General features: G+C 42.3%; 7 protein-coding genes across 7 annotated transcripts; 6 read left to right on the plus strand and 1 right to left on the minus strand.

Moving 5' to 3' along the window:
* Positions 1–1,318: 1,318 nt before the first annotated feature.
* On the minus strand, positions 1,319–5,935 carry LOC116218332 (meprin A subunit beta-like). The gene is made up of 10 exons (XM_031559404.2): positions 5,930–5,935; positions 4,914–4,992; positions 4,619–4,736; positions 4,352–4,530; positions 3,971–4,189; positions 3,730–3,885; positions 3,014–3,307; positions 2,422–2,880; positions 2,028–2,186; positions 1,319–1,699 (listed from the first exon to the last, which is right to left on the minus strand). Exons 1-10 carry the CDS (start codon positions 5,933–5,935, stop codon positions 1,566–1,568), a joined length of 1,803 nt encoding a protein of 600 aa, XP_031415264.2. The 3' UTR covers positions 1,319–1,565.
* Positions 5,936–12,616: 6,681 nt separating this feature from the next.
* LOC116218350 (fibrous sheath-interacting protein 2-like) lies at positions 12,617–26,861 on the plus strand. The gene is made up of 4 exons (XM_031559466.2): positions 12,617–12,801; positions 13,235–13,339; positions 13,485–13,493; positions 26,126–26,861. Exons 1-4 carry the CDS (start codon positions 12,781–12,783, stop codon positions 26,270–26,272), a joined length of 282 nt encoding a protein of 93 aa, XP_031415326.1. The 5' UTR covers positions 12,617–12,780; the 3' UTR covers positions 26,273–26,861.
* Positions 26,862–26,882: 21 nt separating this feature from the next.
* Positions 26,883–31,001, plus strand: LOC116218333. Its single transcript, XM_042702987.1, has 9 exons — positions 26,883–26,888; positions 27,921–28,010; positions 28,116–28,234; positions 28,410–28,458; positions 29,354–29,461; positions 29,556–29,686; positions 29,798–29,834; positions 30,025–30,856; positions 30,997–31,001. Exons 1-9 carry the CDS (start codon positions 26,883–26,885, stop codon positions 30,999–31,001), a joined length of 1,377 nt encoding a protein of 458 aa, XP_042558921.1.
* LOC116218347 lies at positions 30,607–34,452 on the plus strand. Its single transcript, XM_042702974.1, has 2 exons — positions 30,607–31,723; positions 31,949–34,452. Exons 1-2 carry the CDS (start codon positions 31,093–31,095, stop codon positions 33,241–33,243), a joined length of 1,926 nt encoding a protein of 641 aa, XP_042558908.1. The 5' UTR covers positions 30,607–31,092; the 3' UTR covers positions 33,244–34,452.
* Positions 34,453–44,441: 9,989 nt separating this feature from the next.
* LOC116218334 (piggyBac transposable element-derived protein 4-like) lies at positions 44,442–45,761 on the plus strand. The gene has a single exon (XM_031559406.1). The coding sequence runs from the start codon at positions 44,442–44,444 to the stop codon at positions 45,759–45,761; it is 1,320 nt and encodes a 439-aa protein (XP_031415266.1).
* Positions 45,762–52,459: 6,698 nt separating this feature from the next.
* Positions 52,460–54,189, plus strand: LOC116218335 (probable histone-lysine N-methyltransferase PRDM7). Its single transcript, XM_031559407.2, has 5 exons — positions 52,460–52,472; positions 52,554–52,682; positions 53,029–53,300; positions 53,441–53,508; positions 53,890–54,189. The coding sequence occupies exons 1-5, from the start codon at positions 52,460–52,462 to the stop codon at positions 54,101–54,103; spliced, it is 696 nt and encodes a 231-aa protein (XP_031415267.2). The 3' UTR covers positions 54,104–54,189.
* Positions 54,190–54,651: 462 nt separating this feature from the next.
* Positions 54,652–55,618, plus strand: LOC116218336 (zinc finger protein 239-like). The gene has a single exon (XM_031559408.2). The coding sequence runs from the start codon at positions 54,652–54,654 to the stop codon at positions 55,420–55,422; it is 771 nt and encodes a 256-aa protein (XP_031415268.1). The 3' UTR covers positions 55,423–55,618.
* The last annotated feature ends 15,755 nt before the right edge of the window (positions 55,619–71,373 follow it).

A 71,373-nucleotide genomic window follows, 5' to 3' on the forward strand; every position in this document is an offset into this window, starting at 1 on the left:
TAAGAGGCAGATTCTATCCACAAGGGGGACGTCCGCCACTATCCATGGTACTGAAGGAATCACAAAGCCACATTCCTGACCGCATATGCCTAAAGGCAGAATATGTAAGTATGACTCTAGTGTGCACCTAACACAGCCCATTTTACAGGTCGAAAAAAATGCTGTCCGGGGTGAAAACATCTATGAGACAACAATATTGAATAAACCCATTGAAGGACAAAAAGAAAAATGCGCAATACTAAGAACTGTGTTAAATTCAAAAGCAAATTAATGAGGGGAAAGAGTAAAGTAAGTCTTGTCAATGGTATTGAATATTGTGCTGTTTATCAAATCAACTGAGAAAAGAAAGTTTATTGTTTTTGCATTTGCCCTGTAATTTGCACCATTTCAACTTTCCCCACAGGTTTGTCAGCTTCCTGTGAGCCTGACAGAGTGCACTATGTGCCGTCACATCTTGCATTCCACACTCTGATGAGTGACAGCAGGTATCTGTCAACTGTAGCTTCCACTCATCAGGATTAACTCCTGTGAATTTTTGTACAACATGTGTGCTGTGTCATGGGTATAAAATCAACTGTGGGGTTTTGCTGTTCAATTCCAGTACTTTGTTTTTCTCCTAGTGACAGTTTCCCTTTAAAGTTCAAATCTCCAGGATTGAAATAAGAAATGTGTAACTGTGCAACAAATGATGCTATAACTGTTTTTATTCACACAGACACATTACAAATTCACCAGAAATAAAAGTAAAGGAAACTAGATCAACCTCTGATCCATCAAATTATGAAATGAAAATTCTACATAAAATCATGCTCATCCAAAGTGAACTTTAAGAATGAACCATCTCTCTTCCCAATGTATTAAGTTCTTACTAAAAGCTTCAATAACTACATTTATTGATGTAATCAGAAAGTATGTTCTTTGCCTTGAGCATCTAGACTGTAATGCAGAATGGAATGCAGAACCTTGGCCCATCCTGGTAATCAGCGACTCAACAGCAAGAGCAAGGTGATGAGTAGGATCAGTGGTGAGGAAGCCATCTTAGGGGAGAGGCACAAAATGCTGTCACACGAGCTGGAACAAACAAACAGCGGCTGATTACTACACACCGGCTAAGCAATGCCTGTCAACCAATCCTCAGTTAGTCTTTACAGTTATTACATTTATTTTAGTATTTATTTTTGAATAAAGATGAGCTGTACTGGGTATTGTCTACCTGCAAACCACATCAGGTTCCTCTGTGTCTGCGGTGGTGGTGCTCGTGGTTGTGGTGGTGGTAGGAGTGGTTGTAGTGGTAGGAGTGGTGGTTGTGGTTGTAGGAGTGGTTGTGGTGGTAGGAGTGGTTGTGGTGGTAGGAGTTGTGGTTGTTGCCGTGGTGGCAGTTGTGGTAGTGGTAACACTTTAAAAAAAAAAGATAAAATTCCAAGCTCATATTCCAAAACAAATACTACATACTCTGTGTACAGTGTATTATCTTGACACGTTTACTTCAGTAATCCCACAAATTGGTATGAGCTCTATTCTATTTCAGACACACAGTAAATTCTACTACTAAACCCACTCACTCCTCATAATGCAAAGATTTTACTTTGAAATGTTAGCACGTGATGAATACTGTTTTGAAGAGCATACCGTGAACCATACAGAGGAAGTGTGGCACAGGGCAGTGAGTTATTTGTAGGCTCGAGCAGAGGGCGCAGATCTGAAATGGAGAGAAAGGCAGGGACATTAAACCACTCAGATCTCTCCTCTCACATGACTAATTAGACTCTCACAATCATGTGACTCATATATCTATAATGTAGAATGTATCTACGTATATAAGCTCACAATCTCCTGCAGGCATATAAGAGGATCTGAGTGAGTTGCACTCCACCTGAACAGTAGTTGGATATTTGATATTCTTCATAAACTCAGATCTACCATCTATGAAAGTTGAAGCTTTACATAGAGAACAAACCCATAATGCCACCAGGGAAGAAGGGGACTAATCTCAGAGAACATGCAGTATGTGGTTTAAGAACACCCACCTTGCATGGTGAAGAAGAAGAAGGCATCGCCTCCTTTCAGGAAGTCTCTCTTCTGAAGGTCCTCCGCGGTCATGAAGCTTCGCCATCCCCACGCACTTGAGGCATAAAAGGTCTCACCACCCACTGTGGTTAGTTTTCCCTCCTCTCGGGGGCTCCCACCTGGATTTAACAAAAAGTAAAAAAGAATTACTGCAACTGAAGTTATGATGAATAATTTGAATGTTGTTATTTTATTAAGAGTAAACAAATAAGAAACATCTGCCAATATAGACTTGAATGAAGCATTAACACATTTTACTTTAAAAAGTGGGCGCAAGCTAGTGTGATAGACAAGTTAATCACAACACAACAAAAGATGATTTTCGTTACTCATCAATACTGTGGCTATAAGCACCTGACAGCCGTGTTGGGTTTGGGGTCAAACTCCTCTCCCAGGACATGCGCAGCTGCATGTGTGGATTCTGGTCCATTATCCGGGCTGAAATCTGCCTCCATGTCAACGGCCACTCCAGCGTGTCGTCATAGTCTCCAGACACCAAGCGCACATATACGCCAAAAACTGTCTTCCGCAACTGTAGCAGGATCTGATAGCCATAGCCATCTATGGAGTAGTACCTTGGGCTATAGAGGATTGCGCCATATAAACTGTTCTTCTTACTGATACTCAAAACCTCCTCAAAGTTCCTGATTTGCCATGTCTGATGGGGGCATTCGGTCTCTGATAGGTTGATGTCGTCCACGGAAAAGCCACCGCTGGACGACCCAGGTCCTTTGCGGGCCTCAAACTCCACCCGGAAGGTCTTAGTGGCGTTCAGAGGAACATTGTGGACCTGCCAGTACTCAGCTGGGGAAACTGGAAAACATCTTTAACAATTTAATGTTTTAAAATATACAGTACATAAAGTGATCCAAATGGCAACATAAAATTTCAACCATAACCATATTAAAAAGGTCTGTAAAATATATTGGTTCAAATAATTCCATACATTTTGTGTGAATTAAATATCCATGGCTATCTGAGATTAATGTAAACACTTGTGACATGACCAAAATAACCAAAATACCTGAAATCTGGCCCATAAGCCTACGGGTTCCTGTGTCCTCCTCACTGTCAAACTCTCTGATCCAGATGTCGAGCTGGTCCTTTTCATTCCCACTGTAGTAGTAGTAGAACTGAAGGCACTGGACCTGGCATGGTCTACCAGGAGTCATCCTCCTGGTGGTCAGTCTGGCTGAATCGCCCTCTGAGCTGTGCTTGGTGCTGAAATGCATGAAGGAACCTACAGAAAATACACAAAGAAGAAGAAAACCAAATTTTTTTGTGCATAATATTTACTGTATAAAAAGGAACCCATAGCTCTTGTGTAAAATAAATCTGCGCAATATTGGGAGTAGCTTTGCATCTGCTAAATTACTAAATGTGCTTTAAATGAATCTCTTTGTTGTGATTCTACACAAATTCATTTGTTTTACCCTAAGATCTGTAATCAGAATCAGGTCTTATCAGAATCAGGTTTTATTGGCCATGTAAGTTTGCACAAACAAGGAATTTGACTTGGTAAAGTGGCTCTCAGTGTGCTTACACAGAATATACATCACAACACAATACAACACAAACAGTGCAATGGTCTAAGAATCATGTGATTTGAGCAAATTAACTTCAGTGCATCTTCTCTTCAGTACACATGGACAGAAACCTCACCCTGAGAGTCAGTGCCCAGGTGGGTGTGGTCTGAGTGGGGACCTCCATCAGCTCGGCTCACTCTCTGCCATTCAGCTGAACACCTGGAGCAGACACTCATCTTACACAGGCTCTCATCTTCAAAGCTGCAGTGGTCCAGGAAGGAGACTGACGCATCTGAGTTTTCAAAAAGATGAAACTGGATATACACAAACAAGTGAAGAAATTAGTTGATATATTTGTGTCAGATATTGGCACTTACCGCAGTGATAGAGCCTGTTCAGTTCAAGTGCATCTGTTGAGCTCATTTCTCTACTGTCGCCGATCACATCTTGAAACTCAGGATGCTTTGTGATGATGGTGGATCCATTTCCATTACTGAATTCATTTTTATTGTAGTGCATTACAGATGTGTAGTCATATGGAGTATCAAGGAGGCTTGACTCATTCTCACTCATTTTATTGAATTCGTACTCTTTCCCTTGGGGAAATACAAAACACATATATAGAAACAATCCATTTCATATCTCTCATATATTTATTGAAGCCTTTCATCTCAGGCCATATGCTACAACAGGCAAATCTTTATATTAGGATTTAAGAAATGTAAACTATTCAGAAATTATGCAGCAAGATTGTAAACCTTCTTGGATGTTCTCCCAGATTATTGTGACATGGTCATCTCTGTCATATCTGGACTGCTCGTGAAAGAAGCCCAGGGCATGAAGAAGCATATGTTCCACAATGGGAACAATTGCGCAGCCAGACCCAATGGAAACATTCTGTCCACCTGAAACCTTTTTTCCTACATAAGAGAAACACCTGCAAGACATGTTGAATTCATTCATTTACCCAAGCTAAATGAAAGAGCATTGTGTGCAGTGAACCTCTTTAACAGGAAAGACCTTACCCTTCTAATTTCTGGATGTGGATGAAGTCATTTTCATTTTGCCGTGGAATAAAGTTGATGCAGGATTTCAGACCAAACTGCTCAAAGGCCCTCAAAATAATCCCTTTGTAATGCACATCTTTGAAAGCAATAGTAAAAAGTACACTCAAGATGAGCTTGTGTTGTGGTTCAGTTGTCATTATTTGAGAAACTGCTGTCAATCTTATTAAAAGCACTGACAAACCTGCAAAGTTTGAGCCACTGGATTAATGAATAAATTGTTGTTGGCTGTGATATCCGTTGTCTGTGTACTCACCAAGAGTGTTTCCCAGCAGATAGGGAACTGAAGTGTTCCATTTGGTACCCTCTATCGAAATAGAGCTTCTCGAGTTACTCTGGAAATTAATTCAAGAAAATCCTGTATTATTATTTTATCGTGCATTTCATTTAGAGTGAATGTTATCTGTGGGGTGCTGACATTAAAGCTGTAAAGCCATCCCCAATGCTATTGTTCATCATCTTGACTCATTTCACACATATCTTCACACATTGCACTTGTCAGGAGGACTGGGAGGACAGGGGATCACAAAATAAAATGTCAGTTGAAAGGCTCACTTGAATGTGTCTTTTAACCGGCCAGGTCTGAGAGGACTAAATTGTTGATGAATATGTGGGTAGTCAGTTGATGACTGTGAGTCAGAAACAAATACAAAGACTATATATGAGGAGAGGGTGGCCATGGAGGGTGTTAAAGAAAGTATTATTATATTTTATCATGAATGTCTTTTTGTTTTAAGGTTTGTTCCAAAATGCTGTGTGCCCTGCGTTCTCCATGTAGATTGGACTTTGGAAGACAATTAGCAGAGTCAAGAATGTTAACCCAGATACCTCACGTATATGTTTACCTAAGGCAAGAAGGAATTGGGGGTTGTAGAATGTCTTTTGGAGAGCAGGTGCAAGATAAGAAGGAATCGGGGTTTTGTGAAATGTCTTGTTGCTGGGCAGAAGTAAAATTCAGCTAAACTGCAGGTATCCTACGTGTATCCCAGAATCCTGTCTGCCATCCTGTGTAAACATTGGATTTTCAATAAAGGGACTTTGTTTTAGCATGGCACGTCAGAGAGACCCTGGTCAAGGTGTCAGCTCTCCGCCGGACGCGGCGTAAACAAGTCCAGTTCACTTCCATGCTGGGTGGTGTCTTTAATCTGCTAACTAACTGTTTAGGGTCTTTTCCCTGACAGAGGGGTAAACTGGGTTAACTGAAATGCCTAAAATAGTATAAGATTAACAGACATTATCACACTGAAAACAATGACTTTTCAAAAGACTTACCTCCATTATGTCTTCCTCAAATAGATTCAATCCTGAATGACAATTAAAATGACGAAATATGCGTTTAGTGACTAATTAACCCTCACATTTACCTTTTGACATTACATTTGATATCTCTGATTTGGAATCTAGCATATGAGCTTACCTTCGTTTATTTTTGAAATGCTGCGAATTTCATCTTCAAACTCTTGGGATAAAAGAAACAACACATCAATGAATTAATATAGTTGCAATATCAGTGTTGTTATGTAACACCATCAATTTATGATAGTTCTGACTTTCACTCACTCACAGTCAAAGAAGATCAATTCTGTACACACATGACATTTATACTGTACATATGTAAGGGATAATGTATAGTCTGCCAGTCAGTATAGGAAAATAATTCTGACATTCTAAAGAGCCATATAATATATGTACATAATAAACCTTTTTCATAATTCTTATCTGCAAATTAAATTGAATTTGTAGAATAGAAAAGATTTAAAGCAAAGCCACTCACCTATGAGTTCAGGTGCTGGCTGGCATTGAGATTGAACAGGTTAAAGGTTATTTCACTTATGGACACAGACAGAATTAATGAACTATTCACACTGTAAAATATATGTTTAAGCCAACAAAATAATACATATTATGATAACAGATGTGTGGAACCCTTTAGGGAAAATGCTGTGAACTGCGATATCAATAGTTATTTCAATTTCAAAAGGCTCCTACCAGACTCAATGTTCCCAGTGCATTCAGCACGATCAGAAGAGGCCTAAGCATTCTCCTCAAATATCTCTGAATGTGAATGTGAAAGAATTGTATGTGACTAAGGCCGCGTTCACACTTGACTTCTTTTTTCAGCTGCCAGCGCCTTTTTTACATGCAACCCTATGGGAAAAGGAAAAAGAACGACGCCTTTTTAAAAAGCGGCCGCCTTTTAAAAACTTCTAAAAAAGCGCAACTCCCGACGCCTTTTTGAGTTCAATTTTCTCAACTTTTCAGAAAAGCGCTGGGTGACGTCAAGCGCCTTTTTGACAGCTGACCAATCAGGGCGAGGAGAGTAGGTACCAGCGTACCTTCCCTAGTAACCTACTACATTAGTTTAAAAAAATGGCGGACCAAACTCCGTAGTTCATCGTATTTGTACCTAGAAGTAGTTTTACTTTTTTTTGCTTAGATTTTCAGAAAGTTACCGAGAAATAGACACCGTACAATATAAAAACCACATTATTGTAACTGAAAACTACGTGTAAGAGGATTTGCGAGGTGTCTGAGCTACCTAGCTAATGTTAGCATGCTAGTAGCCGTTAGTGATTAGCAATTCCTCTGTGTTTTTGCAAAGCATCTGCCCCAACTTTCTTTTCCCGACATTTACATTTATCTTGTACATAATCCATCCCCATAAACCGGAGATTTCAAGAGTACAGAAACTCGCCTGAGCAGGCAAGAGTGCCAATATGGGCTAACGAGTTGTAGCTAAAGCCCTAGCTAAAGGGCTAAACAGCTCGCTAGCTATTAGCACTCTAGCTTGCTCAGTAGAGTGCTAAGACACAGCAATTATTCACGATTGTATCAACGTGCTGCATTTCACTTAACAGGTCAGTCATTCCCTAAATCTTTAGGAATAGAATACAATTGTATATCTGGGTTGGCGCATTCAACAGCACAACATATCCCCTAGCGTTTTGAACTTTCTGTGGGTTGTGACCGTAATGTGTCTGTGTCGGACACAAATATGGCGGCGCTTAAACACAGTGACCTCACATGGTATCCATGAATTCTGAAGCGCCCAAAAGGCGCTGAAAAGGCAGCGCTTTTTTCTAAAAAAAGAAGTCAAATGTGAACGCGGCCTAAGGCGACCAATTAACTTCATGCACTGAGAAATTCCTCATTCAATTTTTTTTAAATATATCCATATGATAGGGCTATGCAGATTAACTATGTATTTATAAAGATCTATACATACGTGGTGTAGACGGCAGGACAATATGATTGTTTTGTTACGATATGTCTGGTTGGGAGGTGCGAGAATAGATGTTTTGTCACAATGTCAGTTTAACATTCTATTGTGTTTCCGTTATGGTTCGTGCACTTCAATAAGTGTTTTTATTTCAAGTTGTCATTATACAAACTAATAATAATAATAATAATAATAATTTATTTAATTTTGTAATGTACTCTTCATTCAAAAGAATCTCAGAGTGCCAACATATTAGAAACTAACTATAATAATACAATACAATAAAAATGAATTAACATAAGCATAATAGAAAACTTTTTAACATTTTAACATACGATTTAACACAAGGCCAGAAATGCCTTCCTGAATACAAATGTTTTTAGTCCAGCTTTAAAGGAGTCCAGCGTCTGCGTTGCCCTTAGGTGGTCAGGGAGGCTGTTCCATAAGCGTGGCGCTGCCGAGCAAAAGGCCCGGTCGCCCATGGTGCGGAGCTTGGTTTTGGGGACGCGGAGGAGCGAGCTGTTTGAAGACCTGAGGGTGCAGGTGGAGGTTTGGGGAGTAATTAATTCTTGCAGGTAGGGAGGTGCATGCCCATTTATGCATGTATGGGTGAGTATAAGGACTTTGTAGTCAATCCGGAAAGAGACAGGGAGCCAGTGTAGTGAGTGTAATATTGGTGTTATGTGCTCATATTTCCGGACCCTCATCAGGATCCTGGCAGCGCTGTTTTGGATGTATTGCAGCAACTAAGCCTTAACTGTCAATTCGCGTGACCCGTATATAACTATAAATAAGGACAAACGAACTAAACTCACGACACCGTTAATCAGCCAATTCAAGCGTATTATTTTATGTTCGTGTTATCTACAGCTAACCTGCATACATCTGGACCTTAACATAGGGTGACCAGACGTCCCGGTTTGTCCAGAGTGTCCCGAGTCCCGACAAAAACCTGTCGGGACGCTAAAATGTCCCGGTTTACACCAACCACTATGAAATTGTCCCGGTTGTCAGCGATTACATAGCCGATGTGGTCTTATTACAGTCCGATCATTAACTAAACCCATGTAGAAAGACTAATAAAGCGTCCAGCGTATGATTTGAACAATGTGTGTGTGTGTCAGTCAATCGTAGCGGTCTGTGTCTGCATTATCTGTGCAGTCAGCGTTACAATGTATATTTGTAATCATTGTTGCAAAAGCCTCTTCTTATCTGTCTCGTTTTAACGGTCAGGCTATATCAATAGCTAGTCCAGGGCGATGATTATGCACAGTGGCGGGTGGGGCAATGTTGTATGACTTCATGTCACCGTTAAAAAACTAGAGGTAGCTGATTATTATAAGCAGTAGACCAGTAAGATATGTTATGGGCTGCATTTTGAGTGCCAGCAGGGAGCATAAATCCTATTTCAAATACATTTCACATGCTTCAGCGCTCAGCGCAACACAAAGATGTTGCCTATAATACAGCATTAAAGTAAAATGATTGCTACAAAGTAAAAAGATTAGACACATAGCATAAATAACTTGACTAATTTATTAAGCACACGTGTGGCATACAATATGAAGCAAAATGCACAACTGAAACAAATAACAGCAACAAAACATGCTGCTAAATGAACAAAACTTTGTAAAAAGACGATGTCCTTGCAGATTGCATTGATACATCCATCAGCTCCAAAAAAAAAAAAAGAGGTTTGACTCACCAATGCAGATCATTTAAATAGGGAGTTGGCGCGGTGGTTCTTTAAAATCCATCAGTCCATGAACAAACGGGTTTTCAATGAAGAGCATGGAGAGGGCGTTCAGTCTCTGCTGTCCCATCGTGTTTCTTGTGAATCTCTTAATCCTTTTGTGTGGCACCAAACGTTTAATTTCTAATGTCTTCTAATGTACTAAATTGCACCCTCAACAACTAGTCTACATTATTCATTGTAGGCTGAATTAAAACACTTCCAAAATACTCGAAAACTAGCGATAGCTAACTAGCAGTAACATTGGCATTGACCTGTCTGATTTTGATCTGACTGTATGTTTTGTTTTTCTTAGTCACGGGGTACAGATCTCGCGGTTTTCGCATTATTCCAGTCTAGTTGCCTGGCAGATTTCGTGGGGCACATCTGAAAGTGGCCCACCGCTCAATGTTAACTTTGGCCTGTGGCCTGTGGTTTACGTTCATTGGTGTTTCCGTGGTAACGGTGGGGCAGCGTGGGCCGTTGCCCCACCGGAAAGGGAGGGACAGCGGAGAGCAGCATTTCACAGAACAAGCAAACAGACAGAAAAACACACGAATCAAATTACTCCAAAACAATAATGCTTGTGGGTCAAGTTTATTCACACACATATGTGATAGGGTCAGCCCACGTAGACGTTCACTGGCTTACACCCACCTGTCAGTTAATTGAGCGATAATGAGCTTGTAATTTCCGCCTAGATAAACTAGGATATACGCTCTCGCCGATTGTTTGAAACGCACGTTGCCGTCACTGGTGGGAGTAAGACGCTAGCTGTACCTTGTCAGGAGTTTCATGCCGGAACTTCACGTTAGGCCTTGGTATGTTACTTTCATCACTTTCTACCGGTTAGCCTTGTTTACTACGTGGCCTGATTTAGAATGCTTTGGGGGTAAAACAAACCGAAACAGTTCTCTGTTGTGATCTCGCATAAGGCTGACTGCAGTGTTTGCTTAACTCCTCGTAGCCCTGTTTGACTATAGTATTGCAAGAGGTCTCCCCTGGCTACTGGGGTTAACAAGGGACGCCAAGCTGACGTGGGTCCCTCCTCCCCATGTCCACCTGGGTCCTTCCTTTGGTATGACCGTCAAGGCCAAGGTAGGCAGAGCACTGCTGTAGTGCTTCATATTGTAACTCTTTTAATGTGTCTGAAATGTTTTTATATTTCAAATGTCTATTTTGTAATTATTAAACGGATGAGAGTTATACTGTTTCAGGGAAAATGTGCAATATCTGTCAATGTTTAAAACAATCTCTAGAGATTGATCACAGCAGCAATTGACACACAGTTGATAGTCTGGCCACTGTTTTCCTCCTGTTTATTTCTTTGATGTAGTTCTGTGTGTATTGACTGACCTAGTTGAAGCCACGTGTCTCGTTGTTACGTGTAGTTGTATCATTGTCACCCATTTCTGTGGCCTGGGTGCCTAACTCAGGGCGAGTGGCAAGGTAACACTGTACTGCTACATGTATGGTACTATTCTGCCCCTTAAGTTGCTGTGTGAACACCCCCCTAGTGGTTGAGTGGAGTTTGACATGACCTGTATAAGGTTGTTCTCTGTGTGATTTATCTTGACCTCACCGTTTTTCACTTTGCAGTATTACCCTAGTGTGTGCATGAGTGTGCTATTCATCACGTATGGCTGAATAGTGGTCAGAGGTACTCTAGCCGTGTTACCCTAGTTACTCTGGGTTGGCCCCCTGGGCCTATGTTATGTGTTTTTTTTTTGTTTTCTTTTAAGTCTGATGTATGTATCGTCATCGTGTTTTGTTACTCCTGCCACGTAAAGAACACAAGATCTGTATTGAAATAAATTATTTATTGCTTATAACAGCCTCGGTTTGAATCCATTTAATTGGGTAACATACCAAGTATTGGGGAACTTACCATATGGTCACACATATATTCACGCTACTTTGCATAAAAAAATAATAATATATATATTTTGCCGCGAAGTACGAATGTATTGAGCTTTCTGCACAACAGCGTCATCTGGATCTGGTGGGGCAGTGCCCCACCTGCCCCTAATGTAGAAACGCCACTGACACATAACACACACATTTTGGCATTGGAGCAACATACCTGTTATATAAACAAACAACGGTTGACATACGCAGCATCTGCACAAGTAAAATAAAATACAAAATACGTCAGGTTCAGTATGGCTATCATGAACTTCAGAAGAATGGTGATCTCTTCGTTAGTGTAGTAATTTGTCTGTATGAGGAGTGACATGACGGGCCATGATGAGTAAAATCCCCGTTCATAAATTACATAGGCTTTTCAAAAATCTAATCCTTGTCCGCCTGATCTCTTTGCCTAATGGACGCAGCTGTAACAGCGAGTGATAGGCTACTTAACAATCCTAACTTTACAGAATCATTGTAGAGCTACAGAACCTGTACCAAATTGACATAATTGATGTGGTTGTGATTTATAATTCGTTGTCAGAGTGGCACTTTATGAAATATATCTATTTGTGTACCATATGCCCAAAAGGTTTACCCTTAACCAAGCTGCGCTATCTATTGCTAGCTACCTAAGGAAATTGAAAATATTCTATAACACAGAGCTCTATGAACAAAGAGTTTAGGATACTCCCCCGGCTATTATAGAGTTCTGTGATGTTTGATGAACTGTGTTGGAAGACATAACCGTACGAACCAGAGACTAATGCAGCTTTTATGTAAGGGATAATGTATAGTCCGGCGGTCATTATCGGGGAAAAAATCCCGACGGGACGAACAGGACCCCAACGCGCAGCAGATACGTATATTTATTATACGGCTCCTCAGAATGTTCCAAAAAGTTCCGTTGATTTGAATGGGCCACCCCAAATTAATGACTGCTGTCATTGGCAACGGGTTTTATGATTCTAATTCACATCTTCCATATCATTCCGCAAGTAATCCGTTCACTTCATTAATTGTAACTTGAAGTCAGCAAGTACTGGAACGGAAACCCTTGACTTTAGTGTAACCGTGGCAACGGGTGATATGTCTAGTTGAGGGCTGCATATGTGACGTGACCTGAGGCTCAGTAGTACCACACGTCACAATGCAGGTATATTGGTGTATACCTCTTACCTCCTAGCCCCTTTCATTCCAACTTGTGTAATTGTCCTGATAAGTACAGTAGCCTAATGTAGATGTTATACACCACTGTGCCAAATGGATGAGGTAACCGATGAGGTAAGATTTTTATCATTTTAAAAATGTATGTTTGTGAAAATTGTTGCCTATCACTAATTGAATAATCAGTTTTAGAGGATGTTAAGACATAAAGGATGTAAAATGTTATGTCTGGTTACGACAATGCCGTTTCATATACTGTATTTATTTTTCAATATATCTTTATTTATTTCTAAATATTGCTCTCATTCATGTTTTGCTCTGCTCTGGGGATCTCAATAATTATCATAAGAATAAGGGTTTTACAAATTATTATATTATATTTGTTTAATTTATTCTAAAATGTTGTGTTTCTGTTTCTGTATAAATACATTGAGAGCCACTAAATCCCTTGTATGTGTAAACTTACTTGGCCAATAAACATGATTCTGATTCTGATGAGAACTGGTTACATGGATGAATGATTTTCCATTTGTGTGATCTTGTCTTCCAGGAGTCTGATGATGACTCTTACAATTTGAGGAAACCTAAAGGAACGAAACTGACTGTTGCTGAGGGTGATTCGGCATGCTACAATAGGGCACATTTGGGAGAGACGGTATGGCTTACTTGTCATTTTATATTGATGCGGTCCTAGGTATTTTACATTTGCCGTCACTATTTGACAGTTTTTTTGTGTCCCCCTTCATAGTCAATAATAATTTAAGTGTGCAATAAACTGGTGTTTAAACTGTTTTATTCAGCTATACCAGGTGTAGGTGCCATATGCACATCTAATGATTTTGGGATACAGGCCTCACTATATAATTGTTTATGAAAGGTATTTAGTATTAAGTTCATGATTTGATTATCGTTATTTATATTATTGTATAGTATATGTACTATTTAGTATTCATTCATTTCATGATTTACCTCCATTGATATATTGATTGATAATAGGTGCCTGTAGCTTTAAGGGCATTGTTTTGGTTTAACTGCGCTGCCGTAGCTAGGCAGTATATGACCTGTGGATGGCACGAGAAGTTAAGGAGGCTCACGGTTTTTCTGACCGTGTCGTGTGAACGTGTTAAGATAGTTAGTCAAGGATACATTATAAGTTTTACAGTACATTAGGTGGATTATTTAATGTTTGTTAATGCCTTTGCTACAAATAAATATTTAAAATTAATCTACATTGGAAGACACACCTTTTTGGAAAAGAACACGCGTCAGCCATAGGCTCCACTACGAAAATAAGAAGAGTTTTATTGGAAAACCCTACATTCAAGTCAGAAAAACCCTCATCTCCGGGAGGAAAGTGGACTTTGGAAAGGACAAGGCTCGTGGAAACTGGACTGCTTCAACGGACAACGCTTTCAAGGTATCTCGTTGAAATTAGCCCCGCATTGTGGATTGTGGAAGCTAAAGGAAGCACGGTAAGCAGTGAAAATTTGCCTTGCTAAGTTTGGAAAGTTGCCATTATGCAAGAAGGATATGAAGAGCTAGCTTGTAAAAAAAGAGAATCCAAAATGACTGAGAAGGCTGTCGAGGAAAAAGTGCACAGATTGACTCAATCTAGAAAAGTTAAACTAGGTCATCTAACTAGCCAAGCTAACCACCTCGAACGGCTAATGGAAGATGACGCTAACGTTAACACAGTTAAACAAAAATTACGTCTGGATTATCAAGATTCAATTGGAGAATTGTGCAAGATAAATGATGCTTTAACACATGTACTTTATGGTGAAGAATTGGAAACTGATCAGAGTTCATGGTATGAGCCAAAATTAATACACGTGGATTCGTGGATTTATGCAGCCAGTGGAAATGTGGATAAAGGCAGCTGAAGAGCGCGCGAAACAAGCTAAAGAATGTGACGCAGCCATTCAGCCAGCAGACAGTGTGTCGATGGTGTCCTCTGCTCAAAGCAGTTATAGCAGAAAGTGTGGGTCAGCTGTCGGAAGTAAAGTGTCCAGCACATCCTCAGTGCGCCTCAAAGCTGAAGTAGAGAGAGCCACATTACTTGCACAGGCTGCAGCTCTGAAACAAAAGCAAGAACTTGAACGTCAGGAGGCTGAATTAAAAGCAAAAAGAGAAGCTTTAGAACTGCAAACGGCTATTGCCGCCTCTGATGCTAAACTCAAAGTTTTGGAAAATTATGAAATTGAGCGTGTAACATGCACACATGTAAGCCCTGTAGGTGGAATGACTATCGAGTCTGGGTATTTACCATTAGGCCTACCCGTGGGTCAAAATCCAGTTATCAACCTGGAAAATGGACAAGGTGAATTCAGGCCACTTCAACCCCAGTCTACTGCCGTGCAACAGAGTAGTGGTAACTTTGTAACAGATGACTACACCGTTGAAACGCTCTGCAGCGTAATGACGCGCCAGAACAACATCACAGAGTTAGTGGTGAAGCAACAGAGAATGATGACACTGCCCCCATTAGACATCCCTACTTTCAGTGGCAATCCATTAGACTACAATGTGTTCATAAGAGCCTTTGAACACGGCGTAGAATCCCGCACTGAAAGCCTCAAAGACCGTCTCTACTTTTTAGAGCAGTTCACTAGCGGGCAGCCCAAAGAGCTGATAAAGAGTTGCCTTCACATGAAATCAGATGCAGGATACCACAGGGCCAAACAGCTACTCAAAGAGCATTTTGGAAATGATTATAAAATTGCCATAGCCTACATGAACAAAGTGTTAAACTGGACACCTATCAGGCCAGAAGATACTGAGTCTTTGAATGCCTTTTCACTCTTCCTAACAGCCTGCTGCAACACCATGGATGAAGTGAGTTACATGGAGGAGTTGGATAATGTTGCAAACTTGAAGGCTATTGTAGCAAAGCTTCCATTCAAGTTACGTGAAAGGTGGAGAAGTGTTGTGTGTGGCATACAAGAGCGATGGGACAGAAGAGTCAAATTTAAAGATTTAGTTGAGTTCATTAACAAGCAGGCCAGAATTGCACTTCACCCAGTATTTGGTGACATAAAAGATAGCACTCCAGCTAAAACGCCCCCAATTCAACCAAATTATTACAAAGAACAGAAAAAAGGCATAATAAAGAAGTCATTCACCACAAGTGCCATACAGCTGGACAAATCAAAGAAAAACACAGGCTCAGTTGAGCACACAGATCCTGCCTCACCAACGACACCAGCGTGTCTCTTCTGTAAAGGTGAGCACGCCATGGAGACATGTAGTAAGCTTAAAGGCAAGCCACACAAAGAAAAAATAGAATTCTTGAGAAGCAAAGGACTTTGTTTTAGCTGCCTTAAGCATGGCCACATGAGTAAATTCTGCAAAGGGAAAGTGAGCTGTGAGGTGTGTTCCTTGACTCATCCTACACTGCTGCACATTAAGAAAAAAGACATTGTCACTTATGCAGAAAAGAAGACGGACAACTGTGACGGTCAGACAGTCTTGAGTGCATTTGTCTGCACTCAGTCTGAGTGTTGTGAGCTGACTGGGGCCGGGGAAGATGACTGCATACTTGCAATAGTTCCCGTCCAAGTCAAGGCCAAGATGGGAAATGTGGTGCTGCAGACGTATGCCTTCATGGACCCGGGTAGCTCAGCCACGTTTTGTACCGAGACACTGATGAACAAATTGAAGCTCAGTGGACGGAAGACCGACATACTGCTGAGAACCATGAACGAAGAGAAACCTGTCAGTACTTACGTGGTGTCCGGCCTGGAGGTCAGCAGTCTGTCAGGTGACGAGTTCATTGATCTTCCAGATGCTTTCACGCAAAAGACGATACCTGTAGGTAAAGAAAACATACCACAACAAAAGGATCTTGAAAGGTGGCCTCACCTCAAAGAAATAAAGCTGCCTCAGATTGAAGCTGACATCGGATTGCTCATTGGAGCAAATGTGCCTAAAGCTATGGAACCATGGGAGGTGGTGAGCAATGTTGGTAATGGACCGTACGCTGTAAGAACCAAACTCAGCTTGACCGTGAATGGACCTTTAAGAGAAAGCTGCAGTCACACAGGTAAAAGAACACCAACCAAGACCATGGCAAACCGCATCTCAGTGGCCAGTCTGGAGAACTTGTGGCTTCAACAGTTTCAGATGGATTTCCCAGAGGGAGGGAAACATGATGAAGTGGAGATGTCCCGAGAAGACCATCAGTTCATGGACATTGTAATGGATTCAGCAAAACGGGTCGACGGCCACTACAATATATGTTTGCCTCTCAAGAACAAGATGGTCAACATGCCAAACAATCGGATAATGGCCGAGCAGCGAACTCAGAGCTTAAGGCGAAAATTCATCAGGAATGACTGCTTTCACGATTGTTAGATTTGGGCATTTTTCATATACTTTCAACTCATATGAGTTCCTCCCCCACAAGAATGTGTCACATTCTCGCTACCTTCATTAACACACAAATGGTCAGAAAGACCCTTCCTGTCTGCTGACATTCACACCTTTTTATATATAGGTAGCCCAGCATGCACACAACCAGACCACAGACACACCAATTATGCTAAGTTGTGTATTCTATTGACTATAACTGAAATGTAATTTGTATACTGAGTATGTTGTGTTGAAGAAAGGATGCCGTAGAGACACCAACCGCTACGACCGGTGAGAGAACGGAGCAAGGAGAATTGAGGAGACATCGCGGCCTGTGGAGTCAAAGGCCAACCAGAAGACAAACTACACTATGGACCATACCTCCTAATATCTCCTTCTCTCTCTCCATCGTAGCGTGTTGTGTGTGCTCGAGGTCTGGTACATAGAATAAACCGACATCACTATCAGACGGCATTTCATCGAGTTCTTTGCTAGAATCACGCAACCGCAACTAACGTCAGAGCTAACATAGAGGTCTGTTATATAGTATAGCAGTGGTGTTTTCACGGGAAATCTGTTTAGCTTTCCACCCATACCAACGATATTCTTCAGTTGGTGTTGATCCACCCAGTTTCACAAAAAATACAAGAATTAACGACCAGGAGAGACGCGCATCTGAAGCCTGCTGCCTCAATCCAAACGGTGAGTGAATATCTTGTATTTAACGCTGAAAAAAAGAACAGAAATTATCGTTAAAGTTTAGTCTGAGTTAGGTTGCAAGGACTCCTAAGTTTCCGTACCTGCAGTGATTTGAGGGAGAATTCGCTGTATGTTTTATGTACACTTGCATTCATGTAATGAATAACAGGCCCAGTAGAGATGTGTACGTTTGAGAGGAAATCCACAGTTGTGTGTTGGTGCCGTTCCTATTCTAGGTCATCCTAGTCTAGATTTATTTGGAAATAGCTACTATTTTAACCGTAGGGGTAATTGTGGCCGCTTCACAAAGCGTGGTATTTTCAATTAGCTGGCTGAAAAAGCAGAATTGGAAATGCAATAAGCAAGCTACCATACTGGTTTAGGTATTCTTATGACCGCTCCACAGAAGCGTGGCATTTTCAATTGGCTGGTTGAAAAGCAGAAATTGATTATGAAATAATAAGTTGCCGTACGTAGGCTGTTTGTTTTGGTGCTTGAAGGCTTGGTAATAATTTAGCTGATGCTTGGTTGTCCTGTGAAATCGAATCGCATGATTTTAAATAGCCGATGAGCTAATTTTGCGTTGATGTGGGCATCTTGTTTAGCTTAGAGATTATTGATCAAAAACCAGACATTTTAATTTAAGATTTAAAACTGATATCGCAAGCGACCGTTCGTTGGCACAGTGAAGCTCATCGGGAGTATTCGACCTCGAGATAACGTAGTAGGCGAGGCCTAAGTGGGAAGTCGTGTACATACGATTTAAGTTTTAACTTTGTGGAAGATAATGTATGTTTTGTAACATTATAAGTTATACATTTATTTTTGTCTATCTGTAAACAATTAAAGATGTTCAGGAGAAGTTTGAGCCAGACCAAAAACATCCCTACTATTGAGATGGGTGATTTGGCAGTGCGTGAGTTTGACGAGAATACCATGATTAAGACAATCAGAGGTTTTTTGAATAGTCATCTCAAGTTGAATGAGACCGAGAGGAAAATTGAGCTGCAGTCCAACATTCCGCCCGACAATGACTTTTGGCCACTTGATGACATCAGGCGCAGTTTTGAAAAGCTTTTGCACGAAAAAGATAAAATCAAACTTTCTCTCGTTACCTTAGATCAGATAATGCGCCGTCAGAGGGCACAAGAAAAAATGGAATCAGACAGAATTCTGAAGATTGAGAGAGATAAGGTATCGTCACTTGAAGGTGAATTGGTTAAAGTAAGACATGAAAAGACTGAGCTAAAATGGCGCCTGAATGTTGAGAACAGCACAGTTCGAGCAATTGCAGATGATGTGAAAACATTAAAAGCAGGACAGGCCAAGAACGAGGCAGAAATAGCAAGCCTGAAAGAACCCAGGGAGGGGGAGAGACGAGAGGCTTTTCAAACAATGCCGATGCTAATTGCTAATTGTGGGTCAAAGAACATGAATGTAGACTCAGGTGTTAATGATGGCCTGGTCAGATTGAGAGCTTTGACATCTAGGTATACTGGTAGAAATGTAGTGCATTCTTATAAATCTGCAAAGCCGCAAGATATTGACCAGTGGTCAAAGGACCTGCAGCATCCGCGTAAAGCAGGGATGAATATCTGGTCTAAGATTACTCGTTTGCGAAAGATTTATCAGTTGCACCCATATGATGGCGTTTCACTGTTGTGCACTGTGCTAAACAACACAGAGGCTGACAAGGTGAAACGGGATGTTGATATTGGGTTAGGAGAGGATCAACAGAACCTAGATCATGGCTGGAAGGCAGTCCGTGAGTGGATTCAGGAGGCTACCAATGCAAGTACAGATTGGGGAAAAATATCTGGTTGTAGACAGAAGGCTAATGAAGCGGTGGATGAATTTGCCCAAAGATTTGCTGAAGCGTTCTTAAGACATTCAGGCATGAGCGGGATGACAGAGGAGAATGTTATGACCAATAACAACGGTGCCTTGAAGGCAAATTTCTTGCATAATACTGTCCCTGAGCTCAGAAGTATTGTTAAGTTGACTACACCCGGTTGGGAAGACACAACGTTCACCTTTGAGATGCTAATTAATGTAGCAAGGAGGATAGAACGCAATACAGAACAAAGGGTCAGAAATGTCAGCACACATGGCCTACACACAGATCCAGAGTTCATGCTTAGAAATGTGAAAGTGGGAAATCAAGGTGATCCTAGAAGCATCAGAACTAGGAAAATAGAGACATCTAGGAATGCATGTCATAAATGTGGAAAACAAGGACACTGGGCTGACAAATGTCGTCTCCTTGGTAAGAGGAAGCACAACCCTCACTCCAGATATGACAATGAAAGTATGTTCTGTAGGTTTATTAAATTAAACGATTATCAGAGACAGGCACTTATGTCTGCGGTTCCGGGAAACTGAATCTGCCCTCCTTACATTCTCTTACGGCAGCTGAGAGTCAGCACCTTGGCAAAGGTGATATGTGTGTAACCATTGAGAAAGATGGTCTAGGTTCGGTGCCAGATGGAAAATCCCCAGTTGAGAGTGGGCTGTGGCATGTTGAGTGGGCAGTGCCAGGTTACTGTGATGGGATGATAGAGAAGGCACAGGAAACTGTGGCCACGTTGGGGTCAGAGGTCAAAACACACATAGAACCAGAGTCAGTGGAAGCTATAGGCGATGCTTTAGCTGAGAAAGTTGTAAAGAGAATTGTAGGTTTGGAGGGCCGAGAGCATGACCTCCTGGAGCATGAACATAAGGTGAATGCTAGACCAGTTGAGAGTCAATACTGTACAGAAATGACAAGAGCCGTGCAGATAGCCCCATTGGTGAGGAGAAATCCAGAGCCACGTGATGGGGAACATACTTTGTGTAAGTGTAAGAGACCACACACAGTATTGTCACTTGCTTCTGCTACAGTCATGGTACAGGGAGAACGGACGTCACCCACAGCACACAATGCATGGCCCCAGAACAACCATCTCTGGTGGAGCGCAAGAGGGAAGCAACTTGACTACGGCTGAAATCAAGTCATGCTCTTTTGTGTTAATCATATCATTACTTTTAGCAATGATATGATGATTGGATGGGAATTTAGATGATGGATGAGATATGGGTTGATGATATAGGCCAGAGCCCTAGTATTAAGGCAGTTTTAATGTTCAGTGTTATGTTTTTTTTTCAAAATGGTTTGTTCTGGTCCTATGAGTGAAATGCCTCATTCTTGGAATATGTGATACTGCCGCAGTTTTCTCTGTTTGTTTTTCAGAACAACAGTCTAAGGAGCAGCATGAGGGGAACTGGAACGCAGGAACCATTGACCCGCTGCATTGACCAAGCCATCACCGTTGTCCAGATTCACCTCACCCGTTGGACAGCAGTGACGACACAACATTCAAAGACTTGACCAACAGAAACTGATGAACCAGAAATGCATGGTCGCCATTCACAGCTCGCGGAAGGCGGGGGTCGCTGTGCAAAAAGGGCCGTGAAATAATTTTACCCAAGCAAATAATGGGATTTTCGATTTCACCTGTGAAGATAAAGGACATGGCATATTGGTTTCAAGAGACACCAGATCTTGAAGATTGATACACTATAGGAACATGTGTTCTGTTCTAAACCTTTTTACCACTACACTATGGGAACACATGGTGTTTGTTGAAATTTTGTAACAATGTTGGATTGTTTGATCACTATGTCTGATTATGTCCATTATGGTTTTGTTAGGTTTTATTGTGATCATGATGTATTTTGATTTATGATCAGATGGGGAGATTGTTAGATTTGGGCATTTTTCATATACTTTCAACTCATATGAGTTCCTCCCCCACAAGAATGTGTCACATTCTCGCTACCTTCATTAACACACAAATGGTCAGAAAGACCCTTCCTGTCTGCTGACATTCACACCTTTTTATATATAGGTAGCCCAGCATGCACACAACCAGACCACAGACACACCCATTATGCTAAGTTGTGTATTCTATTGACTATAACTGAAATGTAATTTGTATACTGAGTGTGTTGTGTTGCAGAAAGGATGCCGTAGAGACACCAACCGCTACGACCGGTGAGAGAACGGAGCAAGGAGAATTGAGGAGACATCGCGGCCTGTGGAGTCAAAGGCCAACCAGAAGACAAACTACACTATGGACCATACCTCCTAATATCTCCTTCTCTCTCTCCATCGTAGCGTGTTGTGTGTGCTCGAGGTCTGGTACATAGAATAAACCGACATCACTATCAGACGGCATTTCATCGAGTTCTTTGCTAGAATCACGCAACCGCAACTAACGTCAGAGCTAACATAGAGGTCTGTTATATAGTATAGCAGTGGTGTTTTCACAGGAAATCTGTTTAGCTTTCCACCCATACCAACGATATTCTTCACAAGGAATACACAGACTTCATGGACGGCATTCTTCAGAAGGGCTATGCAGTACAGCTGTCTGATGAAGAGATGACGCACAAGGAAGGGAAGGTATGGTATATACCGCACCATGCTGTATATCACCCTGTGAAGCAGAAACTAAGAGTCGTGTTCGACTGTGCCGCGTCCTATCAGGGAACATCACTGAACGAACAACTTTTGCAAGGTCCAGATCTGACCAGCAGTCTAATTGGCGTTGTCATTCGATTCAGACAAGAACCTGTTGCGATCATGGCGGACGTGGAAGCGATGTTCCACCAGGTAAAAGTGCCTGACGACGACTCCAACTTACTGAGGTTCCTCTGGTGGCCAGGCGGGGACTACAATCAAGCTTTGACTGAACACAAGATGACTGTGCATCTGTTCGGAGCCACATCCTCCCCCAGCTGCGCTAGTTTTGCGTTGAAGTGTGCCAAAGATCAGAGCGGACAGTTCAAAGCCGAAGTTGTACAGACAGTCTTACAGAATTTTTACGTGGATGACTGCCTCAAATCCGTTGCTACAGATGAGGCAGCCATATCAATGTGTCAAGATCTCATGAGAATCTGCGCCTATGGAGGCTTTCGTCTCACAAAATGGGTGAGCAACCGTCGGAAAGTGCTCGACTCCATCCCAAAGTCTGAACTGGCTGGAGAGATGAAAACCTTGGATCTTGACCATGATGAACTTCCTCTGGAAAGAGCCCTTGGACTCAATTGGTGTGTCGAGTCTGACACATTTAAGTTTAAAATCACCATCAGAGACCGCCCATTCACAAGACGGGGACTTCTTTCAGTTGTCGGTTCAGTGTATGACCCATTAGGCATCCTGTCGCCTGTGGTTTTGCCAGCAAAGACCATCCTGCAAGACCTGTGCAGACTGAAGCTGGGATGGGATGACGACTTACCTGAACACATCAAGAAGCGGTGGTCCGACTGGTTAGCCAGTCTTCCTGCTTTGGAGAACTTCTCATTTCCGAGATGTCTGAAGCCTGAAGGATTTGGAGATTATGGATTTGCGCAGCTACATCACTTTGCTGATGCGAGTGAGTATGCTTATGGTTCAGTCAGTTACCTTCTCATGCGGAGCGCAAGTAACAAACTGCATTGTGCGTTCATGATGGGCAAGTCCAGAGTGGCACCTCTCAGGCCTCCTACCATTCCACGTATGGAGTTGACCGCTGCCACAGTAGCCGTGAAAATGGATGGTGTCCTGAGAAGAGAGCTCCAATTAGATCTTGACCAATCAATGTTCTGGACTGACAGTACGGTGGTGCTGAGATATCTTCAAAATGAGACGACACGTTACCGCACGTTCGTGGCAAACAGAGTTTCAGATATTCTGAAAGGCTCTGATGTGGAACAATGGAGACAAATTGGCACTGACAAGAACCCGGCTGACTACGCCTCTAGAGGCCAAAGAGTGGATGAATTCTTGAAGAACACAAGTTGGGTGTCAGGCCCAGAATTCCTCTGCAGTCCAGTTGAGTGCTGGCCAAAGACTCCATTGAACAATGCAGAGATCACTTCAGATGATCCTGAGATCAAAAGAATTAAAGTAAATTCCATAAATGTGAGAGAAGACGTAAGTCCATGCAAGAAACTGATCAACTACTTCTCATCGTGGATAAAGTTGAAACGAACTGTGGCATGGTTCTTGAAGATTAAAGTCATGCTTTGGAGCCTCTGTCAAAAGCGTGAAGAGCTGCGTGCAGCCTGTGAGGAAGCCAGCATTGACAGTGGTCAACAGCTGATCCAAAGTCAGATGGACAGTCTCAAGGAAAGCTTCAAGAACACACGCATTTCAGTGGAAGACCTTGATGAGGCAGAGCTTCGCATAGTCAAATTCTGTCAGAAGGAGAAATTCTCTGAAGAAATTTCAGCTCTGTTCAAAGGACAGAATGTGAAACGCAGCAGCCACTTGTACAAGTTGAATCCCATACTTCAAGACGGACTGTTGCGCGTTGGTGGAAGACTGAGTCGGGCAGCTATGCCAGAGAACAGCAAGCAGCCTGTCATCTTGTCAAGGGACTTTCACATAACCAACCTGATTCTCCAACAGATCCATGAAGACACTGGGCATGGAGGGCGCAATCACATGCTCTCTGAATTGCGTCAGAAGTTTTGGATCCCGAGTGCCAACACGGCTATCCGAAAGGTCCTTGGAAAGTGTGTGACCTGTCGTCGCTGACATGGAAAAGCTGGAAAACAACTAATGGCTGATCTTCCACAAGAGCGTGTACTGCCGGATGACCCGCCCTTCACAAGAGTCGGTGTGGATTATTTTGGACCACTTGAGGTGAAACGTGGACGAAGCCTCATAAAGAGATATGGAGTCATATTCACCTGTTTAGCCGTGCGTGCAGTGCATATTGAGCTTGCCTCATCATTAGACACAGATTCGTGCATAAATGCACTCCGGCGCTTCATAGCACGAAGAAGGACAAGTGAAAGAGATTCGTTCGGATAATGGGACAAATTTTGTTGGAGCCAATCGTGAGCTGAAGGCGGCCGCTGCCAACTGGAACTCCTCACAGTTTCAGCATCTGTTCCACCAACATGGGATCAAGTGGTCATTCAACCCTCCTGCCGCTTCACATCATGGCGGAGCATGGGAACGGCTGATAAGATCCATAAGGAAGGTGTTGAATTCCACTGTGAGAGAGCAAGTCCTTGATGAAGAAAGCCTTCACACAGTCTTGTGCGAGGCAGAGTCGATCATCAACAGCCGACCTATCACAAAGGCGTCTAGTGATCTGAATGCCTTGGAGGCGTTGACGCCAAATCATCTCCTGTTGCTGAAAACAAAGCCGTCCTTACCTCCAGGATTGTTCGACCAGGATGACCTCTACACGCGGCGTAGATGGAGGCAGGTGCAATATATGTCCAATCTATTCTGGGAGATGGATTAAAGAGTACTTACCTCAACTCCAGGAGCGCCAGCGGTGGGCCACAGCTTCCAGAAATTTCGCAGAAGGAGACATTGTTCTTCTTGTGGATGACTGTGCTCCAAGGAATTCTTGGATTATGGGAAAGATCGTTGAGACAGTTCCAGACAAGAAGGGTCTTGTTCGCAGAGTACGGATAAAGACAAAGACCAATGTTTTAGACAGACCCATCACAAAGATCTGTCTGCTTTTGGAGTCTGACTACGCCAGTGGTAAAGACTGAGCCCCCACAATGAGCCATGTGCTAGCAACCTCTCTCTCTCTCTCTCTCTCTCTCTCTCTCTCTCTCTCTCTCTCTCTCTCTCCTCTTTTTCTATCTTTCTCTTTCTCTCCCCAGGCTTCGTTTGAAGATGGACTGCCAGTGGACTTTATATCCCTTTTTTAAGTTGATTGAAGGATATTGGACATTTAGTATGCCTATTAAAGGCACTCTTGTTCATGTGCTTGAACATTGAATGTTTAGTAATGTGAATTTCTGTTCATGATATTCATTGAAAGTTTACAGAAAAGTGGTAATTGTTCTAAGTTACTGCATTAATAGAACAATTAGGGGCCGGTAATGTAGGTGCCATATGCACATCTAATGATTTTGGGATACAGGCCTCACTATATAATTGTTTATGAAAGGTATTTAGTATTAAGTTCATGATTTGATTATCGTTATTTATATTATTGTATAGTATATGTACTATTTAGTATTCATTCATTTCATGATTTACCTCCATTGATATATTGATTGATAATAGGTGCCTGTAGCTTTAAGGGCATTGTTTTGGTTTAACTGCGCTGCCGTAGCTAGGCAGTATATGACCTGTGGATGGCACGAGAAGTTAAGGAGGCTCACGGTTTTTCTGACCGTGTCGTGTGAACGTGTTAAGATAGTTAGTCAAGGATACATTATAAGTTTTACAGTACATTAGGTGGATTATTTAATGTTTGTTAATGTCTTTGCTACAAATAAATATTTAAAATTAATCTACATTGGAAGACACACCTTTTTGGAAAAGAACACGCGTCAGCCATAGGCTCCACTACGAAAATAAGAAGAGTTTTATTGGAAAACCCTACACCAGGAGTCTCCCGGATTTGAGCTATCCGATCCAAATATGCACCTGATTGATGGCACCTACAACTGCCTCCATGATGTCCATTTAAGGACATTTTTCAAAAAGCCAGAAAGAAAAAAAAAAGCTTCTACAGAATGGCTTAATTACTACTGAAGAGAAGGTTAGTGACTGTAAAGACTGTCCATTGGTACTCAAATGAAATATAATGGCAAATGTTGGTTCAAAAGATGTCTTTTAGACGGTTGGTTAAAAATGTAAAGAATACATTAGTGTTTACTTGTTTGCTAGGGTGCTGCTATGGTAGTTGAAATGCTTGTTATGGTGGTTGCTAGAAGTTTGCCATAACACTCATAATGAGAACTAGGATACTAAAGTAACCGGTTACTATGGTAATTGCCGTGGCGATTGCCAAGGCATTGTTATACTAGTCAAGCTGCTTGCTAAGGTTTTGCTATCATATCATATATGACATCATAGTTTAGGTGGTTGCCAAGGTGTTGCTATGGTAGTGTAGGGGGTTGCTTGGGTTTTGCTATAATAGTCAAGCTGGGAACTAGGGTGTTGATATGGTTGTTTAGGTAATTGACAGTGTTTTGTTTTGGTAGAGGTAGTTGACAGATTGGTGATATGGTACTTGTGATGGTTAGGTGTTGGGATGGTAGTTGGTGTGGTTGCTAGGGCATTGCTATAGCAGTCAAGCTGGTTAACAGCGTGTTACTAAGGAAGTATAATTGATTACTGTGGTGGTTGTATGTATGCCAGTATGCCAGTATGCCACCCAGCTGCTGGTGCAAACCTTGGTGAGCTCCCGCCTTGACTACTGCAACGCCCTCCTAACGGGCCTGCCGGCTTGCGTGGTGAAACCACTACAGATGATCCAGAACGCGGCGGCGCGTCTGGTGTTCAACCAACCGAAAAGGGCACACGTCACCCCGCTACTCATCGAGCTCCACTGGCTGCCAGTAGCTGCTCGCATTAAGTTCAAGTCACTTATGCTTGCCTACAGAGTGCTTACTGGTTCTGCTCCCACCTACCTAAATGCTCTTGTAAGGGCAAATGTTACACCCAGGACGCTGCGCTCGTCTAGTGAGCGTCGTTTGGCACTGCCGTCCGTGCAAGCACGGCAATCCAGACTATTTTCATTTATAGTTCCACGTTGGTGGAACGAACTGCCTAGTACTACCAGAGCAGGGGCGTCCCTCTCTACCTTCAAGAAGCTTTTGAAGACCCAACTCTTCAGAGAGCACCTCCCCTCCTAACTGGCACCTGACTAGCGCTTAACTTGCACTTCAGCAGTTACATTCCTGCACTTCTTTTTCCTCTTTTCTAGGTTGTTGTTTTTCTAATTCTCATGTAAAGTAGTATTTATTGTTACACCATGCTTTTTTATTGCTCTTAGCTTGACTGTTCTCTCCCTTGTACGTCGCTTTGGACAAAAGCGTCTGCTAAATGACTAAATGTAAAATGTAAATGTAAATGGTTGTAATGGTGTTGCTATGACAGTTTAGATTGATGCTAGGGTGTTGCTATGGTAATTGAGGTGGTTGCTGCTGTTGTTGTTAGGTTGTTGCTATGGTACTTATGATTGTTGCAAAATGTTTCTATGACCGTTCCTGTGGTTTCTGTGGTAGCTGCTTGGTTATTACAATTGTAGTCAAGGTGGTTGCTTAGGTATTGATGCTGTATAAAATCATAATTATGTCTATGTAGAAAGGCAGATAATCAGTTATAATATAAATAGACTGTTGAATATCTATCCTTTGCTGACATTTTGTTGAGACTTTTTATGGCACTTTTTCAGGTGCTGTGTACACCTAAAGAATACAATAAATACACCAGGTACACCAAAACGGTTCAGCTCTCTTGGGAGATGCTGTATTATGAGCAGCAGGTAATTATCATCCTAGTTCATGGCAAAGATAGTAAATGGGATAAGTCCCTTTTATGCTGTCTTATTATAGTGGCTGTTAATACAATAACAATCTGTGCTTCTCAGAAAAAGCTGCTGAAAGTCTTTCTGACCTTGAAAGAGAAGGGTGGCATTCCCTGTAATATCCACTTGTCAGATATGAGAGACTGGCTTGTCCACAGCGGTGCAGACATGTGCAACAAGATGTAAGTATTTATTTGTTGTGTATCAGCTCACTCTGGGTGTAATTGTCCCTTGGTGTGAGTGGTAAACCAATGCATTTCTTGGATTGAGCTCCAGTCCAAAGAGTAGATTGAAATCGGTAGAACAACATCTACTACATTGGAGCATAAAGTGTAATGGATTTTGTTATTGTCCAAGGTTCCAGAAACAGTCAGGGAACAGACGGGATCTGCACCTTGCTAAATTGGTAAGATATGTATAATTATTTATAGGCAGAGAAACCATTTATTGCTGATTCATGCCTTTATTTCAAGCCGTCTTGATTATTGTAATGCAATCCTTACTGGCCTCCCAAAAAAAACAACTGAGAGACTTCAGCTCATTCAAAACTCTGCAGCTCGGCTATTAACCAGAACCAAGAGGAGAGAGCACATTAGTCCAGTTTTAGCTGCTCTGCACTGGCTTCCAGTAACTTTTAGAATTGACTTTAAGGTCCTTCTCCTAATATACAAAGCCCTTAATGGGCTAGGACCAAGTTACATTGCAAACTCCCTAGTCAAATACTTGCCCTCAAGAACACTGCGATCATCGAATGCTGGTTTATTGGAGGTTCCCAGCAAAAGCCGTAAGAAAATCGGGGACGCAGCATTTGTCAATTATGCCGCAGTGCTATGGAACATACTGCCTATAGACATCAGGGAAGCCAGCTCGCTTAACATCTTTAAAAGAAAACTAAAAACGTACTTCTTCACATTAGCCTTTAACTAGCTACCACTTCGCACTATATATATATATATAAATACTTTTAATTTAATTTAAATCTCTACTGGTGATATTAAGGGGTTGGATTAAATATATCTCTATAATTATAATTTTATTTTTTTTGCACTATATCTTTGTTATGTTTCTTTGATGTCTATTTTTATGTGCATGTCATTTCTTTGTGCATATTATGTATTTGCTGTAAAGCACTTTGAGCTGCATTCTTTTGCATGAAAGGTGCTATATAAATAAAGTTTTATTATTATTATTATTTAGGACAGATAAAAAGATGAAACATTTTAAATGTCTCACTGATTCATTTCATTAATGGCTTTGTGGTCACAATGAACGCCCCCGTCTTTTCCAACACTTCCTCACAGACATGGGAAGTGAATCGGCGGCTCAAGCTGGAGGAGATAGAGAGAGAGGTGTGCCGGGAACTACGTCTGGAGCATTCCTCCAAGATACCAATCTCCCACAGAAGCGAGGTAAGTGTTTGGAAAGCTCTGAGTAAGTCTTCAAGTCAATATAACAATAATCGTAAATTCTCTATGTCTTTCCTTCGACTCTTTCACATTGCAGATTATGAAAACTGTGGAGTGGGTCCCACCTCCAGACTCTTATGGACCAGGTCCACGTGACCTCACTTCCCCATCAGGAGCATCAAGTGACGGTTTCTACACATCTTCTATGACTTTTGACTCTTTTGACTCGTAAGTTGTTTTTACGAATTGATACACCACTAAAAGAGATTGCCATTTCCACAGTAGTCTTATTTATCATATTTATTAATATTTAAAAAAAATATATTATTATTATTACAGATTGTTCATGGAGACCCCAGAGGAACAACATGTGATGGTGAGCTGTACAAAACACAAAATGGCTGTTTATCCTCCTTATTCTGCAGTGGCTATGCACATGATTTGTATGGTTCATTATGATTCTATTGAAGATTACAAACAAAATGCAGATTTTCTTTGATGTCAATGGTCAGTGCTATACTCCTTCATATACAGTATATATATATTTTTGGTTTCTTTGTGTTAAGCTTTCTTCGGGGGACAGGAAAGCAATCTTTGACAATGTCAAGAGTCATGTCATCTATGAAGTCAGGAAAAACCTCCTTCCAGTTCTGAGGAAACGATTTCAAAAGAAGGAATCAAGCTCCTCGTCAGGAAGTGGCAGGCCCTCCAGTGAAAACTCTGACCGAAGCCGTAGCAGCTCCTCTTTCCTTTCCACTGACTCTTCTTCTAGCAACAACAACACCATAACAATGATGTTCAGTCCGAGGTCAAGTGCCACCATTTCTTCCCCTGCCTCTCTTCATGACAAAGAAAGTGGGAGTTATGAATCATACGTAGGACTGACTTTTTACACGGAAGCTCCTTTTTCAGAGGAGCTTTGTGATGAAACTTCAGTTAAGAGATCAGTCACTCCCTCCAGTGCAGTAAATGCCCAGGAGAGCCCAATAACCATAACACCTTCGTCTGAAGCTTTCAGAGCTGAAAGCTTTGTTTTGGAGATAATACATAATTCGATCACTTTCTCTGAAACATCTCAGAATGATATTAACAACTCTGACACTCTTGCTGGATTCACCATCATGTCCAACGATGTTGTGGACACAACCCTGGACGGCGCAACAGTAGTGTTAGAAAGAGAAGGACTACTCTCTCAGGATAGAAGCTCCAATGAAGAGTTTGATGATCGCCTTCTGTCTATCGGACCGTGTATTACTACTGATCACCATGGCACTGAGATCAAACTTTTGGGTGGCAAGCCAACAGATGAAGGTATCAATAATTTACTTGATGAAGAGAAAGATGTAGAACTGTACACAGGGCAGATAATTGAGGCTGTCACACAGGACTTACTAACAAGTGAGACTTCTTCCAGTACTGAAACATCAAAGGAGAGGGTGTTTTCTGAATGTGACCCTAAAATTACATGCAAAGAAACTGCTTCAGGAACGCACCTAGATTGTGCTCATCCTAGGAAATCAGTGGATCGTATCTTGCAGGATAATAAACTGCATAGTGTTAACACACCTAGGGAACTATTACCCAGAAACACTCCACAACTGGCTAATTCTGTTGCTTCCGTCTTGTATCACAACATGTTTGACAGTGAATCCTCCAGACAATCCACACATTACTCCAGCTCTCAGATCAGCTGTGATGTTAGTTTGTGTGAGACCACCACGGAACAGGAACTGAAAGAATTTACACAGCCCTTGTCAGGGTCTGTCATAAATCTCCTCAAAGACATGTTTGGAGAGAAAGCCCAGACTCTGAAAACGACCAAGGACCCAATCCAGCTCATCACAAACCCAACTTCAGAGACACTCTTCTTTATGCCCCACGTCAACAATAAAGACACAGTTGTGCACAAAATTGCCATTGAAGACCTGTGTGCAATGGATGCCATGAAGAATATGATTCCTCCTAACGACTCAAAGAGGGTTAAGACCCCATCCGCCCCTAGGACCAAAAGTGAGAGATTCTCTCGGCCCTCAAGTCCAACTCATAACCTCTTACTGGCAGTTGTAGAAAAACTGGTCAAGAAAATGACTGTTCACAGTCTCAGCATCCCAGAGGCTTCCAATGAGGCTGCCTGCAAACAGTTATCATGTTGTTCTCCAAATGGACCTCTTTCAGAGTTTCAGCATCAACTGATTTCTAGGCTCTGCCCTGTGCTTGTGTCTGACATTATGGAATCGCTTTCCAGTGAAATCGTCAGCCCTGATGGTAAGATTTTGTTTTGTTTTTTTATTCAGTTTTCAGACTACCTCATGCAATATCTTCTGTGTGAAGATACATTTCAAAGTGGACTATTACTGTAACTCCAACTTAGTTTAGTTGTTTAACCTTTACATAGATATATTTACTTAACTATAACTATATTACATAATTCTAACTGGCTGATTTATTTGTTTTTGCATGAATTTAAACGTAATCTTGTATTTGCATCAGATTTAGGTGAATCAGCTTGCCAATCACCTGTGCAAGTTATCGAAGATGGAATGGTAAGGTCTGGAAACGCAAGTGCCGACGTCTCAAATCATTGTGTTCAAGAGGACACCTGTGTCCAAGAGGGCAACGGTATAGCCAGTGAGAGAGTGACCGATGAATCTGTTGATATTCTGGAAAGGGCTGTGTATGACATTGAGTCTGCGATGACTGATGCTGCAAAACAGTCTTGCTCTAGCCTTCCATCCAAAACAGATGTCGTCGTAGACGTCATCACTAAGCTGATCTCTGATATTGAGTCTGGCAGTAACTCACCGACACATCTCACGAACATGGCAGTTGACATGGTGGTAACGGTGTTGGATGATCTATCAGAGGATACTAAAATGATTTCAATTCCAGCATCTCCTGACCACTTTCATTCTCAAGTGAAATACACCAGGCCCCCAAGTTGTAGGATCGTAAGCAGTGTTCGCAAGGAGCTTGAGGAACAGATTGGTTCCGCTGATTCCCTCAAGCGAGCTCTAAACTCTGAAAGCACAGAAGTCACCAAGGCCATCTCGAGTGCCGTTGCAAGGGAAGTCTCTACACTCCTTTCAGAATCAGTAGCTCGTCACATAGCCTTTACTTCCAGCTCTGACTCTCTGTTAAGCGCACCTGCTACGACCTTGGCACCTGCCGTGCGACCACTAACTGCTGTCATCAGACCTGACGTCCCTAACGACCCTGACTGTTTGGCTAATCCCTACCACAGATGTGCATCTTCCATGGATACCAAGCCTTTAATGATGATGGTGCACCTTGGGACAGTCAAGGATATTGTCAGCAGACTCCTGTTACACCTGTTACCGATGGGTTTAAAGGACTTTAACCTGGCTGACTGCAGCCTCTTTGACACCATCTTCTCTGAACTTTCTTCCAGTCTCTTTTTGAGTGTTTCCAGGAACAAACAGAAGGCCACTGTTTGCCTGGACTCTGTTGAGGTCTGTCAGGTTGTCCTCATGGTCTATAAACAGTTAATCAAAATGTATGGTTCTCCAGAACATCTTGAGAGCCTGACATTTGCAAAGTGCCCCGAGTTTTATTCCTGCATTTCAAAACTCATTGTGGAAGGCATCTTAAAGTCACCCCCGAGGCAGCCCTCTGGAATGAAGGAAACCAGAGCAGTGTGCTCCTCAAATGCGACTGTCTCCACTGATGTTCCCAGGACACCAAAGGAGCAAACAGAGTGTGGAAGGAAACAGCAGACCAAGATGATGGCAACCATTCAAGCAGAGGTAGACGGTTTTTCTATGTAAGGAATATATATATTACCCAGGTATGCTCTCCAGTATCTATTGGGGATGGTACCATTTCTCTATAGGTCACAGATATTGCATTTTTGTATTTACAAGCCATAGAATGCCACACCAATGAATACTCCTCAACCATCACAGAGGATTTTGTTTTGGGATCTGCTATGGGTGAGTGATTTTCTTTGTTAAAAAGTCTTGGTAGTAACCATTTTAAAAATCTTCCAGGGCTGGATCAGTAATGGCAGTATGGAATAGCTGAGATTCATATGCTTGTGATGAATGGATAGTTATTAGTAGAGCAAAAAACTCTCTAAAGCCCACAAATATAATTGTGTCTTTTGATCACCAGGCAAAGACAAGATACCCAAGAAGAAGGGCAGAGTTGGCCGTTTCTATCATCACATATTCAAGGGGGTTAGACGCAGCTTCACAAGCTGCACTTCATCCAGAGCAGTAATGGATTAGTTTCTTTTATTCTATTTTTATTTGTTTTATTTTTATTTTGTTTCATTATTTTTTACTTAACCTTACTGAAAGGAAACTCAAAAGGTCCACAAGATTTACATTTAATTTACATTAATGCCACGACCTCCAGTGCATTGTCCATGCACAAACATAACAAACCTGTTTTATTTGAGAAGTGGTCTTCAATTAAGTTCTGCTCACCAGCCAGCTCAAACAAACTTTTAATGATTTAAACCACTGCCCCATTCAATGTTCAAATATATAAGAATTTCCATGATATAAATAAGCTTCTTATATTGTCATATAAATTATGAATTGAAATTTAAAAAGCAGTTTTGGGTGAGCTCCCTGCAGTCATTTGCAGGTTTGAGCCCCTCATCTCTTTCTTTTCAGATGATTAAACTTCATCATTCAAAAACGTCATGAAACACATTCCCAACCTCCCCACAAATGATCTGAAATATAGTACTGTGGGTAGTATAAGTATAAAGATTAAGTAAAATGGACTGAAAATAAAAGGAAATACACAATGTATATTTTTGGGTGAGCTCCCTGCAGTCATTGGCAGGTTTGAGCTCCTCATCTCTTTACCTGGAAATATACCAAGCAAATGCAAGGACTACTTTGGTACAAACTGGACTAAATGACCTCTTAGCATTTCATTTTGGATTTTGGGATTTATATGATTGGAATATTAGAAGCAGTTGTGAATTAGCTCCCTGCATAGTTTGCTGGTCAGAGCTCCTCATCTCTCCATCCTAAAATATTTTTCAAATTATTACAAACTTCCATTCTGATTGATAACTGAAATCTTTAAGGGTTTTGGGTGGGCTCCTGGCATCACTTGCTGGTCAGAGCTCCTCAGAACTTTTATCACCACCACCCCACATTCCTTTCCCTTCAGATAGAGGTTTATATACATCAAACTGTCAATATTTAATCCTCCTAAACATGGTTAGCTAGTGACTACCCTTTTATTTTAATAGCAGCAGAATGGTAATTCTTTTTCAATTTGGACATTTTTACAACCAAAAATAGACCAACAAATTCTTTAGACTGTGGCATTCTTTAAAGCTTTTTGGAGACCACATCCCGTTCTTTCCCCTTCAGATATTGTTTTCTGAGTGTTGACTTGTCAACAATTCACCCCCCTAAACATAGGTACCCAGTGACCACCCCTTGATTTTAATGGTGACAAAATGAGTGTTCCTTTTAGGTTTAAGGTTTTATTTTTTTGATGAACATCAATAAAATACACAGCATGCAAACATATTTAGGAGTGGCTGCAATATTTCAAATCCTTTTCATATATCAATTCAGTCAGTGTATTCCAGCTTTTTTTTTACTGTTTTATCAGAATTTAGGTACTCCAAACTATCACCAGTCAAGTCTAATCTAGGTAAGGGGTCTTCCTCTTAAATGTGAGGAACTGTGTGACTATCACAGAAGTAAATAACTTATATATACAGGCCCTCCATCATATGATTAAGGTCACGCATCCATCCAATTCATGTTCATGCATTTCTTATTGTTCAACATTGTATTTTCACTTGTCAGAACGATGAAGATATCTACAAATACATTCAAACTAGTCAGATTTGCAATTTCAGATATCTCTCTTGTAAGATCGAGATCGATACAAGGGTAAATAAAGCAATGAAAACAGTAAACAGTGGCTCCAATTTACATTACGGGTAAATAGGGATAGAACAGAGCTATACATCAACAGTGCACAACTGGCTGGCGACAGCCGCAACACGCGCCACATGCTGTACCTGGCATGCGTAAAGACCCTCTTACACAGCACAGCATGTGCCCAACTTTATTCATGTTGGATTGGATTTAACAAAGAACTTTTAAGGGATAACGTCTACATGAAAAATCAGTTGAATAACAGTGTTAAAATGAGACTTTAGCAGTTAAATAATGTTGTTTGCTTGGTATTTCTCAGTGAAATTGAATGGGATTTGATGTACAATAGACAACAACTGGATGTACATTTTATTGAAATAATTGGTTTTATAGCATAATGGTCATGCAAAATCAGCATAAATCCAATGTTAAATGTACTGGTTTACAATGTAATATTATACATTATAAAGTGTAAAAGGAACATATTGTTCTGTGAAGATGATTAGGGTTTGGCCGTATTTTTTACAGAATTATTCTGGCAACCACAGCTGCCAGTTTTTTCCAGTAAAAACAACAGGATTTGTTTTACAATGTAGCATAGCAGTGATGTAAATATAGCTAAAGTTCAATGTTGAATATACATGTTTAAAATGTAAAATTGACATGCTGCTCTGTAAAGAGGTTTACAGGTGGATGTATTTTTTACAGGATTGTTCTGGCAACTCAGCTGCCAGTTTTTCCCCGTAAAAACAACAGCATTTTTTTTTTACAGTGTATGTCATTTCTACAAAGAAATATGCATAATCTTACTTTAAAATTAACAGTTGTATTTCGTTTAGTATTTTAACACCACCATGTTGTAATTTAAACTGCATTGCATTGCTTCTTGTATTACAGTTTTGCTTCTTGTAAATTACAGCCATATGTCATTTCTACAAAGAAATATGCATAATCTTACTTTAAAATTAAAAGTTATATATAGTTTAGTATTTACCCAAAAATGTTGTGAAATAAGCAATATTCTATTGTATTTCTATTTACAGTTTTTGTATGTCATGATTTTACGGCATTTCAGTGTTAATTTTATGCACATTTTTTACAGTGTAGTATCAACGCAACACGTCAAGTGTTCAGAAGGCTGCTGCTATCAGCAGCATCCAGCTGTGCACCCTGTTGTGCAGGCCACTCACGAGACTTGGGGACCACAGAGAGGTCACCCAATCGGGTATTCCCAGAGTTCGATGGGGGCGCATGCACAAGGGAAAACTACTGACAGTTTCTAGCCCCCCAAGATGGTTTCAAGCAGTGTTGTATAGTAACGAAGTAGAAATACTTCGTTATTGTACTTAAGTCGTTTTTTTGGATATCTGTACTTTACTTTACTACTTATATTTCTGTTTACTTTTACTTTTACTTCGCTACATTTTGCAAAGAAAACTGATACTTTTACTCCGATACATTTCCCCTGAAACTTTCGTTACTCGTTACAAAATCAAATCATGTTTAGAAAAATAAAATCATGACAGTGACGAGACCAACGTCGGGGACTGTGGAACACAGTAGAACACAGACTGCAAGCAGGTTTGGCGAATCAGTGGTCCTAGCGCACGTTAATGCGCTATTGACAGTTCGCAAAAACCCCGTTCTCTTAGTTACTGTTGCTACGTCTTTTGAACTCGTCCATGCACTATACTGTCTGTCAATCAGTGATTCTTTTTGGAGTAATATCTCCGCGATATCCTCCAGATCAAGGCAAAATGGACTGCAATATGCAGTGGAAGGATATATCCAAAACATTAAGATCAACAACGAAGGGGTGTTAGGGAATTATTTCACCCTTTTCAGGACTGTATTAACCTCAGAATTAAGACTCACACAACCAAGAATATAATAAATAATTGACTTTTACTCTGGCAAAGAGGAGTGAATGGTGTCAGACCGCTTCTTCAACCTACACTCCTCTAAAAGGAATGCAGTGATTTCAGAACGCTGTTCAACCCATCACTGACTTCCCTGGTAAAATGTAACAGATTTTATGCAAAGACAATATCACAGAACAAAGACATGACACTCCCATCTTGTACCATCCCGTCCTTGGTTCCAGGAGATAAGAATGTTTACCTTCCCCCAACCCTGACTCTGTCTCTTAATGTTTACACAGGATGGCAGACAGGATTCTGGGATACACTTTAGGATATCTGCACTTTAGCTGAACTTTACTTCTGCCCAGCAACAAGACATTCCACAACCCCCCCAATTCCTTCTTATCTTATGTAAACATATACGTGAGGTTTCTGGGTTAACATTCTTGACTCTGCTAATTGTCTTCCAAAGTCCAATCTACATGGAGAACTCAGGGCACACAGCATTTTGGAACAAAACTTAAAACAAAAAGATATTCATGATAAAATATACTAATACTTTCTTTAACAAGGGGACACAACCATAATCGAAGCAAAAGCATACTCTCAATCAAAAAATGAGAAACCCCACGACTTCTTCATTAAATGCCACCAGCACCTTGTCGACTAGTCATGTTCTTTCACCGCTGGGTAAGATCTGTTTATAATATTTCAAGCTAGCTAATAACCTACAACGATTATTTATTCTTATTCTTTATTCCATCTCTGGCGAGGTATCTAGCTAGCTAGCTAGGATGGTGACAATCTAAAGTACACTACAGTAATGTAGCAGTGGAGCAAGATAGCTGCTAGTGACGTTATTGTTCAAGGGATGTGTGTGCGTGTTGCTGAAAGTATTTCACAGTCACTGTACCGATAACTTGCTTGTAAAACTGATGATCCTGATGTAATGCTATGGCTTTGTATCAGATCGCCAGGTTATTGCTCTCAGGTTGTGCCTTATGCATACCTTGTAACATCCACCTTTGTTGAGTTCACACACTTGTATCCTCACTTACAGACAAACATATTTGTGCTTCTCAGATTGTTTACATCTCTGCATCTTGTAATGCTGAATTGCGCTGATTAATGTTGGTGGACTTTTCTCGGAGACAAGCAGATTAAACTCAAACCAGCTGCTTCAAAGTAGGACTTTTTTTCTTCTTACTTTACTATGGGTCGTTTCTGTGGTGCAGACAAATATCCACCGCAGCATTGAAATGTAAGTGGAAAGTCTGATGTATGTATGATGGATGATACTGGTTAAGAATAAAAACTGATCATTTTACTAATTTCATAACAAGCGTCAAGAGATCCGCGAACCCGCGAACTTCATTGGATGTTTTTTTAGGCGCGAAACGAGTGTTCTCGAGCGTGGTATATACCTGTGACTGGCCGTCAGCGGCTCTCTGAGGAGAATCGGCGTCAGTTATCGACCCAACTGACACCAGAAGTGAGTCGACGGAGACAGAAGAAGCACAGGTTTGCTGAGCGGCTTTTCATCGAGAGCCGTTGGTTTCATCGTGCAGCGCATTACAGCAGGTTGGTGATATTGAAATATAAAATGAACACCAACTACGTTAGCAGTAAGTTAAAGTTCAACCGTTCACTCTTCGCCTTTACAGTTAGCTAAAAATGACCGCTAGTCTGCGGTTTACTATTAGCCAGCATATCAGAGAAATCTAGAGAATGTTATGTTAGCTAATGTAAATTAGCTATCTAATACCTGGATTAAATTACGTTAGTTTTATTTAGCCAGCCTATACTAGACGTGGGCTGTTAAATAATGAGACAAGGTACTGCTGTAGTTCGATTGTAATGAAGACAACTTATATTATCAGTATCGATAATTAGGCTAACTGTCACACCTCGTATAACGTTACTTAATGTAAGAAATTGTCGTGGTAGCCTAAATCTTTTGTAGGTTCGGTTGTTCTGGTGTAAATTTCTCCTCACAGGTTATGTTTGTTGGGATAAATAAATGAATAACGTGAGGCTTCTTTATGTCGCTTTCAAATGCCTTCGCCCGCGCGCGTAGTTTTCTGTCACAAGTCGAATTTAAAGTTAGCCGATGTTAGACTGAAAAAAGTCTGAATGTTACTTATCAAGATAGTTGCCCAGTTAATTAGTAGCGTGGGATGAGGAAACTGCAGAGCCTCGTCACTGCTGAAGTCAAACTACGCTTGGTGTTTCTGTCACTTGCACTTTACCATGAGCGGACATGCACTTTGTGTGCGTGCTAACGCCTGCTTTTGACCAGTTCCTTGTACCTATGCGAGTCAACCGGAACTCCGTTCACTCCACAAACCCTGAAGTCTGACATGACTGGACCTCAGGACACGTTTGAGAGCAGCTGTTCTAAACTAATGAAAAGCCTAATGAGGAGAATGTGAATGAGGCCCCTGAAATCATATTTGACTTGCACTGTTGGAGAGGGGCGTTAGATAAAGTTAAAGGAAACTTTGATAACATTTGTGTACTTCAAGGTAACTTTTATATGAGGAGACTAATTCTTATTTAAAAAAACTTAAAAAAGGTTATTGTTTTTTAATGTAATTTTGCTAACATAAAGAACCATTGATGAAGTGTTTTTGTGTATTTTTTTTTTTCTAGGTCAAATACCTTTTCAGCTTGTCAACTCCTGTGACGGCAATGTCTGAGAAACATACCTCCAAACCATGAGTTCATCTGATGAGGTCAGTAGAGTTCAGCAATATTACTACACTTGCTGCAACACTTTCAGTCATCTCTACTATCTGCACCCTACATCACACTCACACACACAATCACTCATGTACACACACACACACACACACACACACACACACACACACATATTCTGCTTTACTGCACCTGTCTCTGAGTCATGTGTCTGCATCCTAGGAGAGTTTCAATGGCCTCAGAGTGCACTTCACGCAGACCGAGTGGGCGCGGCTGGCCGAATGGGAGAAGGTGCGCTTCAAAAACATGAAGAGGAACCACCTGGCCATGCTGGCCATAGGTAGCCATTACATCACAGTTTTTTACCCTGAGCTATACTGAGCCTTTGACAAAATTTGATTATTTTGAGAGGTGTTTCACTAATAACAAAACAATAACATGAATTATATCTTTATTATAATACTGTAATGCTTTTTACGAATGCCAAATAATTCAACTTAAATATCTGTGATTAGTGGTAGTCTGTCGGTATTTTTCACTATGATTTCAGAGTTGTAAACCACACGTCATACAGTATCTGTCTGTCTCTCTGCCTTCCTGCCTGCCTCTTGGCTTTTTTTCCTGTCGTTCCCCCTGTCAGGTCTGTCCTCCACTCCTCCAGCCTTCATGAAGAAGGGCCGGGCCAGAAGGGAGACGTTGGCGAGAGCACCCACTGCTGACAGCACCGACTCAGAGGAAGAGTGGACACCCAGTTTGGAGAGGAGACCTCCAGGTCAGCATACAGCAAAAGATTTGAAATCATCTTACCAAACAGAGAAATGAGAAATGCTCATCATGTGCAATCCAACATCATACAGTTGAAACGTCACCTCTCTTAAACTGTTATGACATAAACTTAACATTATAACAATCATGAAAGGGAATTTATTGCAGGACTGTTATATGACTGCTTTAGTTTTCGCTAGGTGCACCTAAGAAACTGGGAACTGAGTGTACAATACACAAAGGTTATACAATAATTATCAATTTTTTCTGTTGCCTCTGAAAATGTAGTATTATTATTATTATTATTATTATTATTATTATTATTATTATTATTATTATTATTAGATTAGAGAAAAGAGTACAAATAGAAAAAGATGAAGACCTCAACTGATTCTGTCTTCTTCAGCCTCTCGTGCCTTCAGAGCTCCCGTCAGAACCCCAGCTGAGTCCAGAGTTGGCTCCGTAAGGCGCACCCAGCCCCTAGCTCCTGCCCTGCCATCTCAGGTGAACACCCAGCCCCCAGCTCCTGCCCTGCCATCTCAGGTGAACACCCAGCCCCCAGCTCCTGCCCTGCCATCTCAGGTGAACACCCAGCCCCCAGCTCCTGCCCTGCCATCTCAGGTGAACACCCAGCCCCCAGCTCCGGCCCTGCCATCTCAGGTGAACAGCTAAACTTTTTGGCCGTCCTTATGAAGAAAGGTAGGAAGGGATCATATAAATAATTAAGGGAAAATTACTCAAACTATTTATTTTAGTGTTTATGCTACTCCGGGTTAGCCTGACGATGTCATACTCATAATTCTAGTCAGAATATGAGTCTGAGACCGCTCCGTTGGGCTGTGATTATGGGGCGTGTTTCAACCGAACTAGGGAAAAAAAGGCCTCTTCGCTCAATTGGATAGGCCTACAACCAATCAGAGCAACGTAGTATGACCATAACGTAGACCATGGGGCCAGCTGATACATTAAACTTTTACCGGATCCCGTAGGAAGGACGGCAAAAACATCTTTTCGATCGACAAATGCCTTGATCGCGTTTCTCTGTTCCTCTTTCAAAATGAATGTGCTGTCAATGTCTTCTAAAACAGACTCGAATTTCCACATTTCAGCTCTCCAACGGCAGCCATGTTTGTTGAAAACGAATTCACCCCAAAAGCTCTTTGGTGACGTGGTTGATTACGTTAGGGTTGATCATCTGTCCATCATCGTATAAAGCCCGCCCTGACAATTTGATTGGTCTATATCTCCTCACAGATTTTTGTGAGGAGATAATTTCTCCCCAACGGAGCGACACCAGACCGAACTTCCCGACCAAATAATTTGTGGGCGTGGCTAAGTTCGTCTGGCATCCAGGCTAACTCCGGGTTCCTGTGGATCCTTAAATCTGAAAAAGTGAGGTGTGCTCTCCAGGAGTGGAAAACAAAGAGAGAGAGTCTGTGGGGACGTGACAACAAAGTGACATCAGGTTACAGTTTGGAGGAGAGGCAGACAGTCTACATAAGTTCCAGATTAAACCATACGCCCTGATTCAAGTCAAATACAATGGACAAATTCCAGGTGTACCAACAACATGTACAAGATTTTTTATCTGTTAACCTGACTGTTCACAAAAGTGCGTGGACGCCTCGCGGACCCCCCCCCCCCACGTTTTTAACACGTGTTCGAATTCCCCTTAACTAATCGCGGCCAAGATAAATATATTTTTTCTGAAACAAACCTTAATAATAAAAGCCATATATTTTGTCTACGAAACTGTGTTGTTACAATTCGCCAAAGTACATTTAATTCCTTGTGCTTCGTTCATTTTCATTTGTACTACAAACTTCTACCTAACTTTGGTATCGCTGCTGGTTTTACGAAAATGGCTATTCCTCCTATCAAGTTACTAGAAACTGATTGACACTTACTTTATCCAATAGTACTCATTCTCAGGTTTAAAATGGTACCTCCTTTGCCTGTCTTTGAGTAATGTAAAGGTCTGATTGGATAATGCGTAACCGAGTGAACAAGATTTATGACCCGCGCGTAATGACGCAGCTCATTGCTCTCTTCACTCTGACAGCCTGCTGACGAATTTGACGCGACACCGAGATACGAAATACGAGTTTCATGGGAGTTTAGATAATAGTTTATATTATAGTCCTATAGTCTTATAGTTTATATTATTTTATATTTTATATTATTGTCTATATTATTGTCTATTCCTTCATTCAAAAATGAAGAAATATACCACCGAACAAGCTTTGGAGTTTATGTTTGAAGACAGGGAAGAAGACGATGTTGGAAGCTGGGCAGATGATAATTCCGATGGAGCAAGTATTGATTCCTTCGATGAGTTGGATTGGGAAGAACGCATTGACCGTGTCCTTGACATGTAAGTACATATCTGCATTTACTACTATGAGCATGCATTTTGGTATGTTTCCACGATATTATTACCAAGTATTATCTGACTAAAAAGCCTGAATGCTAGCAAGCTGGCTGTTGTTATGTTATGTTGAGCGTCTTATTTGTTTGCTGTTTACATAGTAATAGTGTTGTAATAGTAGTAATATAATAGAACTAATATTGTTGTTTACATAGTAAGAAATGCTCATAAAAAGCACGAATGCTAGCAAGCTGGCTGAGCTACTTAGGTTATGTGGGTGGATGCAGCCTTCATCACGCATTGCTTATTTTATATTGACGTTTTCCTGGTCTTATTTGTTTGCTGTTTACATAGTAATAGTGTTGTAATAGCAGTAATATAATAGAACTAATATTGTTGTTTACATAGTAAGAAATACTCATATGACTGATTGAACAGAATATACTCTTGTCTATAATCTTTGATTTACGGACACGCACCTGACCCATTCGCACCTCGATAAACCAGCCGCATTCCTGCTATCAAAACCCCGTCTTTACCCTTTGTCCCCTGATCTCATCCCATCAACCTTAGATTATCCTCATTAGTATGTATTATCAGACTCTGTGACCCAGACATCTAGCTATATACTCTCTTTTGTCTCACAGACAACTGAGCAATTGTCACCTAACCCCACCCCATAGCAGGAAGGAATAAACCAACCCCATGTTGCATATATCTTATTTTTAGTTGCATATTGTGTTTTGTTATTTTACAAAGTTGTTTTGGAGATGTTCAGTTGTGCTTACTCAGTAATCTATAGTTTTATTTTCGCTGGGTTGTTTGTATAACATTTGCCAATTGATTATTTTTTTTCAGAGATGTCCCTGCACGAGACACACCTGTCCTCTCCCCTCATCCAACACCCCTCAGCTCTTCTGACCTGCCTGGACCATCAAGGCCTCCTCCAGCTCGAAGGCAGATGAAGGCCAAAAGGAGAGTGAGGTCATCCTCCAAGGCAGCAACAGCATCCACACCATGGCTGCTTCCTTCAAAGAGGAGGAGACCAGCCCCACTGGGGGATAGAGGGCATGCTGGTGGTTCTGAGGAGAACGTGTGCCCTTCACAGATTTCTGCAGGGCAGACGAGGGCCAAAAGGAGAGTGAAGTCATCCTCCAAGTCAGCAACAGCACCCATACCACTGCTGCCTCCTTCACCGGTGGACAGATGGCATGATGGTGCTGAAGAGGACGTGTGCCCCCCACAGTTTCCGTTCTGCCCTAAGAGGATGCCTGGACCGCAGCTTGATTCCCAGAAATCATACAGCCCCAAGGAAATCTTCGACCTGTTTTTCCACAAACAATGCCATTACAACGCTGTGTATCAACACAAATAAATATGCTGCCCGGAAGATTGCGGAGGGTGCAAAGATGCGGTGGAAAGAGGTGAAGCCATCTGAGATGTGCAACTATTTGAGCATTGTGCTGTATCTCGGCCTGGTCAAGGTGACCGCTGCAAGGGACTTGTGGAAGAAAGAAAACTTTTTCAAGTTTCCCTATCCTCACAGTGTCATGAAAGGCTACAGGTATGAGGCCATCACAGCAAATTTACACATGAGTGACCCAGCTGCTGATGTGGTAAATGACCAGCTCCGTGGTCAGCCTGGGTATGATGGCCTTTTCCGCCTGAAGCCTCTTCATGATGACATCCTCACGGCCTGCAGGACACACTACCACCCACACAAGAACCTGTCAGTGGATGAGCGCATGGTAGCCACAAAGGCAAGGAACGGGATGAAACAGTACATGAAGGACAAGCCCACCAAGTGGGGCTACAAGCTGTTTGTCCTGGCTGACAGCCAGAGTGGTTACACGTGTGACTTCACCATTTACGAGGGAAAGGCGCCGTCTCCGAGTGGCAATGGACTAACTTTTGACGCAGTTGTCAACCTGCTCAAGGTGCCCTATCTTGGCACGGGGTTCCATGTTTATGTAGACAACTTCTACACCAGCACCAAGCTTTTCAGCCATCTACACCAGGTGCGCTTTGGGGCCTGTGGGACCATCCGGGAGAACTGTGTGGGGTTTCCACGGACAACAGACAATGCGCTGGGCAAGAAGGCTGCCAGAGGGGACATGCGCTGGATACGCGAGGGCTCCTTGCTTTATGTAAAGTGGAAGGACACACGTGACGTTACCATGTGTTCCACAATACACAAAGCGAACAGTGGGCAGAGTGTGCAGCGCCGTGTCCGCAACCCCGATGGTACCTGGTCCAGGAGGGAGTTTCCTGTGCCTGATGCAGTCAAGCAGTACAACAAGAGCATGGGGGGGGTGGACCTCTCTGATGCTCTCATCAAATATTTCTCTGTTACCAGGAAAACAAGCCGCTGGTACCTGAAGTTCTTTCTACACTTTGTAGATAATGCGGTGGTGAACAGTTTCCTCATCCACAAGGAGATGGCAGAGATGAAGAACCAGAAACCCCTCACCCAGAAGAAATTCAGGATTGCACTGTGTGAGCAGCTGGGTAAAGTTGGGAAGGAGCTGGCATCCAACGAGGCATCCACGGACCACGTCCCATTGGAAGCCTGCGGACTCTCCAATGATCCACACCTGAAAGCCACCAAGGGGAGGAGGAAGTGCCGAATCTGCAAGTCATCCACTATATGGCTATGTGAGGCTTGTGACGTGCCCCTGTGCATTATCCCAGGGCGGTGTTGCTTCAGATTTTGGCACAAGCGTGTCTGATTTTTTTTAAAACATTTTTTTATGTATTTTTTTATATACATATTTGTAAATAGTCATTTTTTGTGTGTGGTTCATTTTCTCTTTGCCTCCTAAAATCCAACCCCTCATCCACGTTGTAGGAGGTGGTAACAGCACATTACATGTGTGGCATTTGTAATTGTTCTGGCTAACGGGGCTCTGGTGTTGACATTTTTTAAATTTTTTTAATTTTTATTTTATTTTATGAAAGACTGAGACCACTGGAACAAACATCAGGACAGGCTTCACTTCAAATAAGTACAAAACCACAAAAACATTCATGATAATGTGATAATGTACTTCTAAATGGATTTGGATAGGTTTTGGGTATATTTTGGGTAGCCTATACACCATCATGTATATTCTCACAAGAAAATACAATACAATGCAAATTATTACATTGAAATTAATTCAAATTGGTTTGCTGTAGTACAGAAGGCAAGAAAAAAAGTTTGAATGCTGGATATACAGTGACTTTTGTATTTGGTGATTTTGGAGAGGTTAGGAGACACTTGGAGACGTCTAAAAAGACACCATATGGAAACTGATGTGTAGCACTTGTAAACTTTTGTCTATCTGCTTCAAATTTTTTACACACACTGTCAAGATGTTGTTGAATCAGGAAATAAAGGTTTTGGTTTCCTCTGACATTCAAAACCCAGTTCTATACTGAAGAAACCAAAAAAAAAATAGGTTGTTATGTTTTTTCCTGACAAATCCGTACTTTTGCTGCTCTGAAATGTAAACTAAAATGACATAATAAACACTTTAACGAGTTGCAGTTGATGGCCCAAGTGTCTTCTTTAATTTAAGCCATGAATGGTTCTACACATTGCATAATAACCAGAGATATTCAAGTTTTAAATGAAAGAGAGAGAACAGAGAAAAATAGGCGGAAATTGTCAAAAAACGCCCTGCTGGAGAGAGGGGTTAAAGTTATTTTGTAGCGTGCATGTTATTTCATAGTAGCAAGTTATCTTCTTTTGTTGCTGAACCTCTTTTAACTGACTCCGATAGCCCAGCCTTTCACCTTGACACCGCCTCAAGCACTAGTTAGCCCTGCTTGGGCTGAAATATCGGACACCCGTCAGCCAAACAGAAAATACTATTAAGACAATTTAAGTTAGGTGAACAGGTAGAGCACTAGTCACTAGAGAAAGTGGGAAATGTTGAGCGTTTGTTTACTAGTTGACTTAGTCAGAAAATCCCCGATCCTTAGTAGGAAAAAGCCATGATGTTGCCCAAAGCAAGCATCCCCCTGAGCCAGAAAGCTTTTATTCAGGTTTGGGTTCTCTGAGATGTTTAAGGGTCTAAAGACTCAAAGCGGGGTGCAGTTTTGACGCACATGTTAAGGGGTTACACACTAGCCTGTGTTTGCGCCTGCACTAGCTTGTCTTGTCACTTCTTCTCTATGCAGCCAATCAGCAACAAGACTTCACAGCCAATCAGTGACGACAACAGGACTTCACAGCCAACCAGCAAGGGCATTCAGATTTCACAGCCAATCGGAAATAGAAACAGTAGTCCCACAGAACAGGCTATAGAGACAGAGGAGAACAAACACACACTCACCAAAACACACACACACACAATGACAGAACCATAGAGGGAGAGGAGAGCAAACCGGTCTCATAAGCACACACACACTATAGAATAGAAACAGCCGTTTTCAACCTTTCAGCAGCAATGCTCAGTGTCCTCAGGCCTTACAGTAAAACACACTAACACGCACATACTGTTACGACTGGTGGGTGTTGTGCAGGACTCAATAGCACGACTCAGCACAGGGGTATATTTAAAGGGTGAAACGTTTTACTAGCCGGGTTCAGTACACAGGTAGGCAGTCCAACAATTGCAAACAAAACCAAACAGGGAATAGGCAGGAGAATAGTTGTAGGGCAGGCAGAGGTCAGAAGCACGAGTAATCACTTTAACAAGGAGAAAAGCGCTAAACGCTAGGAACACTGGAAAAAACAAGGAACATACCATATAACAATAATTTACGAAGACGCAACGAGAAAACAGAAAACAAGGACTATATATACACACAGGCAACAGATAACGAGGGACAGGTGAGAACAATCAAGGCGGGGCAGACAAAGACACAGGTGGACTAAACAAGGGGAATTAACAGGACACAGGTGAAACCAATGATACACACAACCCGGGAGATTGGGAACAGGTGAGGGGTGGAGACACGGACAACAACAAGAGGGCACATGGCATAGACAAACAAACATAGGGAAAGCACATGGCGGGAACAAGGAAGCACGAGGACTAGACATGGGAACAAACATGTGACCACACAAGGGAGACAAACACAGAAATTAAACATGGACAGAACACAGACCTTATACATACTGTTTGCTGATCGAACTCTCAGACAGAACTCCTGTTTGCTGATCGAACTCTCGGACAGAACTCATGTTTGCTGATCGAACTCTCGAACAGAACTTGCTCCTGTTCCTCCTCAGGTCCCCAGAACAGACTCAGACCAGGGTGGAGAGAGAGACGGCGTGGAGAGTGTGGATGGACAGGGAGGGAGAGAGCAAGACCCAACAGCAAAGAGACCTGGTGAGAGGGTCAGAGGGAGACAGGGGAGTGTACACACACTCACGCACGCACGCACACACACACACACACACACACACACACACTCAAAACATAGGTCAGTATTTCGATATAAAGTAGTTGAGCGGAAGAAGGCAGATCACAGTTTGCTGTATGAACAGTTAAAGCAAATTGGTTTCACAAGACTGTTTAGTTTGTGTGTGTGTCAGGTGTGTCAAATAGAGAAACAGCAGAAAGACCAGTTGGCTTGTGTCACACACACACACAGAAATAGAAATATACACACACACACACACACACATATGTATACTGTATGGTAGATCTAGATACATAAAGCAGTCATTTCAAAAGAGGGGAGATTACTTGATAGTTTGCCTAATGATTAGTAAAGGTATGAAACAAATCATTTTGAAAGTTTGTTTTCTTTTATGCATTGTGTTTGTCTTTTTGTATTATGTGTGTGTGTCAGGAGTGTCAAAGAGAGAGTGGTTGAAACAGCAGAAAGGCCAGTTGAACAGCTACAAGCGTGGAGACAGCCTGCGCAGCAGACCCAAAGTGACCACACAAGGGAGACAAACACAGAAATTAAACACGGACAGAACACAGACCTTACAGTACCCCCCCTCTAAGGGCCGGATTCCAGATGGCCCAAAAACACAAACAGATCAAATCCACCTAGGGTGGGTGGAGGGGGTCCAGAGCAAGGCAGGCGGGCAGACCGGACCAGACATAAGGCTGGAAAGAACCCAAGGGTCTGGTGGCTGACCGGGTGGACGGCCAAGCAAGGGCAGAATGTCTGGTGGCTGGCCGTGTGGGTGGCCAAACAGGGGCAGAGTCTTTGGCGGCCGACCGGGTGGATGGCCAAACAGAGGCAGAGTCTTTGGCGACCGGCCGGGTGGGTGGCCAAACAGGGGCAGAGTCTTTGGCGACCGGCCGGGTGGGTGGCAAAACAGACCAACAACAACCACAACAACACTAACAACAAATAATTTCCAGCGATATCGATTGGTGTTTGGGGTTGCAGGGCCAATGGCTGGGGTAGTTGTAGCACCTGGACTCGCTGGTTCATTAGGGCTGGCGGCACCAGGCCCTGGGTCTGCTGCAGCTGGGACAGGGAACCCAGGAACACTGGAGACAGGGGCCGGAGCGCCTGGGACCGGCGCATGGACGCCTGGGACCGGCGCAGGGACACCTTGGATGCTTTGGACAGGAACGCCTGAGACGCTCGGAACCGGGGCGCCTGATACGCTCGGGACAGGGGAGCCTGAGACGCTCGGGACAGGGGAGCCTGGGACGCTCGGGACAGGGGCGCCTGGGACGCTCGGGACAGGGGCGCTCGGGACAGAGGCGCTCGGGACAGGGGCGTTCGGGACAGGGGCGCTCTGGACAGGGACAGCAGAGCCCTCAGCAGCGACGCCATCAGGAGGTGCTGCTGGACCGGTGTCGGCAGAGGGTGCTGCTGGGCCTGCATCGGAAACGGATGCTGGAGGATCTTGGTCGGCAGCTGTGGCAGCAGGGTCCGGGTCAGCTGCGGGGTGTGGGTCGGCAGCGGTGGCTGCGGGGTGTGGGTCGACAGCGCTGGCTGTGGGGTACGCACAAGCTGGGTGAGCGTCGGCTGGGTCTGCTGGGTCAGCGACGGCTTGATCTGCGGCGGCTGGTTCTGCTGTGACGTAGGCCTCAGTGGCGTCACCATCAGCAATTTCGTCAGAGACCGCTTCAGGGACAGCAGCGACAGAGGCTGCTTCGGGGTTGGTAGCAACAGAGGCTACGTCGGGGGCAGCAGTGGGTGCTTCGGGAGGGGTAGCAACGGAGGCTACGTCAGTGGCATCAAAGACTGCTTCTGGGGTGGTAGCGACAGAGGCTACGTCGGGGGCGGCAGCGTCAGAGGCTGCTTCTGGGGCAGCAGCGTCAGAGGCTGCTTCGGGGTTGACAGCATCAAAGGCTGCTTTGGGAGTGGTAGCGACAGAGGCTACATCGGGGGCGGCAGCGTCAGAGGCTGCTTCGGGGGTGGCAGCATCAGAAGCTGCTTCGGGAGAGGCAGAGGCTGCTTTGGGAGTGGAAGCGACGGAGGCTACATCTGGGGCAGCAGAGACGACCTCGGAGGCGGCAGCGTCAGAGCAACGGAGGCTACTTCAGGGGCGGCAGCGTCAGAGGCTGCTTCTGGGGCGGTAGCAACGGAGGCTACTTCAGGGGCGGCAGCGTCAGAGGCTGCTTCTGGGGCGGCAGCGTCAGAGGCTGCTTCGGGGAGGCAGAGGCTGCTTTGGGAGTGGTAGCGACGGATGCTACCTCTGGGGCAGCAGAGACGACCTCGGAGGCGGCAGCATCAGAGGCTGCTTCGAGGGTGGCAGAGGCTGCATCGATGGCAGCAGAAGCTGCATCGAGCAAGGCAGCGCCAGAGGCTTCTTTGGGTGCGACAGAAAATCTTTCCAATGCTGCAAAGGCAGCTTCGAGGGCGGCGGAGATTGCTTCAAGGGTGGAAGCTCCAAAGGCTGCGTTGACGGCGTCAGAGACCGCTTTGATGGTGGCATTGGTAGAGGCTGCTTCGAGGTTGACAGCGTCAGAAGCTCTTCCTAGGGCGACTGAGGCTGTCCTGAAGGCGGGAGGCAGGAGACGTGGAGTCGGAGCTGAAGCCAGAGCAGGATTGGTGAGTGAAGCTGAAACCCTGGAGCCGGAATCCAGGCGGCATGGAACCGGAGCTGGAGAGGGAGGTGCAGCGAGGGAATCCCAACGATCCAGGAGCTGCTCGAATTGTCCCAACAGCAGGTTCAGGAACTTCAGGGAACTTCTCCCTTGCTCCTCTATTCCCCTTGTCACGAGGCAGAGAGAGGAGGCTTGTTTGCTCAAACTGAGTCTGAGCACTGAGTCTGAGTCGGCTGAGTCCATCTTTGGCGTCTTCGTACTGTTACGACTGGTGGGTGTTGTGCAGGACTCAATAGCACGACTCAGCACAGGGGTAGATTTAAAGGGTGAAACGTTTTACTAGCCGGGTTCGGTACACAGGTAGGCAGTCCAACAATTGCAAACAAAACCAAACAGGGAATAGGCATGATAATAGTTGTAGGGCAGGCAGAGGTCAGAAGCACGAGTAATCACTTTAACAAGGAGAAAAGCGCTAAACGCTAGGAACACGAGGAACAATGGCAAAAAACAAGGAACATACCATATAACAATAATTTACGAAGACGCAACGAGAAACCAGAAAACAAGGACTATATATACACACAGGCAACAGATAACGAGGGACAGGTGAGAACAATCAAGGCGGGGCAGACAAAGACACAGGTGGACTAAACAAGGGGAATTAACAGGACACAGGTGAAACCAATGATACACACAACCCGGGAGATTGGGAACAGGTGAGGGGTGGAGACACGGACAACAACAAGAGGGCACATGGCATAGACAAACAAACATAGGGAAAGCACATGGCGGGAACAAGGAAGCACGAGGACTAGACATGGGAACAAACATGTGACCACACAAGGGAGACAAACACAGAAATTAAACATGGACAGAACACAGACCTTACACATACTGTTTGCTGATCGAACTCTCAGACAGAACTCCTGTTTGCTGATCGAACTCTCGGATAGAACTCATGTTTGCTGATCGAACTCTCGAACAGAACTTGCTCCTGTTCCTCCTCAGGTCCCCAGAACAGACTCAGACCAGGGTGGAGAGAGAGACGGCGTGGAGAGTGTGGATGGACAGGGAGGGAGAGAGCAAGACCCAACAGCAAAGAGACCTGGTGAGAGGGTCAGAGGGAGACAGGGGAGTGTACACACACTCACGCACGCACACACACACACACACACACACACACTCAAAACATAGGTCAGTATTTCGATATAAAGTAGTTGAGCGGAAGAAGGCAGATCACAGTTTGCTGTATGAACAGTTAAAGCAAATTGGTTTCACAAGACTGTTTAGTTTGTGTGTGTGTCAGGTGTGTCAAATAGAGAAACAGCAGAAAGACCAGTTGGCTTGTGTCACACACACACACAGAAATAGAAATATACACACACACACACATATGTATACTGTATGGTAGATCTAGATACATAAAGCAGTCATTTCAAAAGAGGGGAGATTACTTGATAGTTTGCCTAATGATTAGTAAAGGTATGAAACAAATCATTTTGAAAGTTTGTTTTCTTTTATGCATTGTGTTTGTCTTTTTGTATTATGTGTGTGTGTCAGGAGTGTCAAAGAGAGAGTGGTTGAAACAGCAGAAAGGCCAGTTGAACAGCTACAAGCGTGGAGACAGCCTGCGCAGCAGACCCAAAGTGAGCTACACAGAGGAAGAGGAGCCCAAAGATGAAGATTACCTCTGTGAGTTGCTCTTACTGCTATCTTTCTACTAGACACAATCTCGCTCTTTCTCTCTCTCTCTATCTCTCTTTTCAATGACTGGTGTAAGTGCAGTAATATCACTTCATTTCAACAGTATAATTGTTCATTGACTCCATCATTTTGCGAATTTATATGTTCTCTTTTCTTCTCTTAACTTCCCCACTCTAAAGGTTGATCTGCTGATGACTTCATACCGTTTTCAGCCATTTTAAATAGATGCTTTCACAGTTGCTGGTTATTGAGTTTTACAACAGAATGATTGTACATCTTTAGGTTGCTTCATAATATCAGTAAATGATCTCTGATTCGTTTCTTTTCTCTGCAGACTGTGATGACTGTGAGTCTTTCTACATTGATGAGTGTGGGGTCCATGGCCCCCCTAACTTCATCCCCGACACCCCAGCTCCTGTAGGGGTCCCAGACCGAGCCAGACTCACCCTGCCACCTGGACTGGTGGTCAGAAAGTCCAACATTCCAAACGCAGGTCTGGGGGTGTTGAACCAGGGTCAGACGGTGCCCAAAAGGGCACACTTTGGCCCCTATGAGGGAGAGGTGATGGACAGGGACGAGGCCATAGAGAGCGGATACTCCTGGGTGGTGAGGGATCAAATGGTGTTTCTAAACAATAAATGCTTCCAGTCTGAAAAACTGATTCCAAAAAAAAAGAAATTCTGTTCAAAATGTTTAACTCCTCTGTACTGAAACAGGTGACAGTGTTTGATTCAATGTTTCCACAGACATACAAGAGCCGACATGCAGATGAGTACATAGACGCAAAGAGAGAAACTCACTCCAACTGGATGAGGTTACGTCCTTCTTTATTTCCTCTTGATTCTTTCACTTGAAGGTCCAGTCTGTGATTCTAATCCAAACTTTCTGCCAGATTCAGCAAATTGCTCTTCTCTCTCCTCTAGCTGGCTGTTCAGTGTGTGTCTCAATAGTACAACTTTACCCAATTCCAGCCAATCAACACGTTGATTCAGGAGCACATTGGCACAATGCCAGAATCGCAAACTGTACCTTTAAGTCTGTCTGTCCTATCTGCTGTTCTTGTTGCTGTCTCCTGAGCTGTCACTGATATAAGTCACGTATTTCACACCGTGCTTTATATTTATATTGAAGTTGTAGAACTAGTGTTTACACTTCTCTCTTCTGTGTCATTTTCAATCTCTGGTTTCTCCATCAGGTATGTGAACTGCGCTCGTGACGGTGAGGAGCAGAACCTGGTGGCGTTTCAGTACAGAGGGGGGATTGTGTATCGCTGCTGTAAGCCCATCGACCCTGGAGAGGAGCTGCTGGTCTGGTATGGAGAGGACTACGCCAGAAACCTGGGCATCACCTTCGACTACCTGTGGGACATCAAGAGTAGCGCCAAAGGTACATCACAATGTTACACCTGAAATACTGTCTGTTCAAAGGTAGCAGCAACCATCTCCGCTTCACCTGCTTTGAACTAAATCTGCCATCTAGGCCAACCTCATCTAGTGAGATCACACCGCCCTCGTTAGAACACACCGCCCTCGTTAGGGTTAAACGACTCAGCAACGATCACAGCTTCACCTGCTGTGAAAGAACTTGAATATAAAATAATGTTAAAGAGCAATTCTGCATCACAGACCTGAATCACTGATGAGTGGATATAGGATGATGAGAATATTGAAATGAATGACAGTAAGAAATGTATGTATGTAAAAAGTTTACATCCAACCACGGGCGGCAGTGGTACAGGAGGTAGAGAAGTCGTTTAGTAATCAGAAGGTTGCTAGTTCGATTCCCTGTCGAAGAACCCCTAATGGCTCCTGATGTGCAGTGTGCCATCGGTGTAAATGTAAAATGTGTATACATTGTAAGTCGCTTTGGATAAAAGCGTCTGCTAAATGACTAAATGACAATGTAAATCTTTGCCTGAACCTAAATGTCATCTCTCTCTTTGTTCTTTCTGTCAGAGATGTCGGCTTCTCAGGTGTTCTCGTGCTCCTTGTGTCCGTTTTCCTACACGGCTCAAATCTACCTCCATAAGCACATCAAGAGGTGCCACACGGACGAGTACGTGAGACTGCTGAGGTCTGGAGAGATCAGACCAGAGACTTTGGCACCTTCCAGAAGCAGCAACCAACAAACACAAAAACCTCTAACTGTGCCGTCCAGGTCAACATCCAGTAAAGTCGCCCCTAACCCCTCTTCACAACAGGAAGGAGCGAATGACAAGAGAAGTCACCGCTGCACTCAGTGTGGCAAGAGCTTTACTCAAGAGGCACATCTCAAACTACACCAGCGCACTCACACAGGAGAGAGGCCGTACCACTGCACTCAGTGTGGCAAGAGCTTTACTCAAGAGGGAGATCTCAAACAACACCAGCACATTCACACAGGAGAGAGGCCGTACCACTGCACTCAGTGTGGCAAGAGCTTTACTGAGGGGGGAAGTCTCAAACTACACCAGCGCACTCACACAGGAGAGAGGCCGTACCACTGCACTCAGTGTGGCAAGAGCTTTACTCAAGAGGCACATCTCAAACTACACCAGCGCACTCACACAGGAGAGAGGCCGTACCACTGCACTCAGTGTGGCAAGAGCTTTACTGAGGGGGGAAGTCTCAAACTACACCAGCGCACTCACACAGGAGAGAGGCCGTACCACTGCACTCAGTGTGGCAAGAGCTTCACTTCTACGGGTCAATTAAAGACACACCGTTGCACTCACACGAAAGAGCCCTAACCATGCGCTTTGTGAAACAAGAACTTCATCTCATTGCAGGAAGAACTGCAATGGTAAAGATGTATTTTTATGGCTGTTTAATTATTTGTATTTAGTTTAGTGACATAGTACTAGTTAGAGCATTACTTTATTACTGTAACTTTTTTAACTTTAATATTTTAAATGTAATATTAGTATGTGTAAACTTTGTTAACTGACCAGCAGTTACACTTTCTTTAATGACCAATGTCTTTAATGCTCTTAAGCTGTAATATAATGTAATAGTATGTATGTTGTGTATGTATTGTAAATATTCACTTATAAGTGTGGCTTTAAAAAAAAAAATGTAATCTTTAAATAAATACATTTCATAATTTAAATAAAGTTCATGTAATCATATTTAAACTATGCTAATGAAATACAATTTAGTGTAAATATTTGTGTGTGCATTTTTGTGAGTAAATAAATAAAGCACGAGAATTCTGTAACCTTAACAACAGGAATCATACATTCGTCTACACTCTCCTGAGCAAGTTACAGTGGTAATAGCTAGCGAGCTGTTTACAGTCACAACCCACAGAAAGTTAAAAATGCTGTATATGTTGTGCTGTTGGATGCGACAACAGTCGCCAAAGAAAACCTAGATATACAATTGATACAATCGTAAATAATTGTTGTGTCTTATCAGAGCTAAACTCTCCTGAGCAAGCTATCGATAGAGTGCTAATAGCTAGCGAGCTGTTTAGCCCTTTACTAACTGCTGTTGGGCAATATTCAATGGTTGTATTGCCATCATTGAGTGCTGATCGAACAAAATGAAAACGAATATCAACATGTTTACATCTCTGACGATTTACAGGATTTTTGGACAAAGCAATTGCTCCTTGGTTGTCTTCCAAGATTTTGACTGGCACATATTTACATTTACATTTACATTTAGTCATTTAGCAGACGCTTTTATCCAAAGCGACTTACAAGGATGTATACACATTTTTTACATTTACACTGATGGCACACTGCACATCAGGAGCAATTAGGGGTTCAGTGTCTTGCTCAAGGACGCTTCGACAGGGAATCGAACTAGCAACCTTCTGATTACTAAACGACTTCTCTACCCCCCTTTACACTCACTATCCATTCCATTCAATAGTTGTATAAGGTATAGGCATTCTTGAGTAGTCGCAACCAAAGCCATATATTCAGCTTCACATGTGGATAACGCAACTGTTGGCTGCTTCTTTGATTTCCATGACACAACAGGACCCTTTTCAGTTAGACCTACACAATACCCTGTAGTACTGCGTCTATCCCTCAGGTCTGCTGCCCAATCAGCATCACTATATACCACAAGTTTAAGTGCCTCTTTACTTTTCTTATAGCATAACTCCTTGTTGATTGTGCATTTCAAGTATCTCATCACATGTTTGGCCGCCATCATGTGTTGTTGTTTTGGTTGTGATAGGTACTGTGAAAGCTTGCTGACTATCCAACTTAGGTCTGGTCTTGTACATGTCATTACATAAATCAAGCTGCCTATCTCCTCTCGATATCTCCTAGAATCGCTAAGTTCCTCATCACCATCCAAGTTTAATTTTTGTTCACATGGGGTCGACCTTGATTTACACTCTGACATGCCAAACTTCTCCAGTATTTTTGATATGTATCGCTTTTGGTTCATTCTTACCTCTCCCTCACTCTGGTTAAAATCTATGCTTAGAAAGTGCTTAAGTTCTCCATGATCTTTCATTTTGAACCTTGCTGTCAACATTTTCTTCACATCATTGAATGAATCACTGTCCCTAGATGCTATCAGTAGATCATCAACCCAGATGATCAGCAGTGGTGGAATGTAACGAAGTGTTTTTACTTCGTTACTGTACTTAAGTAAATTTTTACGTATCTGTACTCTACTTAAAGGACCCATCGTATGCCCATTTTACCACAAGTTGATATGGTTCCTTGGGGTCTTAATGAAATGTTTGTAACATATTTTGGTCAAAATACCACAAGGATCATTATTAATGGCATCCTTTTTACCCTGCCAAACACAGCCATTCTGTCAGCGAGCTGTTTTGAGCGCCTATGCTAATGAGCCAGCTAACCCCTCCTCCCCCCTCCTCTACGGTTTTGGGCTACTCATTCTAACCTTTTAGTTTTTAGCTACTCATTCTAACCAAGTTTAGTTTTGTAAAATATGGCGACTGGATACGAGATCCTGAACCTGAACAAGAAGAGGCTCCCAAACAAGTTTGAGAATTTAGGGTACAACAGGACGTTTCTGAATGGTAAGTAAACTTTGTCACTTCACTTGTTTTTACTTTGGCTAAGGTCATACGGTCTAGTCGGTGACGAGAACATCGCAATGCTAGATAATAGTGTGTGCATGTACGAGTATGTCACAAATACAGTGTGTTTATGTAAGTTACTGTTTGTGAAAAGTGTTTATGTAAATGCAAGTAACGGGAACGCCATTATGCCTGCTACACGAGTAAAGCTCCAGCTGTAAAGTAAAATGTTATCTGACAACAGTAATGGACCAAGCAGGTTGTAGTGGCTAAAGTTCCCTTCTTGTTATCAGGAATTCATTTTCAACATATTCATTCACTTAACCACTCTAGACGGAAAGAACGAGTCTCTACGCGTGTTTAGTGCGTTTAACAACGGTAGAAAACAGTGTTTTTGCTCCGTCTTTACTGAATACTGAACAATGAAATAAATCGCACAGTTCTTATACATTCCATCAATGCGCGAGCAGACTACGTCGTAGCTCACTACCACGCGCACTCCAAAGCAACTCTTATGTCCCATGCATATCTGGTTATTCTAAGCAATGCATGTACACTAAACATATATTAAACTGAAATGCAAAACTATAAAATACAATTATGCAATCATCATAATGAGCAATCACTAAATATGAATCTAAACAACATAATATCTTAATCTGAGTCTAAATTACAATGTGGAAAATGGCACTAACACAGATGTAGAACATAACGTAACGTGTTTACCTCCGTTTATTAGCGTTCAAACATTGTTTTCTCATTATATCGTTGTATTTGTCAACTTGTGTCTGTAATTGTAACACAACATTCAAATACACTTCACCTGCAATGTTGTCACTTTTTAAAACTCTTTATCTATACAGGCGTATTTGTGCCAAGTGTGAGCAAATTCCTACAGAGCCTGAGAATGGATGCTGCAGGGAGATGCCACAGGTAAAATTATTTGTGAATGACATGGTAATTATGCAGTCATCTTGTTTTATATTCCATGATACTTACACTTTCAATATTCAAGGTAACAAGAAGACTACTGCAGCTTCCAAACCAAACAATGTGCATCATCCGGGACTTTTAGCTGTGTGATTGAATGTGTTCTCACTACAGAATGCATTCAACATCTATAGAGCAGACTATGGGCCTTATGTCTAAGGGGAATATAGCAGTAAGTTGTTTTGTTTTTTATGCATATGAGTCATCAGTGATTTCTGCAATACAAATATAACTGGGGAAGAAAATACAATAAATTAATCTTCCCTCTGTCTTACTTTGCTTACTGCTCATCTTGCATGTGTCAACTGTTGACATGTTACATACCAAAACTGTTTCTATAGACTTGCTTCAAAGAATGCCACAGAGCTTTTTAAACATAGTTATTAAATGTACTGGCTAGTACATGGGTAATAAATACAAAAAAGACCAATTATAATAAAAACATTGATTACAAAATCACACTTTGTGCCACCAGTAGCCATACTGTTAACAAAGGAAGACTCAATAGATGTGTGTCACCATTTATTCTCTAAATACAATGTAAACTTTGCTCAGACGTTACAGGTATTTGGTGTACAGAAGCTTTGTTAGCTGGTCTTGGGGCTTTCTGGGACGGAGAATCTGGGTGGTCCTGCTCTCCTGCTCCAGATGCTGCTTTGGAGGATCTGTCTGACAGGCCACATGATGTAGCCTAGGACACTGTTCAGATGGTCTTCCTTAACCACAAGAGCAGCAATGTTATTCATGTTTTCTCACTGACCATTATCCTTGCACTGCAATGCATGAAACATGAACTAAAAGCCAATACATCTCTAGCATTTGAAGAAATGTTGTATTCCATTACACCAAATATCAGTTTCACAACACAGAAAAGTAGGTACAATAACATTGGCATACTACCAACCCGGCATTTTTCTCATAAATCATTATGAAATAATCATACAGTAAACAGTATTTTTAGCTTGTGCTGTACTATACACAAAACCCTCAAATGCCCCACATTGACAAACTGTTTTGGTAACTGCAGGTGAGTCTAAGCTGCTTATCAAGTCGTTGATGAATGATGCCTTTTTAGTGCGAGAATTCTCTAACCATAACAACGGGAATCATACATTTTAGCGATACATTATTATCCGTTAGTTATCAACTACTATTATTAGCTATGATACTGTCTTGAGCAATCTACAGCGCTAATAGCTAGCGAGCTGTTTACGGCCACAACCCACACACAGTTCTAAATGCCCGTGATATGTTGTGCTGTTGGATGTGACAACAGACGCCAAAGAAACCTAGATGTACAATTGATACAATCGTGAATAATTGCTGTGTCTTCTCTCTGCAGCTAAACTCTCCTGAGCAAGCTAGAGTGCTAATAGCTAGCGAGCTGTATAGCTCTTTTCTATGGGCTTTAGCTACAACTCGTTAGCCCATATTGGCACTCTTGCTTGCTCAGGAGATTAGTTTTGAAAAGACACAGCACTTATTCACGATTGTATCAATTAACCACCACTAAAATAACACGGTTCATAAATCGCTATTTGAATTAGTCCCCCTACAACATGCTAATGTCGTTAACCACCACACTGAATGGGCAAGTAACAGAATTATTTTTAAAAATACTTACATTTCCCTCGCCTGAAGTTCATTCAGGGACATTGCCTTCAAATATGAATTAAATCCATTTCGCTTGTGTCTTCTGAGGCTGGAATGTGATGTAGAGATCTGTGCAGCCCACCACAGCACATCTTGAGTACTCAGTTTGCTTCATGCTGCTAGCTAGCTAGCTATTCAAAGTATATCCGAGCTTTGCAATAATGGCTTGCGCTCTGGCAAATATGTAATGAGTGTGGGGGGGGGGGGGGGGCAAGGCCATGTAGGGAACCTCCCAATGTGTTGTGACAGGCCAACACACGGCAATCTCATTCGCAGACTCAATCATGACGTTTCTGACCTAGAGGAACCATAACAAAGATCGCCAATGGTTTTTTCCCAGCGATTTTGGGTTGGTAGACATGCCAGATACCCAAATGAATGTGTAGAAGCACTAAAAAAGTGGAATTTTCATAATATGGCACCTTTAAGTAAAAATAATAGTGCATACTTTTTACTTTTACTCCATTACATTTTTTAGCTATTATCTATACTTTTACTCCCCTACATTTCTACAATATGTGTTGTTACTCGTTACATTTTATGAACACAGTTTCGCCAAAATGTTGCCTACACAAAACTATGGATTGCGTTGCTGTTTTGGAAGTTTAAACCAATCAGGTGGCTCTATCCAATGATATCAGAGTGCGCGTTTGGCAGCAGCACTAGCGGTAGCTTTGCATGTTAGACCTGAACATTCAACAGACAGCCTGACTACTGCCTATTCAACATGGATCCAGAGTCGGCCTGAACTGAGCCCTCTGATATGAGCCACCCTTGGCCCTATTTAAAAGATATGTTCGAGTTCAAAGCCCCCAAGAATGACTCCTGGAGGTTTCAATGCGGTTCCTGTCTCCCTCATAAAAAGGAATTGCTAGCCTTCAATAATTCGCCCTCAAATTTAAAGTAGCATATCGAGGTAAGCAGAGTGATTGCTATGCTAAGTTAATGTCCCTGACTTTTGAATGTTGATATATGTATTTAATTCGTTTACTGACATGATATTATAATGTTATCTAGCGAAATGCATGTTGACATACAGCAATAGCATAAAAAAACATGATTGTATCTTCATTATATATTTAACGTAGTGGTAATAAAGCTGGTAGGTTAGCTATGTCAAGCTACCGTGCCTTGTTCTGTCCAGTTTTACAATTACATTTGTTTTTCATGTTCCATGTTTCCCTCTTTTACACGTTTACAATTAAATAAAAGATTTAAAGATATCACATGGTGTCTTTATTGGTTTGGCTTATGGTATTAACTTTTGTGACGACCCCGCCTCTTCTGGTGGCTGGGAGAGCTACTTGTCTTTGTATCACAGATGCCCCGCAGGTGTGGCCAGCTCGTTCGTTATTGGGAACACCTGGGTCTGCTACTATAAGAGCACCGCCCACGGATTTCATGGGAGATTCAGAGAGAGAGAGAGAGAGATCGCGTGGAAACCTTGCTCCCTACTGCTCGTCTTGGGCAATGATCATCGCTCCGTACCTATTGAGATACAACATTCCATCTACTGCCCTAGCATGCATACATACACTACAACCTTACTGACTCACTGACTGCCCCATCTCACCGTAGTCTGGCCTGGTAATATACCCTAGTTGCTAAATAAAAGCATACTGTTTGGCGTTAAAACCTGTGTGACTCTCTTTTATTTGGCATGCCTGTGAGCCGGGCATGACAAATTGGGGGCTCGTCCGGGATATGAACCCGGGACCTCTCGCACCCAAAGCGAGAATCATACCCCTAGACTCTCTCCTCTTCCTCATGCAGGGTACTAACAGGATCCTGGTGCGGCGGTTGAGGGGGGGGGTGTTGCTCACAGGTGGAACAGCCGTTCTGGAAAAGTTTATTTTTGTTGTCGTGGTTCCGGTTAGAACCCCTTTCTTATGGGGGGGGGTGTGACGACCCCGCCTCTTCTGGTGGCTGGGAGAGCTACTTGTCTTTGTATCACAGATGCCCCGCAGGTGTGGCCAGCTCGTTCGTTATTGGGAACACCTGGGTCTGCTACTATAAGAGCACCGCCCACGGATTTCATGGGAGATTCAGAGAGAGAGAGAGAGAGATCGCGTGGAAACCTTGCTCCCTACTGCTCGTCTTGGGCAATGATCATCGCTCCGTACCTATTGAGATACAACATTCCATCTACTGCCCTAGCATGCATACATACACTACAACCTTACTGACTCACTGACTGCCCCATCTCACCGTAGTCTGGCCTGGTAATATACCCTAGTTGCTAAATAAAAGCATACTGTTTGGCGTTAAAACCTGTGTGACTCTCTTTTATTTGGCATGCCTGTGAGCCGGGCATGACACTTTGCAAATAGTCCCTGGTAAATAACTTGTCATCCGCAGAATTGTAAGATATAGTGTGAACAGTATTACAGATGGTAGGCACAATAAGTACACCAACCTTTCCAATTAACAAATGTTGTTGCTTATAATTATTACTAGTAGTGACATCTGTAGAGGCATTTATTACCAGTAGCTATTTCTTTGTCAAAATGGCACAGCCTAGACATTGAGAGACAACCCATTGCGTGAGTACTTTTACTTTTAATACTTAAAGTAAATTTAAAAGTAAGTACTTTTTACTTTTACTTAAGTAGGATTGTTGATGTAGTACTTTTACTTTTATTTTCCTGGGTACTTGTACTTTTACTTAAGTACTAAACTTCAGTACTTCTTCCACCACTGACGATCAGTATGATCCTATCATTCGCTGTTTCTTTGTAGTAGACACAATTGTCTGCTGGATTCTGAGTCAATCCATTTTCACTGAGGTGATCGTGTAACACCCTATTCCAATTCCGTCCAGACTGTTTCAAACCATATAGTGACTTGTTCAGTTTACCAACAAGTTTTTCACCTGTCTCTGACTTGACTTCAAATCCTTCTGGTTGCTCTATGTAAACCTCACAATCTATAGGAGCATTAAGATAAGCCATATTGACATCCATTTGATGGAGTTTAAGGTCATATTGGGCTGCCATTTGCATCAGAGTACGTATTGATGTCATATTCGCAGTTGGAGAAAAAGTCTCCTTGTAGTCTATTCCAGCTACTTGACTGTAGCCTTTAGCAACATATCTAGCTTTATACGTCTCAGACTCGTCAGCATTGTTTTTGACTGCAAAGACCCACCTACCCCCCACTGCAGTCTTACCCTTTGGCAGTGTGGTCAATGTGTATGTGTTGTTCTCTTTGAGGGAACTAATCTCTTCCTTCATAGCATCAGCCCAAATCAGTGACTTTGGTGAATCCATGGCTTCACCAAAAGTTTGTGGTACACTACTACACACCATCCTGTAGCAATAGTCAAGATTGGCAAATAACTGATCTTCACTATCAACATCAGACACATAATCATTCAAGTATTTAGGAGGGATCCTATCCCTTCTGGGGTAGCGTGTACTCAGGGACGTGCGGTCCTATGAGGCAGGTGAGGCAGAGCCTCACCTGTCATCTTGAAAAGTAAAAAAAAATATAAAATAAAATAAATATTGATATTTCTCTACTAATCTGTGGTATAGGTGTAATTTCTGCATGATTCCAATCATTTCGAGCATTTTTATAATCAAAATCGCTGAATTTGCTGAATTTGCGCATGTCCTATTCAAATAGACGGGAGAAAACAAGGGACGTGCGGTCAGGTTAGGCACCATGTATTGTCTATGGGAGCTAGTGAGGCAGTGCCTCACCTAGGATTGCGCAATCGCTCCCAACTGGGTTTTGCGCATGCGTAGAACCTTTGAGCTGAGCTCAAAATGCATTGAAAAATCATGTAGGTGAGGCACACAGTACCTCTGCCTCAATGAAGGGGGCGTGCGAGAGCGCACCTGTCGGGGTTATTCTGGGAAACGTTGCTCTTCTTCTACACTTCTACTTGACGGCGAAAATGGAAGATTTTATTGCTAAGCTGAAGCAGTTCTCAAAACTGGACTTTCAGTCCAAACGTGAAATGATTAATAATGGGAGACCAATGCCAGAATTAAAAGGTATGCTTCAAGCGACGGGACAGAAGATAACTCGATTGACTTCTCACATTCAAAGCCAAATTGCTTTGAACATGTTTGGAACCTCAAGAATACATTTGGTTTTGAACTTACAGCGGCAGCTCCGTTGATTTCCCATTATTTCTATTGGGATTGTTTTATGTCTATGTGAAGCCATTTAACATCACTCAAGTGGCTATGATCAGTTGAAACCCAAGACTGCTTTTTATTCGTGAGCTGATTTTGAGAAATTAACCTTAAATTGTAAGTAAGTTGTCTTTCCTGGTTGCAATGGTTATCCTGTTGCTACGTTAGCTAATTAGCTAGCTAAGGACACTTAATAACCTCACGAGTTAATCGGAAGAGCTCAATTTGCATGAAATGATAGCTGGTTATCTAGCTGATGTTATAGTCTCCTCGATTTAACTCTTAAAATTATAATGGGAAAAGGTAAAAACCCTCAGGGTGCTTGTGCAACTTCGTAAGAAAGAGTTCATATTCAGGAGTTCATATTCATGAGTGCATAATATTTACACATGAGTTCATCACAAGCTAGCAGCTGCCTACTGTATGCACCCTACCTATGTGTGTTTAAAGAATGCTGATATGAAAAACAACCAGTAGTCAATGTGAAAGCTGCAAATTGAATGGTGATCTTAGATACTCTATCGTAAAGGCGCCTATTAACGCCCCAGCTATTAAAAACATTTATAGATCGAAAAATCTTTAATCAATCTGATAGGTGAAAATTCACCCTAGTTACCTCAGGACTCCGGAGCTGCATATAAGTATATTTACTTACAATTGCAATCGGGCTCACTCCCAGCACAAGGCTGAAAGTGAAGCAATGATAAACACATCGCACAAGGTTTATATAGACAGAAGTTGACTAGCGTGCACACACAACAAACAAACAATATACTCACAAACAGCTCGGAGTCCAACCCCTATAGTCTAATTAATTTCCTTCACTCTCGGCTCTCCTCACTGGCAGGCTCTGTCCTCCTTCCAATTCAAGTTGGAGGTCTTTAGAAAAACGGAGTCTCATAGAAATATTTTCCCTAGCTATGTTTCTGTGCCCAGAGGCCACCCTTCCTTCTATACCCTTCCTTCAGAGGCCTTCTCGTCTTCTTCCACCGAACACGCTTCAGGGCTTCGGGAGCGACACTAGCTCTCTTTTACAGGCTTAAGGAAGGTGACTGCGCCCAGGGTACTAGAAATTTCTTTAGGGAAATATCTGTGACTCCTCCGTACGGTCCAGGTCCTGATGATTAGCCCAGCGGGGAGAGTCGATGAGGTTGTTGGAATCCCGGACACGAGCCCCCAAATATGATAGGTGAAAATTCACCCTAGTTACCTCAGGACTCCGGAGCTGCATATAAGTATATTTATTAGACAAACAACAATTGCAATCGGGCTCACTCCCAGCACAAGGCTGAAAGTGAAGCCATGATAACCACATCGCACAAGGTTTATATAGACAGAAGTTGAGCATTCAGCAGGGAAAACCACGTGGTGGATTTCTGACGTCCGAGCCAAAGATGGAAGTTTTGCACAAGATTGGAAGAAGCATAGTTCGTCCCTTCTTATCACTTCTGGTCTAAACATGCTCTTGTACATATGCAGACTAAGTGGCACCTAATATTCTAAGTTACACACACGCAGAAAAGCCATGTTCCTGCTTTCATAAGCACATGATTCATACAAGGAATATACTAATACAAAGCACTTGATTGTTATATTCTGAAGTCATTAACAGTGTTTGGAAATTATCTCCATCAGTCCCTCCTTTTATCCGTTTCAATGGATAATTCAAAATCACCATCAAAATCACAAATCATCTTTCTTAATTCGTCAATTATCAATTTCAATGGATAACTTCAAAATCATCACTCTGAGCTTTATCAAATGGATTTTCAGAACAGAGATCATTACTGAGCATCACTCCATATCATCATAAGTTAATCATTTAAAATGTCATCACATTTCTCATCACACATTTGTATACTTTGCATTTGTAGGCCAACATAGTGGGTGTCGACTGTGTGTGTGTCATTAGCTTGCCTAGGCTTCAGATAACATTTGAACAAGGCCTCTTTGCTGTGTCCTTGAAGGCCCTGTTTCCCATCAGGCATCCTGCAGAACACATCGGCTGTTGAATATTACTGGGCAGGAAAATGTAAACAGTCTTTTTGTGGAAAGTGTGTTTGGGCAGTCTGGTTTTCCCATCACCACGGATGATCTTTAGGTAGGCCCCATCGCGGACATTTGACCAAGACCAGTGCCTGTTGTGATCAATATGTTAACAGTACCAAAATGTAGAGCAGTACAGTTATTATTGCAGTTATTATGAAAAATCCCACACATTGTTTAATTTTTTCCTTGTAACTCCCCATGACTTCACAGAGATAGGACCGCTCCTCCCTCCCAGTATCCACTAGGCTCTTTTACCCCACTGGACAGTGTTGTTTTCTTCACCAGGTTTGAGACGAAAAATTGCCTAACGCAAAGAATCCCCTTTGTAGCTGGACTTCTGTCACAGTGGCCCGGCCTTGGAAAACTGTAGAGGAAGACAGCTCCTATCCTCTGTCTCTTTCTAAGGAAGGCTCACTCGTTTACAATGTGTTAGATGTATCCAGGTGGCTCTCTCCGCTATTTTGACTGTGGTAGATGTTGACAGTAGCACTTTGTATGGTCTGTCCCACTTGGGCAAGTGGCAGTGTTTTCTTTTGAGGCTGTTGATTAGGACCCAATCTCCTGACCCAACCTTGGTTTCAGCCTCAAAGGTTCCTGCGGAGCACAGAGAGTTCTGAGAGCATTTTGCTAATTCACATTTTTGCCATATATTCTGCAAATGTATATTCAATATCTTAGTCTGTTTCAGCAAATGGTTTGAGAGTTTAGGCAGTGTATATTCTTCCATACATCATTTCAAACAGTGATAACAACATGCATGCTTAATATCACTAATTTCACTCTTGGATTCTCAAATCGCTTTGAATAGTTTGGTTCATTCTTTTCTACCAGTCCGGCTGACTGGGGGTTGAATGAACAGTGATTGTCTATGGCTAGACAATATTTCTTTCTTTCGTTGGGATTTAACTCAATAAAATCAATAATGAATGATTAAACATCTTTCTCATGAAATATAAAGTACAAATATATGCTTACTATCCCCACTTATTGAGGCATGCTTTCACCATGGCTCAATATTGCAGCATATCTTTTAATATTGTGAGATCTAATTCTTCAATTGTGTATGTGTCAGATGGTTGTTGTAGTTTGGCCTGGTTAGTGGCCTTGTCTGCTTTGTGGTTTCCCAATGAAACCGGGTCTTTTGCATGTGTGTGCGCAATCAGTGCAATTAGTTCCGCTGCCTGTGCAGAATAGTGTGGAAGTAGTGGCTATGCGTTCAAGGTTTATTTGCTTGAACCATCAACAAACAATAGTTAAATCAGCTTTTGGAAAAGGCATATCTTGTAGGTCAGCTCTGGCTGCCATAGTTTTTATCTGTCCTCTGCCGTAAGTAAAAGTGTAACTGGGTTAAATGTCACGCAGCGCTCAATATTGATATGAGGCTGAGTGAGCAAAAAAAAAAGTACGCATGTGGAACTTTCAGTGTAAGTGTCTGTTTAGTACAATAGGAGCAGAGGCCTGCGCCGCCAAGGCTGCAGCCACTACTGCTTGTAAACATTCAGACATTGCTTGGGCTACTGGATCTAGCCGTGTTGACTAGTATGCCACTGGTATCAACTTTAAGTCCCCACTTATGCATTAACACAGATGTTATATAACCTTTTTTTTACAGTCTACAGTTTGTACGAATGGCTTTGTCATGTCATGGATGTGCTAGGACAGCAGAACTGACCAACAGTTGTTTTATCTGTTCAAATGCCTGCTTTCCATCTTCAGGCCTTTTAATAATATCTCCTGCTGACCTGGGCTGAGAATAAAGTAAACTCTGCAACATTTGTGTTTCTAACGCGTGGTTAGGAATCCATTATCTCAGAAGTTAGTCATTCTCAGAAAATACATAATTTATTTCTTTGTCTGTGGCTGAGGTGCTTTTTAAGATAGCTTTACTTTAGTGGACCACAGCTGCTAATGTTGTGGCCTTGTTTCTGCTAAAAATCTTAACAACGCCAGGGTATGTTGTTTACAGGTCTTCTTATCTGGAGGAACAGCACTAGATGTTCAACAACAATTGACCGTCCCTCGAACTGTAGCTAAGTTTGAGCTCATGGCTTGTGAGAATACAGTCTTTTGAGCCAGCACTCAGCCCCCACCCATCCTGTCCAATGTATCAGTCTAGGTTAATGTAGTTAGTGTGACAGGATTACATTTCTCTTAAAATCTTTTTGGGGCTAAACAGTGTATATTATATACATAATAATATTTTGGGACATCATTGTTTAATTTATTCTAAAACCAATGTATTGTTGGAACAATTCTAATGCCCAACCCACATCACATCTCTTCCTAAAAAGTTTGTAGGGCATGTTTTTGAAACATAATCTGTATTTTGAAATATCTCTCCTGTTTCAAACTTTGCTTTTAGATGTCTCTTTCTTCTTACAACCTTACTGTTCTGGGCATCTAATTCTCTGATTACTGCTCAGCAGGCACCAAAGTCACATAAAACAAAACAAAACAAAAAATCATTGGCTTTCTTGCCACCATTAACGTTAGCTTTGCTCTGTTTGGTGCAACCAATAATGTAAAAACATTTTGTAGACATTTTAAACCACCTCTTATTGCTATTATCATGTGCGTCTTCTGCTTTTGACGCACTTTTTCCCATTTGTAAGTTATTTTATGTGTTTCTCTTAATACCTCTAATAATAACTGCTCTTGAAACCTTTTAAATTACCTTTATCTTATTCTTCACACTAGGGTTAGTTATGTTTCTATTTTCAGACTCTCATAGTTTGTTCTTGAGATCGCAATGCTGAGTCAACCCGAGCCCGACCAGAGGTCCTCCGTCTCTCTCGTTTTGTGAGGAGGTTGAGGCCAGGGGATTTCCCTGGGGTGATCAGTCCCCTACTGGTTCCGGGTCAAGGCATCTCAGTAATGCGAAATCAGTCCTTTAATTACATAAATTATGACTATAATTATCTGTGTTTTACCCATTGTAAAAAGTTTGTCTCAATCCCACAGAAAAATAACACAGGAGTATCTCTGACTCTTGCAAATTCTTTCAGGAATATATTTAAAACAGTTAGTATCAACCCCACAGGTAACACAAGGTAAGGGAGAATGGATAGACCTTTAAGAAACTTCTCCGGAGTCGTCTAGAAATAGGTCTAGAGAGTTTGTACAGGCTTCCAGTGGCCAAGGGGATATATCTCTCATTTACCCCGAAGAGTTTGTACAGGCTTCCAGTGGCCAAGGGGATATATCTCTCATTTACCCCGAAGAGTTTGCGGAGGACCCCCTACCACGCAGGTTTATCTCTCATTCACACCCCGAGAGTTTGCGGAGGACCCCCTACCACGCAGGTTTATCTCTCATTTACAACCTTTTTACACAGCTAGCAAATTCGTTCAACACACAAGGCAAGCAGGAATATCTCTAACAAGTTTGTAACCTTAAAGAATTCCTTCTCTACCCCGCGGAGAACAGGCAACACAGCCCCACTCGAAGACACGTGTACACAAAACCGAAACAAACAATAAACCAACAATATACTACCGTGCACTTACAACAAACAAACAATATACTCACAAACAGCTCGGAGTCCACACCCTACAGTCCAATTATTTTCCTTCACTCTCGGCTCTCCCCGCTGGCAGGCTCTGTCCTCCTTCCAATTCAAGTTGGAGGTCTTTAGAAAAACGGAGTCTCATAGAAATATTTTCCCTAGCTATGTTTCTGTGCCCAGAGGCCACCCTTCCTTCTATACCCTTCCTTCAGAGGCCTTCTCGTCTTCTTCCACCGAACGCGCTTCAGGGCTTCGGGAGAGACACTAGCTCTCTTTTACAGGCTTAAGGAAGGTGACTGCGCCCAGGGTACTAGAAATTTCTTCAGGGAAATATCTGTGACTCCTCCGTACGGTCCAGGTCCTGATGATTAGCCCAGCGTGGAGAGTCGATGAGGTTGTTGGAATCCCGGACACGAGCCCCCAAATATGATAGGTGAAAATTCACCCTAGTTACCTCAGGACTCCGGAGCTGCATATAAGTATATTTATTAGACAAACAACAAATTATCTCCATCACAATCAATCTTACATATTTCAGTAGCGGTGGGTGTCTAGATTAGGACTGGTAACTTGTTTGGATTTCAACTGAAACATGTTTTCAGTTTTTTTTCCGTTGTGTAGACCGACACGCAAAATTAGCTGATACAGGAGGTGGAACCCATTAACAGCCTTTCTGTATATATGTCTATGGAAAGCTCTATGACCCTCACAAATTCTCGTTGCGAAATCGAATTCGTTCAGTTCGTTCCATGAGGGTTTGTACACACAGAAATAAATCGCTGTCTAGTACACTAAATAACGCTGTACTGCAATTTTTTGCACACATACAAGTTAAATACCCCTTTGGGTAGGAGCGTATGGTGTTTAAAATCCGTTACATTCTTCGTAATGAACTTCACAAGCCTGTGCTTCAGTACTTTCCTTGTATGTGGGTAGTAGACTAAGTGTGCTGGGCTATTCTTGTCAAACCCTACAAACACTCCCTTCTCGCATCTGGGATCCAACTTTTTCCTGTCCTGTTTGTATGCGTAACACACCGTTCAAAACACTCTCATTTTCGAAAGGTCTGGTTTCTTTCCCGTCAGCATGTAGTATGGGGTTTATTTGACCCGACTATTGTAGCACCTGTTGCGTATTACTGCAGCAGTCATCACGGCATATGTCCACAATTCTTTAGGCAAGTTACTCTCGATAAGCATACATCTACCCATCTCAAATACAGGGATGGATTAACGAACGGGCCTACCGGGCCCAGGCCCAGGGGCCCATGAGCTCAGGGGGGCCCTAAGCCAGAGCCTCTGCGTGAAGTCGCTGTTATGTATCTCTTATTTGTGGTTGAAAAAGG

Source organism: Clupea harengus, chromosome 22 (assembly GCF_900700415.2).
Source record: "Clupea harengus chromosome 22, Ch_v2.0.2, whole genome shotgun sequence".
In the NCBI taxonomy this organism is placed as follows: domain Eukaryota; kingdom Metazoa; phylum Chordata; class Actinopteri; order Clupeiformes; family Clupeidae; genus Clupea; species Clupea harengus.

Bases quoted from the DNA above. Each gene is read 5' to 3' on its own strand.
- LOC116218332 (XM_031559404.2), bottom strand. The intron at 4,531-4,618 runs GTAAGGTCTTTC...CATGTCTTGCAG, and splicing joins CACATCCAGAAATTAGAAGG to GTGTTTCTCTTATGTAGGAA. The intron at 1,700-2,027 runs GTGGGTGTTCTT...TCTCCATTTCAG, and splicing joins CTTCTTCTTCACCATGCAAG to ATCTGCGCCCTCTGCTCGAG.
- LOC116218350 (XM_031559466.2), top strand. From the start codon at position 12,781: ATGGATGAGGTAACCGATGAG. The intron at 12,802-13,234 runs GTAAGATTTTTA...CTTGTCTTCCAG, and splicing joins TGGATGAGGTAACCGATGAG to GAGTCTGATGATGACTCTTA.
- LOC116218333 (XM_042702987.1), top strand. The intron at 28,011-28,115 runs GTAATTATCATC...TGTGCTTCTCAG, and splicing joins TGCTGTATTATGAGCAGCAG to AAAAAGCTGCTGAAAGTCTT. The intron at 28,459-29,353 runs GTAAGATATGTA...ACTTCCTCACAG, and splicing joins ATCTGCACCTTGCTAAATTG to ACATGGGAAGTGAATCGGCG.
- LOC116218347 (XM_042702974.1), top strand. From the start codon at position 31,093: ATGTTTGACAGTGAATCCTCCAGACAATCCACACATTACTCCAGCTCT. The intron at 31,724-31,948 runs GTAAGATTTTGT...TATTTGCATCAG, and splicing joins TGAAATCGTCAGCCCTGATG to ATTTAGGTGAATCAGCTTGC.
- LOC116218334 (XM_031559406.1), top strand. From the start codon at position 44,442: ATGCGGTGGAAAGAGGTGAAGCCATCTGAGATGTGCAACTATTTGAGC.
- LOC116218335 (XM_031559407.2), top strand. The intron at 53,301-53,440 runs GTGAGGGATCAA...ATGTTTCCACAG, and splicing joins AGAGCGGATACTCCTGGGTG to ACATACAAGAGCCGACATGC. The intron at 53,509-53,889 runs GTTACGTCCTTC...TTTCTCCATCAG, and splicing joins ACTCACTCCAACTGGATGAG to GTATGTGAACTGCGCTCGTG.
- LOC116218336 (XM_031559408.2), top strand. From the start codon at position 54,652: ATGTCGGCTTCTCAGGTGTTCTCGTGCTCCTTGTGTCCGTTTTCCTAC.